The sequence below is a fragment of the Phalangium opilio genome, unplaced genomic scaffold (assembly GCF_054372755.1).
Source record: "Phalangium opilio isolate 3A_F unplaced genomic scaffold, DU_Popi_V2 ptg000209l_1, whole genome shotgun sequence".
NCBI classification, from domain to species: domain Eukaryota; kingdom Metazoa; phylum Arthropoda; class Arachnida; order Opiliones; family Phalangiidae; genus Phalangium; species Phalangium opilio.
The window spans coordinates 21124133-21196221 of record NW_028324217.1 but is presented as its reverse complement, the minus strand read 5'-3'; the positions used below and the strand labels follow the sequence as shown (position 1 = coordinate 21196221).

General features: G+C 38.9%; 4 protein-coding genes and 1 long non-coding RNA gene across 5 annotated transcripts; 3 read left to right on the top strand and 2 right to left on the bottom strand.

Annotated features, from left to right (window-relative positions):
• Nucleotides 1-21541: 21541 nt before the first annotated feature.
• On the bottom strand, nt 21542-27919 carry LOC149621238 (uncharacterized). The gene is made up of 9 exons (XM_089855455.1): nt 27795-27919; nt 26001-26281; nt 25304-25494; nt 23439-24399; nt 23318-23356; nt 22807-22923; nt 22260-22324; nt 21813-22035; nt 21542-21743 (listed from the first exon to the last, which is right to left on the bottom strand). Exons 2-9 carry the CDS (start codon nt 26263-26265, stop codon nt 21610-21612), a joined length of 1995 nt encoding a protein of 664 aa, XP_089711581.1. The 5' UTR covers nt 26266-26281; nt 27795-27919; the 3' UTR covers nt 21542-21609.
• A 641-nt stretch (nt 27920-28560) lies between these two features.
• On the top strand, nt 28561-31925 carry LOC149621237 (uncharacterized). Its single transcript, XM_089855454.1, has 3 exons — nt 28561-28697; nt 29129-29545; nt 29611-31925. The coding sequence occupies exons 1-3, from the start codon at nt 28563-28565 to the stop codon at nt 31852-31854; spliced, it is 2796 nt and encodes a 931-aa protein (XP_089711580.1). The 5' UTR covers nt 28561-28562; the 3' UTR covers nt 31855-31925.
• Nucleotides 31926-45755: 13830 nt separating this feature from the next.
• Nucleotides 45756-50475, top strand: LOC149621236 (poly [ADP-ribose] polymerase 1-like). The gene is made up of 4 exons (XM_089855100.1): nt 45756-45934; nt 49195-49455; nt 49554-49690; nt 49792-50475. Exons 3-4 carry the CDS (start codon nt 49556-49558, stop codon nt 50260-50262), a joined length of 606 nt encoding a protein of 201 aa, XP_089711226.1. The 5' UTR covers nt 45756-45934; nt 49195-49455; nt 49554-49555; the 3' UTR covers nt 50263-50475.
• A 4381-nt stretch (nt 50476-54856) lies between these two features.
• Nucleotides 54857-57730, top strand: LOC149621235 (poly [ADP-ribose] polymerase 1-like). The gene is made up of 3 exons (XM_089854735.1): nt 54857-55194; nt 55296-55680; nt 57534-57730. Exons 1-3 carry the CDS (start codon nt 55060-55062, stop codon nt 57728-57730), a joined length of 717 nt encoding a protein of 238 aa, XP_089710861.1. The 5' UTR covers nt 54857-55059.
• A 92-nt stretch (nt 57731-57822) lies between these two features.
• LOC149621234 (uncharacterized) lies at nt 57823-59180 on the bottom strand. The gene is made up of 2 exons (XR_016375371.1): nt 58898-59180; nt 57823-58344 (listed from the first exon to the last, which is right to left on the bottom strand). It is a non-coding gene; the product is annotated as an uncharacterized LOC149621234 (long non-coding RNA).
• Nucleotides 59181-72089: the final 12909 nt, after the last annotated feature.

The following is a 72089-nucleotide window of genomic DNA, read 5'->3' as shown; positions in this document are numbered from 1 at the left end:
AATATTCCCTAGACCTGCGCACAAAATATTTCATAAAACTGTGCTGTGCACAAAAAGATTCCATTGACCTATGCACAAAATATTCTATTGGCTTTTGTATAAACATGTGACATAGACCTGTGTACAAAATATTCCATGGACCTGTGCACAAAAACATGCCTTGGACCTGTTCAGAAACATTCCATACCCCTATATGCTCAAAAATATTCCACACCCATTTGCACAAACATTTTCCGTAGACCCGTGCACAAACAGATTCCGTAGACTAGCGCATAAACAGATTTCATAGATTTGCGCACAAATATATTACGTAGACTCGTGCACAAATAGATTCCACAGACTTGTACACAAACAGAAGTCACACGGTTTTGCACAATCCGATATTATAGACTTGTGCACAAACAGATGTCATATGCTTGTGTAAAAAACTGATTTCATAGACTTCCTCAAAAAAAGATGTCATCGACATTTGCACAAGAGATTCCGTAGACTTGTGCACATAAAGATTCTTCAGACTTGTACACAAACATATTTTGTAGACCTGTACACACAGATACCATAGACTTGTGCAAAAATAGATGTCAAATATTTGTGCAAAAACACATACCTTAGACTTTTGCACAAACTGATGCCATAGACTTGTGCACAATCATATGTCCTAGACCGGTGTACAAAACATTCTATAGATTTGTGCACAAACATGAGTCATATACCTGTACACAAAAATATTCCACGGACTTCTGCACAAAAACATTCCATATACCTGTACACAAAAATATTCCATGGACTTCTGCACAAAAACATTCCATATACCTGTACACAAAAATAATCCATGGACCTCTGCACAAAAACATTCCATATCCCTATGCTCAAAAATGTTCCTTACCCATTTGCACAAAAATATCACGTTCACCTGTTGTTCCGATCGGAAAAAATGATATTACATAAAAAAGATACCAATTTTGTAAACCTATTTTTTATCGTTTGTTTGTTAGTCTACATTTTTAGAATTAATTTTTTGTTCGTACTATATAATCAGATAACTTAATATCAAAAGGAGGATTGGTTTTGTAGTCGCCGTCCGGGCACTTCGCTTAGTTTTTACCATTAGTTAAATAAATTGTTTATGTTTAGTTAAAAAAGTTCGCTTTCTTGTCGTCAGACACCACAACCGCGTCCAGGCTAATTATAACCTTTTACCGTGTCAAGTCGTCCGCGCAAGTTGTCCGGTAGGCCTATTCGACTAGTTCACGAACATTTATGGTCCGTCGAGCCGGATCGTCAGAGTCGGCTTAATTACGTGGAAAGCTGGTCGTTGGGTTGATCACCACTGCGGACGTTCACAATGCCAGTAACCGCTCTGGAGAAAGCCACTGCGGAACGGAATAAAGGCGAATTGGGTCTGAACAACATCAGCAACAGAGTTCAAACACATGCCTAGACTCCTCTTAATCAACAGCAATTGGAATTTTTTCTGGAAGAAGTGGACAAGTCGTGGCAAGTCATCGATGATGCGCATGTCAAGGTGGTCTCGTTGGACGCTGAAAATGCTGGCCTGCATGAACGGAAATGGGATGACTTATTCACGTTGTATACGAATTCGAAATGCGCACTTAAATCTATGCTAGCCACTATGGTTCCAATCTCGACACGTCAGTTGTCTGTAGGGTCACATTCGGAGATCAAATTACCTAAAATCAACCTCCCAACGTTCGCGGGAGAAATACATAATTGGATATCATTCCGGGATATGTACCTCACTGCCATCCACAACAATCAAGAATTATCAGATGCCCAGAAATTTACCTATCTCAAGTCAAGTTTAACCGGAAACGCCGTAAATCTAATCAAATCACTCACCATTTCTGATGCCAATTACACCATTGCTTGGGATACGGTCACCAAGAGGTTCGAAAACAACAGAGAACTCTACTTTGCCATTATGAGACGATTCTGCTCGCTGCCCATGATACCAACCAGCAACTCAAATGCCTTACGATCGATCGTGGATGCGGCGATGGAATGTACCAGAGCTCTCGACACTCTTCCGATAGCGAATAAATGGGATGCCGTTCTGGTGTTCCTTCTAACCCAGAAGTTAGATCCGTCCTCTAAGGAGCAATGGGAACTTAGTCTCAAGAACACAGAGATACCAAAATCAAGCGATCTGCTGGAATTTATTGAACAAAGAGCGCGCTCCTTGGCGGCATCATCATCCGGTCGCAATCCTCACGTCACGAGGAACCCAGTGACCTTGCACACCAGAACTGGAGCATCGTCCTCAGATGGTAAATGTACGTTCTGTTCCGCCAATCATTTCAATTTCCGATGCCCAAGACTGTCCGCTATGAAGGTCCACGAAAGGCGATCATTAGTACAGCAATCGAACCTTTGTTTCAACTGCCTTCGGACGGGACATAGAGTGAAAGAATGTCCACTGGAAAAATACTGCAAGACCTGCGATAAAAAGCATCACTCCCTTCTTCACGTGGAAGTTGAGAAACCAGACAAAGAGTCAAGTAGTCAACCATCCAATACAAAAGAGTCCGATAGACAACAACCAAGCCAGGCGCAGAATTTTCATGTCCAGGACGCCGCCTGTGCAAGGGATGATTCCATACTAGCTACCGCTGTAATCAAAGTAAAAACTGCGCAAGAGACAGCCCTTCAAGTTCGAGCTCTATTGGATGGCGGATCGACTGTATCGTGCATCTCCGAAGCGTGCATGGCGAGACTGGGCCTCGCACGAAAGAAAGTCCAGACGGAAGTAGTAGGCCTAGGTGCGACGCAACTCGGTCGAGCTAGAGGACTTACTCAGGTTCATTTCAAACCATTCTTCGAGGACACAACGTCAGAAAGGTTTTGCGTCAACGCTTATGTATTGAAGAAAATCACGTGTCAGCTACCTTTACGAAAATATGATACAAGCAATTGGCCTCATCTCAGGAAGCTGCGACTGGCGGATCCCGAGTTTAACATCCCTGGCGACATTGATGTACTGTTGGGTGCTGACGTATTTTTCAAACTCCTTTTAAATGGGAAACGAACCAAGGATGCCTTTTCTCCGGATGCGATCAATTCCAAGCTAGGATGGCTGGTTTCCGGGCCGACGAGCATTGACCAACCTAGAGTACACCTTCATCATACTCTCACACTCGAAGAAACCCTGAATCAATTTTGGGCGATTGAACAAGTGCCAAAGACACAAGTCATGACGCCGGAAGAAAAAGCTTGCGAGGAGGATTTTCTAAAGTTCCATTACCGAGATCCAGCCGGAAGATTCGTGGTACGCATACCAATGAAAGAGCCAACGATTCCTCTTGGATCTTCGCGCGAGATAGCCCTGAGAAGATTCTACCAAATTGAAAGGAAGATCGACGCACGCCCGGAGTTGAAAGCCTTATACGAAGGATTCATGGAACAGTACGAAGAGTTGGGACATATGTCGAAGATCTTGCCAGAGAACCAAAAGAAGTCTGCAAGAGTCTATATTCCTCATCACTATGTAATGAAAGATTGGAACCAAACCTGTAAATTCCGAGTGGTCTTCGATGCATCTTCTAAGACCACCTCTGGATTCTCCTTCAACGACGCGCAACTCGTGGGTCCAGTGGTCCAAGATTCGCTATATGCCATTGTCATGCGGTTCAGAATACATCGTATTGCCTTTGTCGCTGACATCATGAAAATGTACCGCCAGATACTAGTAGTCCCAGAACAACGAAATCTGCAATGCATACTGTGGCGGTCGACACCCAAGGCTCCTGTTCAAGAATTCCAATTGAACACTGTAACCTATGGAACAGCCTCGGCACCCTTCTTGGCAACTCGAGTATTGCAGGAGCTGGGCGACACGGGGTTACATGAACATCCGTTGGGAGCTGCGATTATCAAAAGGGATTTTTACATGGACGATGTAATGAGCGAAGGACAAACCGCAACACAAACCAAGATCGCTATATACCAGATTCGCTCACTGTGCGATGGTGCCGGTTTCCGACTCAGTAAATTTGCCTCAAATGACCCTGATTGTTTAACAGAAGTACCGCCTGAGTTACAAGATTCCAAGAACATACTAGCGATGGATGACGATGCTCTTGTCAAGACACTCGGACTTTACTGGGATACGAGGAAAGATCAGTTCCTGTTCAAAGTACAACCTGCGCCCTGTCAGTTACCTCTTACGAAGAGGACTCTACTTTCCGAAATATCGAAGATCTTCGATCCCATGGGTTGGCTTGCCCCCATCATTATTCGCACGAAAATCTTGATGCAGGATGTATGGAAGGAGAAAATCGATTGGGATGCCGAAACTTCCGTAGGAGTTCAAACATTATGGGCGGATTTCAAGAATTCCATTATAAACATTCAAGATCTTCGAATAGACCGATGGATGCATTCTTTACCTGAGATATCCGTTCTCGAACTTCACGGATTTTCGGATGCATCCGAGAAAGCATACGCTGGAGTGGTATATCTGAGATCGGTCGATCAAGCTGGAAATGTCCACATTTCATTACTCACAGCCAAGACAAGAGTGGCTCCGGCAAATAAAGCGATATCAATCCCGAGGATGGAGCTCTGTGGTGCATTGCTCCTTGCGGATCTCATGGAAACAGTTCAAGAGTCCTTAAATCTGAACTTCAATCAAGTTAAAGCTTGGACAGATTCGACGATCGTATTATGTTGGCTGTCCTCTTGTCCACGTCGATGGAAGACGTTTGTCGCAAACCGGGTTTCAAGAATTCAAGAGATAATTCCGGTATCACACTGGCATCATGTTCGCGGACTTGAGAATCCAGCTGATGCAGCCTCCAGAGGAGTATCAGTGCCCGAGCTACTAAACCATAAACTCTGGTGGAAGGGACCTCTATGGCTATCCAGTCGGGAGCCGTGGCCAACTCCATCCATTTCGGATTCCAAGACGAATGCCACAGCCATCGAAGAAGAAGAAAAAATCGTCATTATGACCACAAGAATAATTGTTGATAACGACATCTTTACACGGTTCTCTACGCTTCTGCGACTACGACGCATAACAGCATGGATACTTCGTTTCAAACATAATGGCCTGAACAATTACCGGAAGAGACAAGACCCCAACTTCAAAGCCGTAATACTTTCTGGTCCCTTGACAAGCATGGAATTAGAGAACGCGTTGCTCACATTAGTAAAGATAGTCCAAGCCTACATGTTTCCGGAAGAGATAGAGTCCTTACGCCAGAGTAATCCGTTGCCGAAGCGAAGCAAACTACTATGTCTACATCCTGTCTTGGATTCCATCGGGGTCCTCCGTGTAGGAGGAAGACTTAAACACGCAGATCTCGATACAGCCACAAAGCGTCCAATTCTGCTACCGAGACATCACAAATTTACGGAGATGGTCATTCAAGAGGCCCATACCCAAAACCTGCATGCTGGTACTCAGATGGTTCAGAGCATCCTATCATTAAAGTATTGGATCATTCGAGGAAGAGATGCAGTAAGACACCAAATTCGGAAATGTGCAGTCTGCACCAGATATCGTGCCGCCACCGCTAACCAGATGATGGGTGATCTACCAAGGGCTCGAGTTCAATGCTGCCGAGCATTTGCGAGAACTGGCGTTGACTACGCAGGACCCTTTTATCTTCGTCCAATCACTCCGAGAAGCAAGACATCCTACAAGGCTTACTTATCCCTTTTTGTATGCTTCGTGACGAAGGCACTACATCTTGAAATTGTCTCATCACAAACCACCGAAGCCTTTCTGGCAGCATTGCGCCGATTCACTTCAAGACGTGGGAAGCCTAGCGATATATATAGCGACTGTGGAACGACCTTCGTTGGGGCCGCCAAGGAACTTAAGGAATTTATGAAACTGATTCAGGCCGGCGTCAAGTCGGTAAAATACCACCTACATCGAGTCATTGGTAACACCAGACTGACCTACGAAGAGTTCTCAACCGTAGTCACACAGATAGAGGGTTGCCTAAATTCAAGACCGTTAACTCCGCTTTCATCGGATCCCACCGATCTTAATGTTCTCACTCCAGGTCACTTCCTAATTGGAGAATCTCTTCAAGCAATACCGGATCCTGACTTATCTTACCTACCTATGAACCGACTTAACCGATGGCAGCTACTCCAGAAGCTAAAGCAGGATGTCCATAAACGCTGGCTTCGGGAGTACGTAACTAGACTTCAACAACGACCCAAATGGATGAAACCGCAACGCAATATCGAAGTTGGGGACATGGTCTTGGTCAAATCAGACGTTACCTCACCCGGAAATTGGCCTTTGGCCAGAGTGATCGAAATTTTTCCGGGACAAGACGGCTATACTCGGGTCGTTACCTTACGGACCACCAAAGGTGAAATCAAACGACCCATCGTCAAGCTATGCCTTCTACCGTTCGACCATGAAGATGAGCCCTGAAAGTTTGCTACTAACGTATCAAGGCCGGGAGAATGTTCCGATCGGAAAAAATGATATTACATAAAAAAGATACCAATTTTGTAAACCTATTTTTTATCGTTTGTTTGTTAGTCTACATTTTTAGAATTAATTTTTTGTTCGTACTATATAATCAGATAACTTAATATCAAAAGGAGGATTGGTTTTGTAGTCGCCGTCCGGGCACTTCGCTTAGTTTTTACCATTAGTTAAATAAATTGTTTATGTTTAGTTAACCAAGTTCGCTTTCTTGTCGTCAGACACCACAACCGCGTCCAGGCTAATTATAACCTTTTACCGTGTCAAGTCGTCCGCGCAAGTTGTCCGGTAGGCCTATTCGACTAGTTCACGAACACCTGTGCACAAAAATATCACGTACACCTGTGCACAAAAATATTCGGTATCCATTTTCGCAAAAATATTCCGTACACCTGGGCACAAAAATATTCCAAATCCATTTTCACCATAATATTCCATACACCTATATGCACAAAAATATTCCGTACACCTGTGAACAAAAACAGTTCGTGCACCTGTGCACAAAAATATTCCGTACAATTGTGCATAAAAATATTCCGTACACCAATGCATAAAAATATTTCGTACACTTGTGCACAAAGAAATGTCGCAGACTCGCGCAAAAAGAGATGTTATAGACATGTGCACATCAGATTCCATAGAGTTATGCACAAACATTTTCAATGCCCCTATGCTCAAACAGATTTCAAACCCTTATGCTCTAAGAGATTCCATACCCATTTGCACAAAAATAATACGTAGACCCGTGCTCAAAAATATTCCGTAGACTTTTGCACGGACAGAAGTCACTCGCGTGTGCACAAACAGATGTCATAGACTTGTGAATAAACAGATGTTATAGACTTGTGCACAAATAGATCTTATAGACTTGTTCACACACAGGTGTTATAGACTTGTGCACAAAGAGATGTTATAGACTTGTTCACACACAGGTGTTATAGACTTGTTCACAAGCAGGTGCTATAGAATTGATCACAAACAGGTGTTACAGATGTTTTAGACTTGAGCATAAACAAATGTTATTGACTTGCGCAAAAAGAGATGTCATAGAAATGAGCAAATCAGATTCCATAGACCTGTGCACAAAAAGAGGTCGTAGACCTGTGAACAAACAGAAGTCGTAGACCTGTGCACAAACAGAAGTCGTAGACATGTGCAAATAAAGATTTTTCACTTGGACACATAAAGATTCTTCAGACTTGTGTGTGCACATAATGTTTCTTCAGACTTGCGTGTGCACATAATGTTTCTTCAGACTTGTGTGCACATAATGTTTCTTCAGACTTGTGTGCACATAAAGATTCTTCAGACTTGTGTGCACATAAAGATTCTTCAGACTTGTGTGCACATAAAGATTCTTCAGACTTGTGTGCACATAAAGATTCTTCAGACTTGTGTGCACATAAAGATTCTTCAGACTTGTGTGCACATAAATGTACCATAGACCCATGAACAAAAAATTCCATAGACCTGTGCACAGAAGATTCCATACTCCTATACTCAAAAGGATTCGATGCAGATTTGCACAAAAACATTCCATAGGCCTGTGTAAAACAATAATCCAAAGACCTGTGTAAAACAATATTCCATAGGCCTGTGCACGAAATGATTGCATAGGCCTCTGCACAAAGAGATTTTATACTCCTTTGCACAAAAATATTCTGTAGGTCTGCGCTTAAACAGATTCCGCAGACTTGTACACAAACAGATGTTATAGTTTAGACTCGTCTAAAAATTTAATTACCTATAATTGGTAATTATCTTTAATTGCTTATTTTGTTTAATTATCTTTAATTGCTTATTTTGTTTAATTATCTTTAATTGCTTATTTTGTTTAATTATCTTTAATTGCTTATTTTGTTTAATTATCTTTAATTGCTTATTTTGTTTAATTATCTTTAATTGCTTATTTTGTTTAATTATCTTTAATTGCTTATTTTGTTTAATTATCTTTAATTGCTTATTTTGTTTAATGAAGTTTAATCTGTACTTCGCAACTAAATTAGTTGGACGCGCAATAGTTATAATGACAATTAAGCTAGCTAATTGCCCTACCAATTTGATTATCCGCAGTAAAACGACGTAAGTCCTAGAATGACTTTCTTTATTACTTAACCCAAGCAAAAAAGTCTTAAGTTCCACAGTTTAAAGGTAAACCACGTAATTTGGAGCAGGTACTTAAAACTATTAAAAACAATACTTAAACTTTGTTTTTCTTAATGAAACAAAAATTGGCGCCCACTTTAAAAATGGGGCTTTTATTTAAGACCGTTTTCAAATCTATCAAACGTATAGTTATTTTTGTAAGAGTAGTTACAAAATGGGTAAGTTTGGTAGGGATGCACCGATATATCGGTTATCGGTATATCGGCCGATATATCGGCCTATTTTTTTCATATCGGTATCGGCCAATATCGGCTTCATGTAAACCGATATTTCAGGGAAAAATTTGACAAGACAAAAGGTACTCAATGAATACTAATTGAAACATATCACAACTAATTTATTCCCCAAATTTCAAATTTCCCTTTAAAAATGCAAGAATCTCAGTTTTATCCCGTTGTTCACGACTATGAGTAAATAATTTCCCTAGTTTCCCATACCTCCCACAAACAATCGAAGTCGACACTGACGTTCTCTAATGCGTTTGGTACGTGTCACTAATGTACACTCTGCATTTTTCACTTGTGGTCCAAAATTTTGCTTATAACGCTACTTCTTGTTGAACAAAGAACGGAGCTGTATTTTTACTAAAAACCAAATTAGACCACACAACTTTTTAAGGAAGGGGGTTAAGGCTAAAATAATGTAGCGGTACCACATTAAACGAAAGAGATGTGAAACATGTCTCTAATAAAACAATGGAAAAACGTAAATGGTCCTAAATAATGTTGATTCTACTCTTGGAAACGATATTCATGGAGAAATATTACTTTTTTATGGGCCGATAATATCGGCCGATATATCGGCCACGAATTTCCGATATATCGGCCGGCCGATATATCGGCTGTACCCATATCGGTGCATCCCTAAAGTTTGGAAAATTTCCCATGTTATTTCTATGGAGATTCTCAAGTTTTTCGCCAAAATCTGTGATTAATTTTATGGAAATGAAAACCACCCTTAGCAACTTTATGCTTTATAAAATAAACTATTAGGTGGATCATCTTGAAATTTTTACCACATATTAAGGGCCCGGATTTTAGTTCAGTAGAAAAATTTCGAAACAATAAACTTAATACGAAAAAAGTTAAAACCAATCCAAAAACCTTCCTTATACATTAAAGCCGTCATCAGGCCTTATCTAAGGGAGCTACCGCTCCCTTAGAATATTCGGGAATAATATTTCGGTTTTCGTGTTGTTTTTTTGTAAAGAAGTATAATGCCACTTTGTTTTTGAAGCTCTTCCTGGACGTAAGCATCTACACTGATATGGTCTTCTGGATGTTTTTCGACCGTATTAATTCCATAAGATTTGCATATATTATTCAAATCCTTTTTTTGTGCAATATGTTTTCGTTGAGTGACATCCATATTACTGTTGCGAATATCATCTAGGACCTTTTTCTTAGACACTCCTCCTGCCAACTTGGTAGCGATTATTTGCTTTTCATTTTTCGAAATTCTTAAATGGCATAGGTCATTTTCGTGACCATAATGTGATTTACATCCAACAAGTGAAACTGTACTATTGCAAGTAGATACTGAGACTTTGAGTGTCGCTGTACAGTTACCGTTTATTTTAGAGCTTCCCATTGATTTTGCTTGACGTTGGCCATTTGAATTAGATTGATACTGCCCTGATCTATTACAGTACCAATATTCTACCTTGCAATGTTTTCTCTTGCCTGTTTTGTCTTTCAAATATTGTGTAGCCTCTTTTCTTTCTTCCTCTTCCTTCCATATCAAAAAGTCTAACGGGAATACCATGCTTTGTTATGCACAAAAATTATGGCGTTGAAATTTTTGGCGCAAATGAATGGTTAATAAAAAAAAAGGCGAGTGGGAAATTTGAACCTAACCTAACTTAACCTAATCGTTGTTTTTAGGGTAAAAAATATTCAAAAGTGTCGATATCTTCTTTCGGATCATCTTCAAAAAAACATTTACCCAGCCAAAAACTTTCACTACTATTTATTTTGTCATATAGTAATTTAGGTTAGGTTAGGTTCAAATTTCAAACTCGGTTTTTTTTATTATTAATAACCATTCATTTGCGCTAAAATATTTCAACGCCATAATTTTTTTCACACCGAGGGGCTTCGAAAAAAGCTACACAGGTGCTGTTTTTGAAATTGGCCTAAAAATCTTATTATAATGGATGTTTTCGAAAGTTCAGTCAAATATTATGGGTGGAGGGTGTCGAGGGGTCGGACGTTCGGCATTTTAGTGTACGGGAATTTGAGATTTCAAAATTTTTACCAAGATTTTGAGATTTTCCCCAGATTTTGAGATTCTGACTGAGATTTTAGAAATCTTGAAATCTACTCCAAGATTTCGGGATTTTCAATGAGATTTTCAGATTTTGAACGCGATTTCGGGATTTTGAAGGAGGTTTCGGGATTTTGTTCAGGATTTTCAGATTTTGAAGGAGATTTCGGGATTTGGAACAAGATTTTCAGATTTTGAAGGAGATTTTCAGATTTCGAGGAGATTTTCGGATTTTTGATGGAATTTTGGGTATTTGCATGGGATATCAAGATTTACCATAGACCAATACGAATATTACATGAAGAGAAACAAACTTCCAGGGGCAAACCTCTATAGTGGATAATTTCAATCATGTCAGGAGACACCGCTAGAGGCATGACCGAGTTGGCTACCCTCTCAGATGCAGTGAGCTTGGACTGTCTCTAGTGTTGTCTTGTGGTGACAGGGAAATTATCCAGTATGTAGGCGTGCCCCTGGAAGTTTGTTTCACTTTAGGTAATCGTATTGGTCAATTAACCTCAGGTGTTCATAGGATATTTCGAGATTTTGAAATATAGGTTTAGGTTTTATCCCGCAGAAAAATCGACAAAAATAGTAATTTTGTAATACAGTACTCTTATATAGCGCAGGCGCCAAAAAGCGAGATGGAAGGCAGAGTTTTACCCTCGTGTCTTCCCCTCAAAAATATATGCAAAACGTGTATTGTAAGCGTGGGGATTTTCAGATTTTAGGGTGAGATTTCGGGATTTCTAGATTTTAATGTGGGATTTCGGGATTTTCAGATTTTGAGATAGGAATTTTGGGATTTTCAGATTTTCACGTGAGATTTTGGGATTTTCAGATTTTCACGTGCGATTTTTGGGATTTTCAGTTTTTGACTCTGGTACTCCTGAGCCACAACTGTCGACAACAGCAGAATCCAGCAGCAACCAGTCAGAGTCATCACCTCCAATCGCAATTATTGACAGCCCACCAGCAGTAAGAACAAAGAGTGGCCGAGTGTTGAAAAAGATCCTCAAGCTTAATTTATGAAATAGATAAAATCCTAACGATATGTAAATTAACTTAAGAGAAAGGATGTTGTATAATGTAGATACTGAACTGAACTGAATTGTTTTAGATGATTGAATTGGACCTTGTACATTGTGCAGGCCTATATAAGTATACGAGCTAACGAGGGGCTAGTTAGTTATCGCCCGAACACTTAATAAAGTTGATCTTATTATGTTTTAGTCAGTCGTGTTATTAATGAGCAGATTACACAACACAGGGGATTTCATTATTGGGCGAATTTAATACTAAAAGTCCAACCATAACCTCTGAAAAAATTAAGAAAGAACCAGAAATTCCAGAATCGAGTGATAATTTTAGATTAAAGCTTGACTTAAATTGTGCGAAATTGGAAAACGAAACTGCAACGCCTCTTCCATCAAATGAAGTGATTTACGGACGGAATTCCGACGCATCGAGGTTGGAATCAAATGTAAAATGGGAAGAGCCAATTGATCACCTGAAGTATGAGTTTGGTTTTCATAACAATGACGCTGTTGACCAAGACAATCAGTTTACCATCAAACAGTGTTCCATTATTTTAATAAAATTGGAAGATTCGGGGAATTATCATGGATGTTATTACGTCAAGGTGAAAGAACCACCTTATCTCTACGAGGTGGTTAAAGTTAATTTGAATCCCGTCATTTGAATCCATTTTGATATGCTTAAACAAGGTGAGGCTTATGTCTGTGTTATAATTAACGGTATAGTTAGTTATAGGTTAACGGTAATAGTTAGTCTAGGGCGCTGTTGGTTAGCTGTGGCATAGGGGCTAGCCACCACCCCTCTATGCATTGTAAAGGCGTTAGATAAGTGGCAATAAGTCGCAAGATGACTTGGCCCAATTAGCTAGCTAGCTTTTAATTGAGTAATCGTCACAATTACAGTGACCTCATTTCAACAATCCTGCGTGTGTTTCCTACCTATGTTGTCAAATAAGGTTACTCGAATTGATGAGTTACTTTGCCTTTAAAATCAATATTATAAGTTAAGGACATTTTTGGTTTGAATCGGTGCATTTCTTGATGTAGTTAAGGACGTTTTGGTGTTAATCGGTTCATTTCTTGATGTAGTTAAGGACGTTTTGGTGTTAATCGGTTCATTTCTTGATGTAGTTAAGGACATTTTGGTGTTAATCGGTTCATTTCTTGATGTAGTTAAGGACATTTTGGTGTTAATCGGTTCATTTATTGATGCAGTTTAAGATATTTTTGTGTTAATATTTCATTTCTTGATGCAGTTAAGGACGTTTTTGTGTGTGAATCTGTGCATTTCTTGATGTAGTTTAGGATGTTGTAAATTCAAGTTCACAATTACAAATTCAGAAGTTTAAGATAAAATACAGTTTTTCTTAAAATCAAAAGGTTACCCCTATTCACTGTCTATGACAACATTAATTTGACACATTTGGTGTCAAATTTAAAGATGGGGCGGGGCATTCATTATCCTTGCTTATAGTTGTTTTAAAACGGTGGTGGCCATTTCCCTACTAGAGAAATAATTTCCCATGTTATTTAATTGAACTTATTTCTATGGGAATATTATCAATTGTTCGTCAAACGATATGATTAAGCGTGTAACTGTTCCCCCCTTTATAAAGCTAAGTTTGGCCGGTCGTTTGGGGGAATTCCATTACAGGACGTTAATCAGCCCTACGTAAATGTCGGGGGATCTTGTGACAACGTTAAGTCATAAAATCAGGGATTCTAAAATGTAAGCCTAAAAGCTGCCTAATCCGACTTGGAATCTTAATAACATACAACCGTCATAAAGGAATTTATTTACTGATTTAAGAATTAAGAAAACGATTCCTTTCCAATTGGAAGTCGCGACAAACAAAACACGCGTTCCATTACTTCGCGTTTATATGCGGGGAGCGACTATGCTCCTCAGCAATCAAAAGGAATCTCCGTTCTCTCGACCCGGCGTTGAAAAAAGTAACCTCGGATCGAAGGGAAGGGGGAATTGACGTCGATGGCGGAGGGCTGAACATATTCCCAACAAAAATACAAAGTTCAGCTCTCCGTCGTCTGCAACGGGGTCGGAGGGCGAAACCGTTGCAAGCCTTGCCTACGTCCTGATCCCGCCGGAGGGAGCTTTTCGCTCTATCTTGCGCGGAAAAATAAGTATATCAAATAATATGACGACACACAGGCCCAGCTAAAAGCGTTCCTGGTAGGAAAATTCGGCGAATTAAATTGCCAGTTTTTTTTATTGGAAATTGGGTGCCGTACTCTGGCCTTGATATAACGTAGGCAACGGATTAAGGTTATGGAAAATTGATTCTTGCCTTCGGAGCTTCCTTGCTACCAACCACAGCCCACTCGATCACGCTTTGGCTTCACACGCTATGGAAGCCTTCCACACAATTTTTTTCCTATGTAAAAGCGCCTGTTGGTAATTTTGAGCTTTTTCGCTCGAAAAATCCAAGGAGCCAGCTTTAAGCATGACCGGCTATGGGAGGAACACAGTTATTTAGCCCTAATTTTGAAACTACTGGTTCAAATCTCTTGAAATTTTAAAGAGATGTGCAAAACAATGTGTGCTATTTCTTGGAAATTTTCAAATGTTTCCCTTTTATAGTTTTTTTTTTACAAATATTAGAACGAAAATTAGCCCACTGAACCCCCCTCCGATTTCATTTTTAAACTGGTCCAGGCTATTTTTAAACTGGTCATTTGGCCTGTGCCACCGCCTTATTTGCCACGCTTATTTGAATTAAATTGAAGAATGACGCCTGTAGGGCCGGAAATAAGAAAACAATATTATAGGACATGTGTCCAGTGACCCCTCCTTTGACTGGAAAATTTATAGGACATGGTCCACTAGAGTGTGCATAAATAGTGTCGCATCTTCATAATCAAGCTATCAAAACATCCCAAAAAATTTATTAGTCAAATGGTCAGTGACCAGGGCCGGAAATAAACACAGGACACTGGACATTGTCCATCAAAATTTTAAAATGTGACATAACTTTTTTAAAAACTAATGGGGTCGCTGGACATTTTGACCAATAAATTTTCCTTAGTTTTGATAGCATGACTATGACGATGCGACCCTATTTTTGAACACTCCAGTGGACAATGTCCTATAATTTTTCAAGTCAAACAGGGTCACTTTTTCCTTATTTCGGCCCTGAGCATGCTGGCTAATCTTCTGGACACGAATTTTACCTTGCCAAGGCAGGAACCAATCAGACCTAATGCACTAGGTGTTGTATAAACATATCACACCCTGTATATTATTAATATTAGAACTAGTGTAACACCCTGTATATATTCTATTGTTTTTACCTCTCCGTGTGACGTAGTCCAGGAGAGGTTCTGTAACGGCCGTGTCTGTGTGTGTGTCTGTGTGTGTGTGTGTCTGTGTGTCTGTGTGTCTGTGTGTCTGTCCGTTGTTACACCCACGTGACCGCGTTCGCAGTTTGCGAATCGGAGCAAACGTGTTCCCAATTTCCGGACCGCATTGACAGGTCACAGAAATTTAGAAAATTGTATTTCTCTCCGTTGGCTACTCTTTACTTGAGTTCTCACACCACCATGTTTAGTCTTCGTCCATCCCACATGGACACCAGTCTGTACATACTGGCTTCTAATCACCACCATCTTTTGGTCTTCGTGCATTCCACTTGGACACCAGTCTGTACATACTGGCTTCTAAACACCACCATCTTCTGGTCTTTGTCCATCCCACTTGGACACCAGTCTGTACATACTGGCTCCTAAACACCACCATCCACTGGTCTTCCGTCTACTCCACATAGACACCAATCTGTATCATTGGCTTCTACTCCATTATCATCGTTTGGTTTTAGGATATACGCGGCGATCAGCTAGGGTTACGAGAAACGTCTAGCCTCCCTAAGGTGGGATCGCCACCAAAGGTTTTCGCAATTGCGCTTTTTCCTTACTATTATAATGGAATCGAATCGTATATATACCCCAAAATTTGAAGAAAGCGGGCAAGAGGGGTACCCTTCACTTTAAACGTCAATATTAGCAAAGTTTGAGATGATAATAGGTATAACTTTATTTTAAACGATTTAACTATTATTAATGTTAATTATTGAAGATTAAAATAATTAAAAATAATTATATTTATTTAAATATTAAAGATAAACCTCTCGTGCAAAGAGAGAGATTATCATCGCCTCCTATATCTACCTAGGCCCGTGCATGCGATATATTTCCTTCATTGCCTCCAATATCTATCAAGGCCCGTGCATTGTGATATATTTCATTCATTGCCTCCTATATCCATCAAGGCCCGTGCATTGCGATATATTTTTCAAAACAACAACCAAAATGGGAAGCTCCTCTCAGAAACATAATAATTTCTTTTCTCTGTATATGAAATGAAAATATGGATAATATTGCGTTCCTTCTTTAATGGTATCAAAAGTGGATGAGAGGAAAAGTATGAAAATGGCCAAAAGTCGCGAGTCGTCTGAGTTTCGCCTTAGTTGACCGTTTTATTGGCGTAGCTATACTGGGCCTGTTCACTCCCTTAAAATAGGTCTTGTGTTAATTCGCGGTTACGCGGTTACTGCCGTCTGCTACTGTGTATGCTAGAATTTCCTCGACTTGTGTTAGTAGTCAGGACAGAGTAGCTGGTAATATTTTAAATGGTATTTGAAGGTATAATATGGATTTTAGTAAGGTTAGTGAAGCCCAAAAAAACAAATCTCGGTAATTTAGCTATAGCGCGAGCAGCTTGCGTCGTGATGCGCGTGATCAAGTGGGCTATGGTTAAACCAAGGAGCATTAATGTCTGAACTACTTTCAGTCGCGAGTTTGCAAGTCCATCAGTCACTAGTGGGCTAAATAGTTATTGGCGAAACTTTGATGTCCGCTTTTTTCAACACAGGCTCTATGGCCATTGTCATACTTTCCCTCTCATCCACATTTGATGGTATCAATCCTTGCCTGTCTATTAATATTTTACGTAGGAGTAATACGTTTTTAGCGAAGTCTAGAGAGGATAAACATAAGCGAGATTGTTTCGGAAAAAAAAATACTGCTTCCATTAAAGGGTTTATACTCCTTGTTACTGTTAAATAGAGTAATCATGATAAAAGCTTAAAAAATTACGAGAGGACAGACCTTTTTTATCCTCTTTTTTATTCTTAATAAGAATATAAAACATTTATTTTGTATCAAAAAATATTTTTTGGTGCTAAGATTGCTTTAAAAAAATCCAAATTGGTAAAAAAGACAAATGATATTTTTCAAATCTAATGAGATAACGCCCACCTAGTTGAAAATTGCCATTTTTTATCCGCGGCAGCCATTCTTATTGAGAATTTCGATGCTAGTAGGTTGTCAATTAAACTACCGGTATATTATTGTTGTTAGAAATTGGATATTAAGTCAAATTAAGTGGTTGTGTTTGCCGCTTCTTTTTGTGAGTATTTGATTTTTGTATGTAAAATGGAGGAAGATAATGTTGAGAGTAAAGATGAAATGCGGAAGCGCAAAGCGCGGGAAAGGATGAGGGCAAAAAGATCAGACCCTGAGTTTAAGAAGAGAGAAAATGAAAGGAGAAGAGTTTTAGCAGCTCAGAAAAAAGCTAAGGTTGAATGTACAGGTTCTAGTACGTCTAGTCCTTGTACTAGTTTGCCCATTACTTCTATTGCGCCGTCAGTTGGCCACGATGGTAGTAAGGTTGAAGGTACGGTTTCTAGTATTTCTAGTCCTAATTTGTTTGTTGGTTCTATTGCGCCGCCAGTTGGCCACAGTAGAATGAAGGTTAATGTATTAGACGGAAGTCGAAGTGAAGTTGCTGAAAACGTAGCGTTAATTACTGCCGACGAAGCGATGAATTTAGTTAGTAATATTTCAGATAGGTCTGTAATGGTAGCGAACGATGAACAAGTACCTTCTACGTCTCATGGTAATGTTTATCCGTTAGAGAGAATGAGAGTTTTGAGGCAGAATGAAGAGTATAGAATGAAGGAGGCGCGATCAATGGCGAAAAAGCGGGAGAATGAGGCTTATCGTGAAAGGGAAAATCAGGTTGGCATACTTACCAAGAGAGTTAAAAGGTTTGATGAGTGGTATAGAGCAAGCGAACGAGTAAAAGACCAGATGAGTAAGGCTAGTAAACGCCAAGATGCAGAGTACGTTGAAGCTGAACGTGTTAGAAATCAGTTGGGTATGGCTAGTAAACGCCAAGATGCAGAGTACGTTGAAGCTGAACGTGTTAGAAATCAGTTGAGTAAGGCTAGTAAACGCCAAGATGCAGAGTACGTTGAAGCTGAACGTGTTAGAAATCAGTTGGGTATGGCTAGTAAACGCCAAGATGCAGAGTACGTTGAAGCTGAACGTGTTAGAAATCAGTTGAGTAAGGCTAGTAAACGCCAAGATGCAGAGTACGTTGAAGCTGAACGTGTTAGAAATCAGTTGGGTATGGCTAGTAAACGCCAAGATGCAGAGTACGTTGAAGCTGAACGTGTTAGAAATCAGTTGAGTAAGGCTAGTAAACGCCAAGATGCAGAGTACGTTGAAGCTGAACGTGTTAGAAATCAGTTGGGTATGGCTAGTAAACGCCAAGATGCAGAGTACGTTGAAGCTGAACGTGTTAGAAATCAGTTGGGTATGGCTAGTAAACGCCAAGATGCAGAGTACGTTGAAGCTGAACGTGTTAGAAATCAGTTGGGTATGGCTAGTAAACGCCAAGATGCAGAGTACGTTGAAGCTGAACGTGTTAGAAATCAGTTGAGTAAGGCTAGTAAACGCCAAGATGCAGAGTACGTTGAAGCTGAACGTGTTAGAAATCAGTTGGGTATGGCTAGTAAACGCCAAGATGCAGAGTACGTTGAAGCTGAACGTGTTAGAAATCAGTTGAGTATGGCTGCCAGTCGTGCAAATGTGGAGTTTAGGAACCCTGAACGTTCTAGGAATAGATTGTCTGTGGCAGAAGAAGAACAGATCCTGTGTTTATAGAGCAGACGTATTTTGAAAGCATAAAAGAAGGTCCAACGTGGCCATGTGAAGGGTGTTCAAATCTTTTTTTTAAAGCATCGGTTAGCTTAGTTCAGTCTAGAGTGTTTTTGGCAGTTCCTGGGATTCACGGTCGTGAATTGGGTGACAAAGTATTTTTATGTAGTGCTTGTAATAAAGCTGTCAAGAAGAACGAAATCCCCAAGTTTTCCAGAGAAAATGGATTTGAATTTCCTGAAGTTCCGTCAGAACTAGTTAATTTGTCTAATTTGGAGGAAAGGATGATTTCACCACGAATACCTTTTATGCAAATAAGAAGGTTGGGTTGTGATCAACAAAGGGGGATTAAGGGAAACGTGGTCAACGTTCCTATAAATGTCGAGTCTACAGTGTCAGTGTTACCACGGTTACCTCGTGAAACAGATACTGTTCAAATTGAGTTTATGAGGAGAATGCAATATAACACACCATATTTGTATGAAACTGTTAGGCCTAAAAAAATGCACGAAGCTCTTAAGGTTTTGGTGAAAACACCGTTGTATATTAAGCATGGAATATCTGTAAGAGTCGATATATTGGATCCAATTCCAGAAGAACTTGAATTTATTGTTGACGAAAATGACCGTCAGTTAAATCAAGATGATATATTAAGGGAAAACCCAGTAGGGTCAGTGAATTTAGCGAACGAAAATGATAGCGATGATATGTGGAATGAAGTCAATGAAGCTAACGAAGTTAATTTATTACCAGTTGGGAATCAAGACACGTTGTTAGTGTCATTGTCCGATTTCCTTCCGACTAACACCATGCATGTTAAGTTTGCTCCTGGTGAAGGTCAAACGCCAATGTCTTTGCTCTATGACGAGGACGCTGAGGAATTGTCATTCCCCAGTATTTATGTCGGTCAGAAGAGAAACCTTAAGGTGAAAGGCAGGTTTGGGGATATTGCCAAGTGGGAGTTTCGTAATGTTGATCGACGTTGTGCCAAGAATGTCTCAAAATTGTTTTACGCTTTTGTTAAGTTGGAAACAATGAAAGTTAGTGAATCTATACAAGTGTGTATGAGAAAAACCAAGAGAAAAGATGGTTCTAATTACACTGCTGGGTTTTTATCGTCTGCTGGTGCACTCGATTCAATTGTTAAGCAGGATGATGGTTTTAGAGTATTAGAAAATTTGCAGTCCTCGCCTTCATATTGGCAGCATAGGCAGAAAGAGTTAATGGCTATGATTAGGCAGCTTGGTACGGCTACCTTTTTTATAACGTTTTCAGCTGCGGAAGGCAAATGGCCTGAGCTTTTGAACATACTGAGAGTGACCTTAGGTCAAGAACGCTTAGCGGATAATGAAATTAGGAATTTAAGTTTTTCGGAAAAGGCCAAGTTGATTCAGAATGATCCTGTTACTTGTGCTAGATATTTTGACCACCGTTTTCGGGCTCTGCTTAAAGCTTTGCAAAAACTAGGTCCCCTTGGTGTTATTGAAGATTATTACTTTAGAGTTGAAATACAGCAAAGGGGGTCTCCCCATCAACATGGGTTGATATGGATTAAAGATGCCCCTAAGCTCAAAGATGATTTGTCGAATGTTAAAGAGGTAGAGGACTTTATTGATAAAGTTATTTCTTGCGCTGGTAAATTGAACGATGATAATGGGGATTTGTTAACGTCTTTGCAAATGCACAAGCATACGACAACGTGTAAGAAAAAGGTAAATAACAGTTCAGTTTGTCGTTTTGGAATTCCATTTCCTCCCATGCCTAGAACTATTGTTTATGATCCGAGTTTAAGAGAACCCGGTACTCTTGACGAAGAACTGAAATGTAAGAGGAATTCTAAAAAATTGAATGAACTTTTGCAATCGAAAGAAAAGGAATTTTGGGTAGATAGTTTCGAGGAGTTGTTGGCAAAGTTGCGAATGAGTGAAGAGGAGTATATTAAGGCAGTTACCCCTAGTGGAAAAAATGATTGGAAACCAATTGGGAAAACGCAGTTCAGAAACCAATTGGGAACCAATAGGAAACCAATAGTGTTTTCGTCACATTTCCGATAGGATATACCAATTACTGACCGATAAGATTGACCAATTACCGACCGATAAGATTGACCAATTACCGACCGATAAGATTGACCAATTACCGACCGATAAGATTGACCAATTACCGACCGATAAGATTGACCAATTACCGACCGATAAGATTGACCAATTACCGACCCATAAGACTGACCAATTACCGACCGATAAGATTGACCAATTACCGACCGATAAGATTGACCAATTACCGACCGATAAGATTTACCAATTACCGACCCATAAGACTGACCAATTACCGACCCATAAGACTGACCAATTACCGACCCATAAGACTGACCAATTACCGACCCATAAGACTGACCAATTACCGACCCATAAGACTGACCAATTACCGACCCATAAAACTGACCAATTACCGACCCATAAAACTGACCAGTTTCCGACCCATAACACTGACCAATTACCGACCCATAACACTGACCAATTACCGACCCATAACACTGACCAATTACCGACCCACAAGACTGACCAATTGAACATATGAAATTAATTAATAATATGGCGAACAAACTAATTATCACAGACTCCACAATACTAATAAAACCTTCACATTTGAAATATTTTATTTTAAAAAGGAATTTTATTTTAAAAATGAATTTTTTTTTTGGTTTTTTCAATTTGGCGTGGCAATAATTTTTTTTCGCAAATCGGAAATTTTTTGGGTCAGGGCGTGGTTCACTGCCTTAGCCGCCATCTCCTGGGCAGACTGATCTTTCCCCTTTTTCTTGGCATAGTAGCGAACACTACCTGCAATAATAACAGTTACTATTGTATGATTGATACAAACTTTTTAAGTTTTCATTTTATTTAACTTACTCTTAATAGCCGAAACCTTTTGTGGAGTAAGAGGTGGCCTCGCTTCTAACGCCTTAGTTTTTTTGAACCTATTTGACGATGTTCCTGTCAAGCTTCTATTAATTAGAGTTCCACTCCCCCACAAAGCAACAGCCAAGTTCTTGGAAAAAATTGATTCATTTTGGGCCATAAGGCACTGCTCCCATTTTTCTTTGCAAATCGACACATTGTTTCCTAGATAAACCTGAAAACATAACTCATTAACTATTGTTATGTCGGTTGAATAACTAGACTTAGGTATGCAACTTTTACCAATTAATTATTAACATTTACTAGCTTAAATTCATTCTTATTTTCGCTTACAGAGAGAAAATTCATCTACCTTCACTAGATTCAATTACATATTTACTAGGCTCATTATCCATATTTCTGATTGAGAAGATAGATAATTACTAAGAGGTTTCTTACCATTTCATCTACTTCATCTAGAAAGGCTTTCCCCTTAAATTTGTCCGAAATATCCGGAGCAGAAGCTGAAAGAAATCAAAATATTAAATGAAAATAAAATGCTAATATCATGCAACAAGAAAAATTAATATATCATAATAAAACTCCCCGTTAGATTTATTTACTTAGGATTGTGCAAAAGAGTTCAATTCATTTACACCTTATAACACTTTGTACATTCTGACATTTCAATATGAATTTGTGAGAAACTGAGAATGACACAAAAGCCTCCCAAAAAAAAGCACACACACACCCACAACCACACTTGAAACGTTAACACTAAATATATGGCACAAGCAAAATGGTTTCAATCCACTTTTTTAATCTACTGGGTTTTTGAAAAACTATATGTTAAAGGGAGGGTAAGCGCGTTATGTAGGGGTGGAGCCTCTAGTAAGCTTCTCTCTTGCATTTTGATGGAAGATAAAATGCAGAGAGAAGCTTACTAGAGGCTCCGCCCCTACATAACGCGCTCACCCTCCCATTAAAATTGCATAAAGCTACTTACTTTGGTTTTCTTTCTCTAAATTTGCACATTTTTGTTTTAAATTATCGTTTTCGACCTTCACTTCTTGGCACTTCACCAACAGTCTTTGGTACCTCTTCTCTAACATATCGTACTTTTCTGGAAAATGAAAGAAAGAAATCGTTACAGGAGACATTTTCAAACAGCGATGACGATCAAAGCCCGAGAACGTATTATTTATTTTGATTGGCAAATTCCTTTTTTCGGAAAAATATTAGAAGATTTTATAATTGGAGTTCCATTGTAACATGGGTCTATTTCTATCAATTGAATTCAACAATGGTAGGGAAATTTCGTTTTAAAACTTGTAAAAGCACCAAAACGTTCAGAGAAATGAAAATTTTCAAACGCCAATTATTTTTGACTTGTATATGGATTTAAAAAAAAAGTGATTTGATCTAAACAGAGCCATGATAATTATGATGTGGAACTCATAATTTAAATTTTCCAAAGACCTATTCGCTTTTAAGAATTTAAGAGAAAAATATCATACTTTTACTGCGCATCTCCTCGTCATCACTAGACATATCATCTGGTAACAATTTAAAGAGTCAATTTATTAGAAATTGAGACTATATAGGGAAGTCTGCTCTTGTGTGTTAGAAGAAACTTACCGTAATTTACTCTCACTAACCCACCATCTCTCATCATCCGTTGTGGCTCATGATCTCTTATGCCTTTGACTATCTCTTGAGGTTCATTATCACTAATCATCATTTTACGTTCATCATCACTAATCATCGTTTTACGTTCATCACTAATCATCGCTTTACGTTCCGTATCCCTGATGATCGTTTGACGTTCCGTATCCCTGATGATCGTTTGACGTTCCGTATCCCTGACGATCGATTTACGTTCATTATCACTGACGATCGATTTACGTCCATTATCACTGACGATCGATTTACGTCCATTATCACTGACGATCGATTTACGTCCATTATCACTGACGATCGACTGTCGTCCATTATCACTGACGATCGACTGTCGTCCATTATCACTGACGATCGACTGTCGTCCATTATCACTGACGATCGACTGTCGTCCATTATCACTGACGATCGACTGACGTCCATCATCACTGACGATCGACTGACGTCCATCATCACTGACGATCGACTGACGTTCATCATCACTGACGATCGACTGACGTTCATCATCACTGACGATCGACTGACGTTCATCATCGCTGACTCTCCTTTGGCCCTCATCATCGCTGACTCTCCTTTGGCCCTCATCATCGCTGACTCTCCTTTGGCCCTCATCATCGCTGACTCTCCTTTGGCCCTCATCATCGCTGACTCTCCTTTGGCCCTCATCATCGCTGACTCGCCTTTGGCCCTCATCATCGCTGACTCGCCTTTGGCCCTCATCATCGCTGACTCGCCTTTGGCCCTCATCATCGCTGACTCGCCTTTGGCCCTCATCATCGCTGACTCGCCTTTGGCCCTCGTCATCGCTGACTCGCCTTTGGCCCTCGTCATCGCTGACTCGCCTTTGGCCCTCGTCATCGCTGACTCGCCTTTGGCCCTCATCATCGCTGACTTTCAAATACGCCTCTTGACGATGTTTATCCTGTAATTAACAAAACATGTCATATATTTATTTTCCTATAGTTTTTTTCAGCCTTGGAAGTAACTAAAATTGCCTTATTATGACAATTCAATATCAGTATCCCTTCATACTGACCCCTGCAGCAAGACCGAGTCTCGCCGACTAGTCGGCTGGCAGTCTCCCCAACATTTTAACTATAGTATCATTATTGTCTTAATTGATCTATCGTAAACCCTAAAAAATCACAATGGAATATAAAATGGGCTCTTTATTTTAAAGTAGTAATGCGACCTAAAATTTTTATTGGCATAAAATATAGTAGATGTATAGTAAACAACGTAATGGATAAACATGCCCAATTTCTTAACATTGCGGGTATAGGAAGAGGCCAGTCCCTAAAGTGCAGTTTTATATCGAAAATCCCCGATCAAGAGATAGAATAAATTTAGCAATGAACCGAAAAATGGTTTTCGACCCCTATTTCTTCCCCCATTTATACTCTCGCGGAAACACTTTAAACAAAGAACCTATATACCAGAAATGGAAAGTGGGGTTTTTTTTGTCTCGCACGGCAGTAGTGTGTGTGTACGTTCTATGGCCAAACAGCCAGCTGGAAATACTTGGGGGAACTCTCCACCCTTTATAGGGTGTTTCCGCAAGAGTAAAAAGGGAGAAGAAATAGGGGGCGAAAACCGGTTTTCAGGGGATGTCAACATGGCGTCCTAACATGGCCAGAGCGGGCAGCCGGCAAGGGGAGAGGAAAGGGGGTAGGTAACTTGACGTCACGCGCAAAGACCCTATAGATTAGTGACAAATAATTTGCACTACCCTTTCCATTCCTGGTATATAGGTTCTTTGTGCTTTAAATAACGAGTGCATTCTATTATACAACATGCGCATGTACACTCAAAAACGCAATACTTACAAAGGTGAATACATTTCTCTGGTTCTTAAATTTGGTTTCCAAAATCTTTTTGAGACGTTTGGCTTTGTTGTCATCATTTTTAGTAAGTTTTTTCCTTTTTTTTTCTTCAGGAGTAACTGATGTTACAAATTTTTTGTTTGGCACCCTTATCCTTTTATCGCCCATTTTCTCAGAAATTTCTTCGATAGTGTCTAAGGGAAAAAATATTCTGATAGTTAGAGACAAGTACTTTTTACTAAAGAAAATTATCCAAAAGACAGGGAGGAAAAGAAAATCTGACGCCATTGAAAAAAAAAACAATTTCAAAATTCCATGGTAAACAATTTAAAGGGAGGGTAAGCGCATTACGTAGGGGCGGAACCTCTAGTAAGCTTCTCTCTTGCATTTTGATGGAAGATAAAATGCAGAGAGAAGCTTACTAGAGGCTCCGCCTCTACATAACGCTCTTACCCTCCCTTTAAAATAGATGGCGGGATAAAATTCTAGGTAGTAATCGAAATCTGTAATCAGTACTTTTTTTTAAGGATTCGATTACTCGATTTCTAGTAATCGGATCCACACAACACTAAAATTTAGTCAACATGCAACTGTTGTTGGGGATCGGATATCCTAGCTTCACTCATACTCAGGGTATCGCTGCACCTCTAGCACCATCAAGCTTGCAACTGGCCAACAGCCAATTGCTTTTCATACTTACAGCCTAATAACAGGATCAAGACTTTAGAAAATGTTTCAGGGTCCTCTTCATCTTCAGAGTATGTGTAGTGACGTGATGTCTTGAAGTCATCTAATGTTTTTGGGTTAAAGCTCAATATATTGGACACGCTGACTATTCTTGTAGTTTTAGAATCCTCGCGTTTTACTAGCGCAAAACGTGGATTTGTCATAGATCTTTTCTTCTTGTTAATCAATGTCTCCATAGCCCTATTCCTTGGGCTACGCCTAGCTTTAGGTTTTGTCATTGATGAATATGTAAATCTAAAGAGGAATAAAGACATTGGAAACATTAGGATAAAATCTGAACAATGAAGGGGCATTACCCAACACAAAAATGGAGTGGAAGCACAGTAAGCCTGGGAGGCTATTCTCTAAAAATTGAAAATCATTCGGATCACTCCGAATCCTTATGATTCGGATCGGGCTCATTCGGAGTGGACCGAAAAAACCGTATTCTCTTACCCCCAGGGGCGCCGATCACTATTTTTCTCAGGGGAGGCTGGGGCCCGAGGCAACACCGGGAAGCTCAGCCAAAAGTTTTAATTCCCTATGAATTATGATTTTATAGGAGAAAAATTGGGTTTTTATACTAAATATAGTACCAAAATTATCATAGGTTATCCTATTTTAGCTTAAACTATGTAGAAAAATCTCAAAAAATATTCGGATTTTACTTTGAAAGAAAAACCTAATGAAAATAGTATGGATTAAAAATCCAGAGCGAGCTCCGCAATTTCGCTGTCTATAAATTTGATCTCGATGAAAGCACTTAATTTTGATAAACTTGGCGCGCTTTCAAATTGAAGGGATATTGGAACTTTGGTTTTTCCCAAGGAGTGGAAATTTTGGGAAATGGTCTTTGTATTGGGAACAAATTCTGATTCAATAGAGTAGTGGCACTCCATGTTAACTACCCATAGAGCTTAATACAGTCAAGGGCAAGTAGGTGCCATTACTCTATACAAAGCAAATTTTCTCTTTTTCGATTTATTTTCATAAGATAGAAACAAGTGTTTTTTTTCCTTTTTTATTTATTTATTTATTTTGATAAAAATTATTTATTTATTATTAAATTGATTCATAGTATTCTTTTAAAATGGGTATTAAAGAACACGCTAAACAAGAGTTAATATACGTCGAATTTTGAATGAGACTTAGCGCAAGTTTTAGTAGGGTTAAATATGAGGCAATGAGAACCTAGAATAACAACGTTAATTAATCGCAAATTATAATCCAATTGTGTGGATCTCGTGAGATTATGATAAATTCATTAATGTAGATCATTAGCCCTCTATCAATGGTTACACACCTACCAAAATTTAATAATTTAAATAGATGCTAAACAAAATAACCAAGTTTAATCTAGCAATTATTAATAATTGATGCAATTGGTCAAAAATAGGTGGCTCTAACTTACAAGCTCCGGTAGAAAAAAATATTAAAATGAACAATTAAATTTGTGTTAAGTAATTGGATCTCGCGAAATTATCCCTTAAATGTAGGATAAATTCAACGACGTTTTTTCACCTTTAATCTACCAAAAAGCCGTCGATCTACCTTGTAGATTTCGCCAAGGCCCGCCAAGGCCTAAAGCCATTTCCCGCTTTAACCTAAAATTTTGCCCACGCTTGATTTTAAGTCTCGAAAAAACGCGAAGTGTCCGACCAGTCGGTTTGATTACGTTTAGGTTAGGTTTGGTTAGGTTTTGGATCGGTGAGGTTATAATTTTCAAATAGTTAACCATAAAAACATTAAACCAAAAAAATGGTATTACCTTTAGGTTTTCAAGGGCTGGGCCAAAGCCGCGCGCGTCTACACCGCCTGAAATCTTTCAAAAAGTGTTCGAACAAAGAGAATATATTGGTTCGAAAAAGCCGAAAATGACCTTACTCCCACCTCCTTCCAAACAGGTTTATAAGGGAGAAAAGAAAATTTGTCAGGAGTGCCAGTTGAATACCGATCCTCTTACTATGACTACGCAGGCTGTATGGCAGAGCTGCCAGAAATTATTTTACCACTCCCGCCCAGAAAGTTTGCAAAGCAGCCCAAATTAAAGCCCAATTCAAAACAGGCCAAATTTTATAAACAAGCCCAAATCTAGCCCAATTTCGCGCTATTTAATTTTTTTGGAGGCGCGCTTTTCTAAATTTTGTTTAAACTACCTTTTAAAATAGGATTCTTCTCCCATTTTTTTGAATTGAAGAAAGTTCAAACTCAAAGCTAGCGAATTCTGGTTCAAATAAATCGGTCTCCTACCGATTTTAGTGTATATATTCGAGAGCCTCCGAAAAGTAGCCCAAATCCAGCCCAACAGCCCAATTAATTTTTTTCCCGCAAGGAGACATCAAAAGAAGCCCAACTGGCAGCTCTGCTGTATGGCCTTCACTGACCTCAGAGCAAAAAATAAAAAATAAACCCGAGGGGAAAAAAATCAGGCGTGACAGAGGACAGACATCTGTACATTTCTTTAGATTCCAAGACATATATGCGCGCTTTTCTTATGAAGTATTCGGCTTTTAAATACATAAATTAGTTTTAAATTATGGAGAATGACGTGTACACTTCTACGAATGTCAGTAGAAAACGAAAATACAAGTTGTACTTAGAACCACACAACACAGACAAAATCCCACGAACTACAATAGTTTCAAGAAATAGGGAAATCAATCACAATCAGGTAATTATGATACTTAATAACTTGTGATATAATGATAGTAACTCGAAAAGTATGTAAAGGTTTAGCGACTATTTAAATTGTTATTTGAAGTTCAAAAACAAAAGTAAAAGACATAGGCCTACATAGTTTACAGGCGTAGAGGATTGCTACCATTAACACCAGGAGACCAAGCGACTTAGAGTGTAAAATCGTCTGCTATTTTATACTCTAAGTTGCCAGGTCTCCATGTGCAAATGGTATGAATCCTCCACGCCTGTAAACTATGTATAATTAAATAATCACGCCTGAGGGACTACTAACTCAAACTTCGTGTACACCGATTACTGTAAAGTATATTCTATTAGAAAAAGAATTTCGGGCCAAAATTGAATGATCAATTTATACACTACTATGTCTGAAACTTTTCATAAAGCATGGTTTTATATTTCTAGGCTGGTTCGTCATTAGCTAGTACTAGTATCACTACCAACACTCAAATTAGAACTGAAAGGTATGGAAGAAGCGCGATTCAATCATTGGAAAAGACCCGTGAAAATAGGGATAGAGCGGGTTTGGAATCAGAATTGGGATTGCCTGAATCTGATGAGGGTGACAATTCAGTTGAAGCGTTGACTGAGCATAATGAGAAGGAAAAGGAAGTATCAGAAGTTGAAAACATTACGAGAAATATTAACGTAGAAAACGAACATGAAGATCAGATGGTTGAGAATAACGCGCCTGAAAATGCTTTATCAGAGGATAGCGATGATGAAAATGAAAATGAAGACCAGACGGTTGAGAATGACGTGTTGGAGCCTGAAAATGCATCATCAGAGGATAGCGAGGAAGAAAATGAAGAGAAACGCGAGGTAACTAATATTTAAAAAGAAAAAGTTATTGATTTCCAGTGTAACAAAGGTTACCTAACTTACAGAAGCCAAGTGTCTCCATGTTTTTGAATGATAACTACTTCGATGAAAACCTTACAATAGGTAGAACTACTACCAGAAGGGAAGCAGTTATATTAATACAAGCTTATGCTTTAAGACATGCCTTAACGCAATTGGCTATAGATGATATGTTAAATCTCATCAATACATTGTTCGGTTCTGATGCTGTACCAACAACAAATTATCGCTTCAAAAAATGTTTTGCTAAACCGAAAACTAAAAAACATAATTTGTGCCATACTAAGTGTTTTGAAATCCTTGATGACGATTTGAATTGCCCAAATTGTTTCACAAGTTATGAAGAAGATACCGTCCCAAACTTCTTTTTTTCCATGCCTCTTGCCCCGCAAATTCAATCTCTCCTAAGCCATAGTAATTTTTCCAAAAAAATTCATTATCGATTTTATAGAGTGAAAGCTAGTGTTAACGCGATAGACGATATATATGATGGTGAAGTTTACAAAAGTTTAACAAAAGATGGTATGCCTTTGAGCAATGAAAACAATTTATCTCTGACTTTCTCTACTGATGGTGCTGCAGTGTTTAAATCTAGCAAACAAAATATATGGCCCCTGTTTGCCATGTTGAATGAGTTGCCTCCAAAAGACAGGTTTAATAATGTTATGCTTGTCGGCCTATGGTGTGGGCGAGGACACCCGCGAATGGACATCTTTTTACAACCGTTTCTTGAAGAACTGAAAATGATGTATAACATAGGATTTACGTTTGAGAAGGACCAAAAAATCATAAAGAGTAAAGTTATAGCGATATGTTCATGTCCAGACTCTGTGGCTAGACCTCTACTCCAAAACTCTACACAGTTTAATGGTTATTTTGGATGTAGTTGGTGTTTACATCCCGGCCACTTAATTAAGGAACCTGAAAAAATAAAAAAGAAAGATTACAAACAGCCAAAATCACTCGTAAGGTTCACGGAATCAGAGGAAGTATACGAAAATCGTTCTGAGAAAAAAACTCTGAAGCATATGGAACTGGCTTTGGTAGAAGAGAAATCCGTGAAGGGAATAAAAGGGCCTTCTATTTTGATAAACTTGCCTTTTTTTAATGTAATTGATGGATTTGTGCCTGATTACATGCACGTAGTATTGCTTGGAGTTGTCAAAACCACAACCGAGAAATTTTTATCATCATATGGAGCAGATTATTACATTGGAGCACCCAAAAATCTTGCTATATTAAACAGCCGTTTAACGAACATAAAACCTCCGTCAGAAATAGTTCGAAGACCAAGATCGTTGAAAGATAGAAACATTTGGAAAGCTAATGAATGGCGAAACTGGCTTTTATTTTACTCCATTCCATGTCTCCAAGATATTTTACCGAAAAAGTACCTTAAGCATTTTGCACTTCTGTCAAAAGCAGTATTTATACTTCTCCAAGGATCAATTTCAGAGATTGAACTAAATGTCGCCAACAATTATATTGTTAAATTTGTTTACGACTATCAGATTCTGTACGGTGAAGCAAGCATGGTGGCTAACGTTCATTTTTTGCTACACCTTCCTAAAAGTGTATTCAACTTTGGGCCACTATGGGCACACTCTGCATTTGTTTTTGAAACAGAAAATGGAAAGATGGTTAACTTCGTCAAAGGTACCACAGATGTTGCTACTCAGATTTGTCAAAAATATTTAAGAAGGCAAAGTTTTGAAATCTTCTTAAATAACTTCCTCAATGATATAAATAATGGTTGTAAAATTATGTTGAAGAAGCTTACGTTTAAGATTTGTAAACAATATGAGCTAACCAAATTTATGGGCAAACCTGAGAAAAGAATTCTCAGTAACTTAGAAAAAGAAATTTTGGATCAAAATAGTGACATCAATTATGATGAAAACAAATGCTATGAAATTTACAAGAGGTTAAGATATAAGGGTATAATTTTGCATGGTACGTCGTACACAAGAGCTAAGAGACAAAATAATTCGTTCATTTCGGGTTTAGTCGATACGGGAAAAATTTACGGTAAGATTAAATACTTTATAAGTTTAGATGACGACTTGGAAAACACGCTAGTAATTTTAGAGCATTATGATACATTTCCAAGCTTGCTAAAACAACCTTACGTAAAAATTGGAGTAAAACAACTTAACGTTCTAGCGTTAAAACTCGCGTGTGTACGTGAAAAATGCATAGAAGTGAATATTAAGAACAAATCTTTCATAACTCATTTGCCCAATATTTATGAAAACACTGGCATTATGTAAGAGAAATGTTCGAACCCGTTATTTTTTTACAAATAAAAATTTGCTGTTATTTCAAAGTGGAATATTGTGACAATCAAGCCTGTTTGTATCCTACCCCTATGAAAGTACACTCGTTGGACCGGGAGTGTTACGAATTTTCTCTATTTTTAAATCTACCCCCTCGACTTTCATTCTTTAGTTTTTCTTTAAGGAAGTAAATAATATACATCACTACCAGGCTTGGAAATAAGGTTTATTTCTGAACTAGTCCTCCGGACCAGTGACCCCTGATGTCTTAAATATGAAACTGGTCCCGGGACTAGTGACCCTTCCCCAATTTATTTTTCTACTGGTCCCAGGACTTGTGGTCGTTCTCTCTTCTAAAAAAATCTCTCTCGGCTTAAGGTTGTATATACAACTGGACTCCTGGAGTCGAAATTTATGTTAAAATGAAAATAATTAAAGAGGTCCCCATATCAATTTTTAATAAAAGTAGGAATTAATAAACTAGTCATTGGGACCAGTGACCCTCGCGTTTTGAATAAAAAAAGTGGTCCAAGCTATTAATAAACTGGTTTTTGACCTGTAAACCTGTCTTATTTCCTAGCCTGATCACTACTTGCCTATAATCCTAAGGCTACATAGTATTTCCCCTGCCATTGGCTATGTGTCCAAGTGATATTGAAAGGTATTGTCTTTTGACGTTTCCCAAAACATCCTAGTCAAAGCCCCACTTCAAAAAGACTCCTTCATTCCATGGTTAAATTCTCATGTCAAAAGGCATTTCGATTTTCGAGCGCTTTTGAGACCAAAGTGTTCCTATACGCGACCATCGTATATATCGAGTTTAAAAGAAAAGATAGATTAATATTTAACTTTTTTTATCCATTAAAAATTTAATCTCGGTATTATTTACCAAACCCATATATTACAAACCAATATTTATATCCTAATTTTCAATATCCACAGAAAATGAAGAATTTTTAAACTTTCAAATTGCATAAGAACGATGGTGCTGCCCTCTAGGCAATGGAGATTTCCCTATTTGAAAGCAATTGGGAATGAAACGGACTTTAAATTGCAAACATGACCAATACATGTCCAATAGAGTTCCCTATTGGAAACCTATTGGGAATTAAAAGGGACTTAATTTGAAAACATGACCAATACATGTCCAATAGAGTTCCCTGTTGGAAACCAATTGGTAACGAAAAGGACTTTAAATTGCAATCATGACCAATATATGTCCAATAGAGTTCCCTATTGGAAACCTATTGGGAATTAAAAGGGACTTAATTTGAAAACATGACCAATACATGTCCAATAGAGTTCCCTGTTGGAAACCAATTGGTAACGAAAAGGACTTTAAATTGCAATCATGACCAATATATGTCCAATAGAGTTCCCTATTGGAAACCTATTGGGAATTAAAAGGACCTTAATTTGCAAAAATGACCAATACATGTCCAATAGAGTTCCCTATTGGAAACCTATTGGAAATGTAATGGTCTTGAAATGGCAAGCAACCCCAATTCATTCCCAATAGAATTTCCAATCGGATGGTTATCGGAATGAAATGGACTTCTATTGGCAGATCATTTCCTATAGGTCGCCAATAGAAATATTCAAACACCAATAGGATCGAATTTGTCACCGATTGGTTTCCAATCATTTTTTCCACTAGGGACGTATGACATAAAAAAGAAAGTTGTTTTATTGAAAAGACACCCTAAAGATACTAGGGTTAATCCGTACAACTCGCGCACTTTGCGCCTTTGGCAAGCGAATATGGACATTCAGTTTGTACTTGATCCTTACGCTCTGGTTATGTATATTGTGTCTTATATAGGAAAATCTCAGCGTGGCATGTCAATGCTTTTGCGTGAAGCTGCTAAACGAGCACAGTCAGATAAATGTACGGTAAAGCAAAAGTTGAAAGTGATAGCAAATCATTTTTTGAATGCGCACGAGGTAAGCGCGCAAGAAGCAGCATATAGTGTTTTACAAATTCCAGTCTCTAGATGTAGTCGAGCCTGTATTTACGTTAATACAAATTTGCCCGAAAATCGAGTCCATATTCTCAAAAGCAAAAGTGAGCTTGAACAGTTGTCAGAAGATAGTATGGACGTTTTCGCTTCTGGAATGTTGGACCATTATGTTCAAAGGCCAGATGATTTAGAGGCAGTAACGTTAGCTCAATTTGCGACGTGGTACGAGTTTTCCAAAAGTCGTAGAGTTGCGAAAACCCAAAGTCATATTGATGACAGTGAAAACCTTGAAGTTGAATGTGGTAAATGGTTGAAACTGAAAAATGATTCAGGTTTTATTAGAAAACGTGGTCAATCTAAAATTATGCGGTATCGGAGATTCAATTTAGTGAAAGAACCCGAACAGTATTATCGTGAGCAAATAATGTTGTTCTCGCCTTGGCGCGATGAGAGTAGGGACATTTTGACAAAGGATCTGAAATCAGAGTATGAACTTAAACTTGAGATTATAAAGGAATGTAGAAAAGAATTTCATAACGAAATTGACGAAGCGGCCATTGAACAGGCTGTCCGAGATTTCGAAAGTGAAGCTATTGAAGCTGATCTTACTAATATTCAGCCTGAATTGGAACATCGAAATGAAATAGATAGATCTTTAATTGTTGAAGATTCTGAATTTCTAATTAATACGGTTCAGGAGTCTATAGGAAATATTACCCGTGATATTCTTGATGGTAATGCGGAAAGAACTATTGCTCCGTCAGTGACGTTAGTCAATGATTCTGAGTACAATGTACTTGTTAGAATGTTGAATGTGAAACAGAAAGAAATATTTTATGAAGTTCTGCATCATTTAAAATGCAAGGAAACGCCTTTACGGCTATTTGTTACCGGTGGCGCTGGTGTTGGAAAAAGCGTTTTGATAAGTGCCATATTTGAAGCTGTTACTAGATTTTACAATAAGCAGCCAGGGTCTAATCCCTCGGAAGTTAAAGTTTTGCGATGCGCACCTACGGGCAAGGCTGCCTTTAATATAGGTGGCGCTACTTTGCATAGTACCTTTTGTCTACCGGTTAGTCAATTTGCCGGGAATATTTCCAGGCTAGAAAGTGAAACTCTTCACAATTGTAGATTGATGTATGGTCAAGTGAAATTGGTAATTATTGACGAAATATCAATGGTTGGAGCCAAGGTTTTTAACCGAGTTAACGCGAGATTGCAAGAGATAATGGGTTGTCCAGATTATTTCGGTGGTGTATCTGTACTGTTAGTTGGAGATTTTAACCAACTTAGACCAGTGCGCGATCATTTCGCTTTTCAAGGTCAAAGTGATACTGACAATCCCTATGCGGCGTTAATTGGTAACCCAATATGGGAAGAATTCCAGTTTGCAGAGCTTGAAGAAATTATGAGGCAAAAAGATGACAAAAGATTTGCGGAAGCTTTGAACAGAATGGCTGTGGGAAGTATGAATCTGGATGATATTGACTTTTTTGTAAGTTTAGAAGTGAATAGAGAGCGTGTACCGCCAAAAGAAGCGATACATCTTTTCCCTACTAACGTTGAAGTGAACCAATTTAACGAAGAGATGCTTTTAAACATGAATACGGAAAAGTCTATTTCCGTTTCAGTAGATGTTGTAAATGGTGATCTTACTAGCGAAGTTAGAAATAACATTCTTTCTCAAGTTCAAACGTTGGCAACGTCTGATACGTATGGTCTGCCTAAAGAATTAACGCTCGCTTGTGGCGCCAGATACATGATGACTAACAATGTTGATACGTCTGACGGACTTACAAATGGGGCAACAGGTTGGTTAAGAAAAATAGAGTACGGCAAAAATAGGCTGGGTGAACAAATTCCGTTTAGGGTATGGATTGAGTTTGCTGATGCTAATGTTGGAAAGTTGTTGAGACAAAAGAGTCATGGGTTATACGAGCAGAATAACTTTAACAGGATTTGGACTCCTGTCGAGAAAGTTACTAAGGCATTCAGTAGAAAATGGAGGCAAAATAATGTTTCGGTCTCTAGGAAACAGTTTCCTTTGGTCATTTCTGAGGCTATTACGATACACAAGAGTCAAGGTGATACGTATTCGTCTGTAGTAGTGCATTGTAATCAAAGAAAGAAATTAGAGAGAGCTCATTTATACGTTGCTTGTAGTAGAGCGAGAAACGCTTCTGGTTTGTATATTGAGGGTAAATTTCAAGTTCCAAATGCGCCTAAAAACAAACAAGTTGAATTGGAACTTAAAAGATTACGAGATACGAAGAGTATTGCGTTACCGTTCATGAACGAACCGGTTTATATTTATGTTCACAATGTGCAGTCGTTAAACGCACATTTGGAAGATATTTTAGCAGACACCGTAATAAGAAATGCCCAGTTATTATGCTTTGTTGAAACGTGGAAGAAAGATACCGATGATTTTAGTGTGCCATCCTTTAGGGAAGTGGGTGGTATTTATCTGCCAACAACGGCACGTAGAATTGCATTTGGTTCTTCCATTTATTTAAAAGATACACCAGAAAATGTAGTTAACGATTTGAATAATAGGGTTTTACGAACCGATAGACCTTTCAGAAATTCGCATGTGGAACGTTGCTGGTTGGATGTTTCCATTGAAAATGAACCGATGACTGTTGTTTTGTTGTACAAATCGCCTGGAGCGAGTTTGAGATCAGTTTTTGAGGATTTTAATCCTTTATTCGATATTAGATACGATGCCTCTGTTCCGACAGTTGTAGTTGGAGATTTTAATATAAATTTTTTAAAAAGTAAAACGGCCCTGAAAATGTTCTTTGATTCTTTTAACATGTCTCTTCTGCCGGGTCTTGAAGAAAAAATTTCAACTGACTATCATTGCCAGTTAGATTTAGCGTTCGGAAACAAACTATTCCGAGACAGATTCGAGGCCTGTTACAGAGAAACTTACTACTCGTATCATAAAGGAATATGTTTTGTTAAAAAGGAATAGGGGTGTCCGTTGTCCTAGCTTTGTTAATTAATAGTTGATGGAATTCCTAGCATTGTTACCTCGTCTCAAGTGAAAATACTCAACAGATTATCATTGCTAATTATATTTATGCTTTGAAAACAGAGCTTTATAGACCGATACTAAGCCTTTTATAGAGAAAACTATTATTCTTATCACAAAGAAATATGTTTTGTCGAAAAAAAAAAGAAGTTTAAAGCTGGCAAATCTTGGTGTCTAAAGATATGTTTATCAACCGGCTATTCATAGTAAAACCAGTAGTAGATAAAAGTGGGTGGAGAGGGTGGCTGTATCTACTTGGCTTACCCGGGAGGGTCTTAGCCTGTAATTAATTAATTCGAGCGGTGGCGGTAGGGTAAGATGAAACGTCATACCCTTCTATCTCTTAGCCCGCCTACTGGGCTCTCACTAGAGCGCGACCAAAGGGGAAATACATAGTCTACTCCCCTCTCTACCGCCACTACTCGATTACACGTCATGCCTGTATAAAACTACGTACATGGCTTGCAAAAACGCCCTTTGACTCTGGGGTTCCATTAGCCAACTTGCTAAATGGCACGCAAAAACGCCCTTTACCTCTGGGGTTCCATTAGCCAACTTGCTAAATGGCTCGCAAAAACGCCCTTTAACTCTGGGGTTCCATTAGCCAACTTACTAAATGGCTTGCAAAAAAGCCCTTTAACTCTGGGGTTCCATTAGCCAACTTGCTAAATGGCTCGCAAAAACGCCCTTTAACTCTGGGGTTCCATTAGCCAACTTGCTAAATGGCTCGCAAAAACGCCCTTTAACTCTGGGGTTCCATTAGCCAACTTGCTAAATGGCTTGCAAAAACGCCCTTTAACTCTGGGGTTCCATTAGCCAACTTGCTAAATGGCTTGCAAAAACGCCCTTTAACTCTGGGGTTCCATTAGCCAACTTGCTAAATGGCTTGCAAAAACGCCCTTTAACTCTGGGGTTCCATTAGCCAACTTGCTAAATGGCTTGCAAAAAAGCCCTTTAACTCTGGGGTTCCATTAGCCAACTTGCTAAATGGCTTGCAAAAACGCCCTTTAACTCTGGGGTTCCATTAGCCAACTTGCTAAATGGCTTGCAAAAACGCCCTTTAACTCTGGGGTTCCATTAGCCAACTTGCTAAATGGCTTGCAAAAACGCCCTTTAACTCTGGGGTTCCATTAGCCAACTTGCTAAATGGCTTGCAAAAACGCCCTTTAACTCTGGGGTTCCATTAGCCAACTTGCTAAATGGCTTGCAAAAACGCCCTTTAACTCTGGGGTTCCATTAGCCAACTTGCTAAATGGCTTGCAAAAACGCCCTTTAACTCTGGGGTTCCATTAGCCAACTTGCTAAATGGCTTGCAAAAACGCCCTTTAACTCTGGGGTTCCATTAGCCAACTTGCTAAATGGCTTGCAAAAACGCCCTTTAACTCTGGGGTTCCATTAGCCGACTTGCTAATTCAAACAAGGACGATCCTTGATTCAAATTGCAATATTCCGGTGTGGAATAAGGAATTCTGTGTTAATTCAAACAAGGACGATCCTTGATTCAAATTGCAATATTCCTGTGTGGAATAAGGTATTCTGTGTTAATTCAAACAAGGACGATCCTTGATTCAAATTGCAATATTCCTGTGTGGAATAAGGAATTCTGTGTTAATTCAAACAAGGACGATCCTTGATTCAAATTGCAATATTCCTGTGTGGAATAAGGTATTCTGTGTTAATTCAAACAAGGACGATCCTTGATTCAAATTGCAATATTCCTGTGTGGAATAAGGAATTCTGTGTTAATTCAAACAAGGACGATCCTTGATTCAAATTGCAATATTCCTGTGTGGAATAAGGAATTCTGTGTTAATTCAAACAAGGACGATCCTTGGTTCAAATTGCAATATTCCTGTGTGGAATAAGGAATTCTGTGTTAATTCAAACAAGGACGATCCTTGATTCAAATTGCAATATTCCTGTGTGGAATAAATAGTTTTGGGGCTGTTCACGAATTACGTGTCATGAAAAGGATTGGAGGAGGGGGGGGGTCCAGGCAATGTTACGTAACAAATCATAATTTGACCTAAAAACCTTTTAGATAGTATATATTTATTATGGAAGACATTTCTTATTAGAATTTCCACTAAAATGTCGACTTATTTCTTATGATTTAGAGAGAAATAGACCAGGAAATTTTTTGTCTCAAAATACTACTAAACAGGGGGTTAAAGCAGTTTGTTACGTAATTAAGAGGGTGAACACTCCCGATTGTTACTTTTTGTTGTGGGGGCCATGGGTGGTTATGTAAAGTTGCTATTCAATTGTTTTCAGGTCTCATTTGGTTTCATGGCGCTCTAGCTACTGGGATTTCTGTATCAATGAACGTTGTTGTTGTCCATCAAGTTCTGTTGTCTAGATGTATGTTAATGTCAGGAATTTGAACTAATTGAGGATTTCTAGGCGACTGATAGTGGATTCAAAATTGATAAATTGCGTTTAATTGAAAATAATTTACTGCTTTAGTCGATGTGCGACAAAAATTACGTTCACAACCATTTCCCAAACGATCCCGTTTAGTAAGTCTTGGTCAAAAACCGAGCTTCGGGCAAAGTCACTGGATGTATGGTATAAAGTGACGTTCACAGCCATTTCCCAAACGATCCCGTTTAGTAAGTCTTGGCCAAAAACCGAGCATCGGGCAAAGTCACTGGATGTATGGTATAAAGTGACGTTCACAGCCATTTCCCAAACGATCCCGTTTAGTAAGTCTTGGCCAAAAACCGAGCATCGGGCAAAGTCACTGGATGTATGGTATAAAGTGACGTTCACAGCCATTTCCCAAACGATCCCGTTTAGTAAGTCTTGGCCAAAAATCGAGCATCGGGTGAGTCACTGGATGTGTGGCATAAATTCAAATCTGTTCCAAAAATGACGTTCGCTGCCATTTCCCAAACGATCCCGTTTAGTAAGTCTTGGTCAAAAACCGAGCATCGGGCAAAGTCACTGGATGTATGGTATAAAGTGACGTTCACAGCCATTTCCCAAACGATCCCGTTTAGTAAGTCTTGGCCAAAAACCGAGCATCGGGCAAAGTCACTGGATGTATGGTATAAAGTGACGTTCACAGCCATTTCCCAAATGATCCCGTTTAGTAAGTCTTGGCCAAAAACCGAGCTTCGGGCAAAGTCACTGGATGTATGGTATAAAGTCACGTTCACAGCCATTTCTCAAAAGATTGTGAGAGAGGAAATTATCTAAACCTAGTAACATTGGTGCGAGTGTAAAATCTAAATGGCATTTTGTCTCCAGGAATGTGTGCCAATCCAGGGATATTTTCATGATAGATCCACTATTGCAGTAAATTACTTGTGACGTCCTTTTACGATATGAAAGTATCTTTATTCAGTTAATATTGGGTTGGAAATCCCTATTTTTTTAAGTACCAACATTCATTCCTCTAGAGAACAGAACTTACAGGAAGCAACAATTTTCGCCAGGGCTTCATTATTGGCTTCTTTAACATCTGAAGCCATGATATTAAATTTTGTTGTTGAATGTATTACTTTGTTACTAAATTATTGATGTTGCGCAGTTAATGCCATTGTTACTAAATTATTGATGTTGCACAATTAATGAGTTTGTAGTATAATTGATAAGTTCGTTGTACTTGGTTCAGTTTAAATGGTTATGAAAAGAAAATATTAATATAAATAAATATAAATAAATATAAATTGAAATATAAACTCATTGTCTTTCTATTGAGCTTTAAATGGTGGTAAGAGTGGAATATTACAGCTTAATTTTGTGTGTCGGAAACTTGGTTATATAATCTTCTCGACACGGAGAGGTAATATTTTGGTTTTCCCAACTTGTTTATACTACAAAGATAATGTATGCCACATGATATTTAGTCTACTGATATGAGTATAAAAGACCCATCGTTAATGAGTAACGTGGCAGTTCTTACCCTACACGCGACGATCGACATTATGTCCAAATAAACTTTAATTAAAACTAAAACCGAGTTTGTCTTCCTTCACTCCAAACACAACATGGTGGAATCTCCAGAATTACCCACGCCTCAGTAAACATACGCCGTCCCAGATCAACTTTATCATCCAGCATGGCCAATTCGCCGCCACTGAACCAGTCTGCCATTTTTCAAATTACGCCACCACCGCCGTTCAACTTTTCAAGTCCTCATGATTGGCCGAAATGGATCCAACGCTTCGAGCGCTTCCGAAATGCGTCAGGCCTTCACTCCAAACCAGAAGTCGAGCAAGTTGACACGTTGGTCTACCTGATGGGGGACGCCGCTGACGATATTTTCGCCTCGTTTGCATTAACAGCCGCAGAGCAGAAGGTATGTCAAACTGTTGTCTCCAAATTTGAAAGTCACTTTATTGTCCGACGATATGTCATATATGAGCGGACAAGATTTAACTTACGGTTCCAAGAAGAAGGTGAATCTGTAGAGGAATTCATCACGGCCTGCCGTCTTCAGGCCGACAGATGCGAAAACGGAACGTTGCGGGATCACTTACTTCGCGACAAGATAATTATGGGGATCCAAGACAAGGCACAATCGGAATAACTACAATTTGAAGATGCCACGCCACTTACATTAGAGAAAACCATGACCATCGTCCGGCAAGCAGAAGAAATACGAAGGCAGCGTAAAACACTCCACAGACCAGCCGTGGACGCAACAGCAGAGTTAAACAAAGTATCGGCATATCGAAGACCACAATCATCAAGCCAGTCAAATTTTACTTCGACCGACCAAGGGGCCAGATACGGCCACAGACACACTAGGATTCCATGCCGATATTGTGGACACATTCAACAGCACGGAAGAGAAAAATGTCCAGCGTCTAGAGTTTCCTGTCGCAAATGCGGCAAGATGGGTCACTTCGCCAAAGTTTGCCTTTCCGCCGGCCACAATAGAGAAATCACCACCGAAGCAACTCGACAGTACGAACCGTCTGAATCCCAGACACTGGTTGGATCCGTGACGACCAGAACTCACCAATATATTGATGATGCATTTCTGGGTGAAGTCTCGACGACAGTACTAGGCGAGAAATGGATGGAATGCGTAGCAGTCAATGGAGTGCTCATTAAATTCAAGATAGACACGGGGGCAGACGTCTGTGCGATCCCAGAAAGAATGTATAATGATCTGCAACTCGGCCAAAAGTTGCTCAAGCCAGATAGACAGCTTTTTGGGCCTGTACGAACCCAATTGAATTGCATCGGAATGATACGGGCCGCCTTGGCGTGGAAAAGCGTCATAAACCACGACCACCTCTACATCGTCAAGGGACTGCAAATTCCGTTGTTGAGTCTTCTGGCCAGCCAAGGTCTCCGCTTAATTCAACGAACGGATTACGCTGAAATAGCAACAGTAGACAGCATCAAACCACTGATAGAGTTTCCCATGCTTTTCCAAGGACTGGGATGCATTCCGCAAATCTATCGGATCAAACTCATGAAGGAGGCCGTACCACATGCTATATCCACGCCACGACGCATACCGATTCCGTTGATGAAGAAGGTGAAGCATGAACTGGACAAGATGTTACAGCAAGGCGTAATTCGAAATGTCGAAGAACCTTCTGATTGGTGTTCACTTATGGTCGTCGTCCTAAAGCCTGACGACAATGTCCGCATCTGCGTCGATTTAACGAAACTAAACAATTACATTGAACGGGAAAGATACCAAATTCCGGCAGTAGACCACACTTTGGGAAGATTGGCTTGATGCCAAAGTATTTAGCAAACTGGATTGCAACTCGGGTTACTGGCAAGTGCCTCTTCATGCGGATTCCCAGGAACTTACAACGTTCATCACACCGTTTGGGAGGTTCTGTTTCACTCGTCTCCCCTTCGGGCTAAGTTCTGCGTCAGAACACTACCAGCGAAGAATTAATGAATACATCGAAGGAATTGAAAAAGCTCTCAGCCACCAAGACGATATACTAGTGCACGGGAAGACTGTAGAGGAGCATGATGAAAATTTGAGAAGGGTCCTCCAACGGTTAAGCGAAAATAAAGTCACGCTGAATGTAAAGAAATGCCAGTTTCGGGTCCCACAAGTCACATTCCTAGGCCACGTCATCAATGCGTCGGGCATCAAGCCTGATGAAGAGAAGATCCGGGCCATAGTCGACATGTCAACTCCGACAAACGTCTCGGAAGTTCGCCGACTCTTAGGAATGGTAAACTACGTTGGAAAATTCGTTCCCAACATGGCTCACCATCTAGAGCCGTTGAACAGTTTGCTTAGCAAGAAGAACGGATGGACATGGGGACCTGTCCAAGAGAAAGCCGTAGATTATCTCAAATCAACGCTGACGAGTAAACCTGTATTAGGCTTATACGATCCAAATAAACCAACTACTGTGTCGGCCGACGCCTCAGCTTATGGGATCGGCGCTGTACTTCGTCAGACACAAGCTGACGGCACACACAAGACGATTGCATACGCCTCGGCCACCTTGTCATCGACGGAGCAACGATACGCTCAAATTGAAAAAGAAGCACTAGCGCTCGCGTGGGCGTGCAACCGATTCCGCGACTACAACCTGGGCATCACCATCGTATTAGAGACAGATCATCAGCCACTGTGCGCCATCCTGCAGACAAAACAGTTGGATGACCTATCACCAAGACTACAGCGGCTTCGCTTCAGGTTGATGCGTTACTCGTACACAGTTCGACATATACCAGGGAAGCTATTGATCGAAGCAGACACTCTTTCGAGAAGTCCGTTGCATGACACAACAGAAGTCGAACTCCAACAAGAAATAGAGGCTCACGTTCACCTCCTCATGAAAAGCATACCTGCATCAGATTCCAGACTTGCTGAGATCCTGGAAGACCAACAAACCGACGCAGCATGCATATCCCTCAAACAGTATTGCGCGACTGGATGGCCAGAAAAAAAACGCGTCATGGCCCTCTGTGCTGAGTATTATGCGTTCCGCAACGACATTTCAATCCAAGATGGCATTCTAATGAAAGGAAGTCGACTCATTATACCACCAATACGACGCCAGGAAATACTGACTCGACTTCACGAAGGCCACTTGGGGATAGTCAAATGCCGCGCAAGAGCCAAGGTGTCCGTATGGTGGCCAGGTCTGTCACGAGACCTCGAACAGAAGATACAACGATGTGAAACATGCATAAAACAAGCGACAAATCGACACCAGCCCATGATGCCATCCGAAATCCCAGATAGACCGTGGCAAGTTGTGGCCTTAGATCTTTTCCACAACGACGGACTGTGGTACCTGTTAGTGGTTGACTACTTTTCGCGATTCCCAGAGGTATCGCAGATCAAGGATCAGACTACCGGAACAGTCATTAAAATGCTAAAGATAATCTTCGCCAGATTTGGGATTCCCGAGGTTATCCGAAGTGATAATGGACCCCAGTTCAATTTTACAAAGACCAGAGAGTTCGCCAATTTTGCAAAGACGTACGGTTTCCAGAGCATTACGAGCAGTCCCCGATACCCACAAAGCAACGGCTTCATCGAGGTTTCGGTCAAAACAATCAAAGCCAGGTTGAAGAAATGTGACGACATACATCTGGGACTCTTGGCCTACAGGTCTACGCCACTGAGTAATGGCTTTAGCCCTGCAGAACTCCTGATGAACAGACGCCTCAGAACGACCATTCCCACAAACCCAACCTTACTCAAGTCAGCAGTTCCTCCAAGTACCATGATACGACAACGACATGAAGCTGACCAGGAAATACAAAAGCGCAATTACGACCGTCACCATGGAGTGAGGAGACTACCAGATATCAACATAAAAGACAGAGTCTGGATCATTGACTTAAGGAGAGAAGGTGTAGTCAAAGAAAAAGCCAGAGAGCCTCGTTCCTATGTCATTGAAACCTCGAAGGGAGACATCCGCAGAAACCGGTTCCATCTTGTAAAAATGCCGAACACAAAGCTTCAGACATCAGAGAACATAACTTTTGACAATTCGCCATCGATATCCTCACCACCAACACCAACCATCCCGGCAGTTCCGGACATAGAACTGAACAACCCGACTGATGCGAACACGGCACTAACAGCAACAACCAGCTCCAGCGTTCCGAATCATGACATGATTAGCCAGGAACTAACCAGCCTGACAGATGCGAACACGGCACTAACAGCAACGACCAGCTTCAGCGTTCCGAATCATGACATGATTAGCCAGGAACTAACCAGCCTGACAGATGCGAACACGGCACTAACAGCAACGACCAGCTCCAGCGTTCCGAATCATGACATAATCAGCCAGGAAATAGAGTCGCCAAGCACTTCGAAGAGTCACATCAGTTCAGGCTGCGAGACAAGTATGGAAGTACGAGTCCTAACTTTCAATCATGGAAGAGACTTAACAACGCGAGATCCAAACGCAGCCATAACAGACCACTAATAAGAACTAGAGCCGGAAGAAACATAAAACCGCCGTTTAGGATGAACTTATGAAAACGAACGTAGAAGGGAGAGAAAGAAGGATAACGTATAAACATATCACACCCTCTATATTATTAATATTAGAACTAGTGTAACACCCTGTATATATTCTATTGTTTTTTATACTACAAAGATAATGTATGTCACATGATATTTAGTCTACTGATATGAGTATAAAAGACCCATCGTTAATGAGTAACGGGGCAGTTCATATCCTACACGTGACCATCGACATTATGTCCAAATAAACTTTAATTAAAACTATAACCGAGTGTGTCTTCATTCACAAACACAACATCTTGCCGTGTCGAGGAGGGTCTGGTTTGCTCTTTCCGCAACACCATTTTGTTGAGGAGTTCCAGGTATCGTCATTTGCCTGTCAATTCCGAGTTCGCTAAGCGTCGCCTTGAACGAATTTCCCATATATTCTCCCCCGTTATCACTTCTTAAAGTGCCTATCTTCGTTTCTTGAGCATTTTCTACTTTTCGTCTATACACGTCAAATTTCTCCTCAACTTCGCTCTTTTTTAGTAATCAAGTAAACCTCAGTGTATCGTGAATAGTCGTCTATAAAGGTCACGAAGTATTTCTTGCCTCCCTTCGATATTGGCGTGATAGGACCACAAACGTCCGTATGAACCAATCGTAAGGGTTTTTCTTCTCTAGTGAAACTTTTCTTCGGGAAAGGAGTAGCTTTCAATTTTCCTTCCATGCATGTTTCGCATTTGGAATAGATCTTCTCTTCCATGACGTCTAGTTGTATATTACTTTTGTTTGACATTTCTTTAACAGCCGTAACATGTAAGTGACCCAAACGTTGGTGCCATAAGTCTAGTGTCTTTGACATGGCTTTGTTGGCAACCTTCTTCGGTTGTACTTCATGAAAGTAATAGAGACGTTGTTCTTTTCGTCCTATTGCTATTTGTGCTTCGTCTTTTCTTTCTATCGTCGCGGAATGTTTGTCGAGTAAGATGCTGGCGTCTTTATCAGTGATTTGGCTTGCTGGTAGCAAATTTCCCTCAAGCTCCGGGATGTACTAGCGTAAAAGTCGCTAGTTGACTTAGGCCCTTATAAATCGAATTTAATGTAATCATGAATTGGAAATAAACTAAACTTTGAATGAATGTAACCTCCATTTTCTGCCGATAACTCGATTTGCAAATCTCCAATTCCAGTTGCAGTTAATACTCCACCCCCTGCCACATCCACAGTTGCACTTTCTTCCTTGAAGGTAATGAAACTTTTCCAGCTTGACGTCATATGATCAGTGCATCCACTGTCCAACATCCAACGACCATTGGACGAAGCATGTCCATGTCTTATGGCAGTGAGAGCCGCGTGTGATATAGTTGGGTTTGCTCTGTTAGAATTTTCTTGTCTCTTGTTTACATATGTCGCCTCATGTTTTACGGAAGTCGCTTTGTACTTTCCATTCTTTTCGTCTTCTTCTCGTGTGCAGTTTCTCGCTATATGTCCAAATTCTAGACAAGTATAACATCGCAGACTAGCGTGGGATTTTGTGTCGTCAACTACACTTTCCACGTTTTTTTCTGCTGCCGTTGGACCTATGCATTCTATTTTCACGTACTGTACTTCTGCCTCTGCTATATCGTCCTGTGTTCGAATGTCTGTAGTTACTTTGTGCAGCAGGAATACATAGATTTACTACTTGGAATCCTTAAGAGGCCATTTTATGGGCCTGGGTGTCTGACTGAAAGGGGAAGCGGTGTAGAAACCGTCACCGTTGACGTCATGCATAATTTATTTGACGTATTTTGCGACCTGCGCCGCGACTCCCACGACCTATGCGCGGTGAACCCGAATATAAACATGATCCGTCGTCTGAACAAGTAGACCAAGGATTACGTTTCTAAAAAAAGGGCGAGACTTGCTTTCCGTTAAAAACTCGATATTACTATTCTCACAGAATGGAGTAAAAATTTAATTCCTTCCACCTTTCACCAAAGTTATACAAAACCAAAACATCAGTATCCCTATTCAAAGGCTTAGGGTTTAAGGGGAGGTAAATGTCATCTTTTCCCGAAATTATTACAGCATTCGTTTTCAATACTGAATTTCGAGCTTCTAAATCGTCGACTTTAGTTAGAGTTAGAGAAATTTCCGCCTCAAAAACGTCGTTAACGTCAAACTGTTCCAGGTTCTCGCACTTTTCGACAGGCTGGGAAATAAGGATATTTTTTAAACTAGTCCTTGGGACCAGTGACCCCTCTAGTCCCCGAAATAATTAACTGGTCTCCGGACTGGTCCCAGCCTTTGTTCTCCAATAGATTTGCAATTAATAAACTGGTCCCGAGGACCAGTAACCCCCACTTTTTGAATTAAAAAACTAGTCCAAGCAATTAATAAACTGGTTTTGGACCAGAGGAAGTGTGCTATTTCCCAGCCTGCTTTTTCGACCATTTCGGAGCCGAAACTGATGCAGACGACAGCTTAAGAGGTCATGATCTCGATCTGTCCCACACATAGACATTATAACACTATTAAAGCCTAGACAAACTATTGGGGAAAGCGGTCCTTGAACGTTTTTGTGAGGGATTTTTCGCTTCTCCTCCTTCGCATGTGTGATAGGGTGAATGACTGGTGGCGCCCCCTATCGACGAGCGAAGGAGTTATTAATAAGGAGTAGTGGCACTCTATGTTAACTCCCTATAGGGCATAATAAGTCAAACCCTCGGAGATGCCATTACTCCATTTTATACGAGCTAAGAGCGGAAAAACGTATTTTTTAAATTTTACACCTGTAAAATCTTTTAAAAAACACTTGGAACTTGTATTTCTACTTACTTTCGAGGAAATACCACCGTTTTCTGAAGGTAAGAGTCTTTTTTTATACATTTATTAGTAATAAAAACATTTAAGGCGAGCTAAGCCTTGGTCTTGTAAAACACGGCAGATGAGTGATTTTGAAAACGACGCTAATCCTCGCGCTAATCACTAATCTGGTGGTATTTCCTCGAAAGTAAGTAGAAATACAAGTTCCAAGTGTTTTTTAAAAGATTTTACAGGTGTAAAATTTATAAAATACGTTTTTCCGCTCTTAGCTCGTATAAAATGGAGTAATGGCATCTCCGAGGTTTTGACTTATCATTCCCTATAGGGTGTTAACATAGAGTGCCACTACTCTAAGCTCATCCTTATTAATAACTCCTTCGCTCGTCGATAGGGGGCGCCACCAGTCTTTCACCCCATCACACATGCGAAGGGGCGAATGCCCTAAAACCGTCACAAAAATGACTCTCAACTGTTCCTCTTGTATCTCTATGGTCCCACACATTCGCATAACCAATGAGACGCGAGGAAGGAGGAGCAGGCGGTTTAAAAGTTTTTGGCGCTTCCCCTCACAGTCAATCAGATATTTGTATGGGGTCTATGGCCTCTTATAGATTCCAAGTACTAAATCTATGTATTCCTGGTGCAGCCATAGCGGAGTTACTGTCGTCTTCTTCTTTCACACTTCTTCTACAGTGTTGTTCTAAGTGGCACAATTGTGCCTTTTCGGCACATTTTAAGATCTTCAGCACCGAAAGCACATTTGGCCTGTTTAAAGCACATTTTCAAATTTCATTTTTAACATTAGCGTCTATGGGACGAAAATTCCGCCACTAGGTGGCGCCAAAAGCCTTTCGTTGGGGGGGGGACGGAAATTTTCCTACCCCCAGGGGGGGAAAAGCACATTTTGAAAAAAGCTTCCATTGGATCAGCACATTTTACTATTGGGGAAAGCACCTTTCCAAAAGTCGAAGGAACAACCCTGTTCTTCTATACTGGTTGGTAGATTCAAGCCTTTTCTCTTCCTCGAGTAATTTCGACTTCAATGTTGATAAATCAAGGTCATTTTTATCAATTCGTAAACTTCTGACAAGAAATGCATACTCTTTCGGTAGTCCAAGAACGGCAAAACCAGCCAAGACTACTTCCTCAAATTCAAAACCAGAGTGGCTTACTTTATGGTACAGAGCACTTCTTCTAGTGAGGTATTCTCCAATACTTTCATTTTGACCATTTCCGGTGTTAACGAAATCCTTTAAAATAAGAAGTCCGTGCCACGTGTCGAAAGTAGTGTGTATATTTTTTAACGTATCCCAAATCGCTTTTGCACTTATGCATTCTGCAATGTCATCTAAACTTTCGTCATTTACAATCAGGTACATAACGTTTTCGTTTTTAAATACATCATTAACCAGAAAAGTAAACCAAATAATCAAGCTGTGCTAAATTATTCAAACCTCTTTGTATGATTTAGAGATGGATCCAGGTCCACGGTGGCGTACCGAATATGCCAAAATTGGCAGGTCATCACGCAAAAGCTGTAAAAGCAGCATAGCTAAAGATGAGCTAAGAATGGCGGCAATTGTTCGGTCACGAATGTTTGATGGAAAGGTAAATATCAAAATTGAGCATCTGATGACGCGAGTAACATTAATTTCTTATTGTGGAAACAGGTTCCAAATTGGTACCATTTTCTTTGTTTTTTCTAAAAGTTTAAAGTGTCAACTGAGGCTGACATCTCACACTTTGAGGCTTTACGTTGGGAAGATCAAGAGAAAATGAGTAAAATTTCGAGTGGGTCTCAAGCAGCAGCTGCTGCTTCAAGCAAAACCCCATCTAAAGGAACAAAGAGAAAAAGCTCCTCCATTGAAATTCAAGACTTCTCAACTGAATATGCCGAAAGTAATCGGTCATCTTGCAAAGGTTGTGGAGAAACAATCGTAAAAGATCAAGTTCGCATTTCAAAACTTGACAGACAGAGTGAAAAAGCTAGACGATTTGGTCCACTACCAGCGTGGTATCACGTTGATTGCTTTGTACAAGCGAGAGAAACTTTGGAGTTTTTTGAAGATGGCTCTAAAATACCAGGATTTAAGACACTCGGTGTTGAAGATCTAAAGGCCATCAAAGAAAAAATAAAGAAAATAGAAGTCACTCCACTAAAGAAGATAAAGAAAGTGTAGCGAAGTTGTGCGACGATAAAATATTCGCTTAGCATATTGCTAAGATCACGATTAAAAGTTTAAGGGGAAAACCTCACTACAAAGAGGAATAAATATAAACACGTGGTCCGGGCTCGTTACCCTTACTTTCTCTAGCGGGGTAGCGTATAAAGATTAAAATACTATTGGTCAGTATTTCTAGGGGATTTTTAGAGAGGGAATAATTAAACGACATTGAGAGTTACCAAGGTCTTAATGTTTGCATAACCAATAAACTAAAATAATAAACATGCACGCGACAAAGAAAATAATAATAAAAATAAAACTATTCATGCACAATGAAATAATAAATTTATAAAAACAAAATGGTCATGACCCATTCTCTTACTTCTCGTTAAGCGAGATATATGCCTATAATGGTTTCAAATGATCGTACAAAGTTTCAAAGTTTTAAAACAAATACTTCTTTTCTAGTTCCCTCACGCCAAGAAGCAGTGTAAGCACAATACAGCTCCGTGGTGTAAGTGGACTAGCCTCCCGCGTTTAGTGAACGCGAGCTCCATCTAGCGAGAACAACTCTTCTAATATGGCAATCCTTCCCCTTGCGTTGGTTTCTCGGCAAGTATTTAATGGAATGGTCTATCAAATGCAATTCTTAGCTTTACTAGTACAATTAAATGCAAATCTTGACCCTACTAGCACAATTAAATGCAATTCTTAACATTACCAGCACAATTAAATGGAATACTTAACCTTACAATTAAAATTTCCTTAATTTTAAAAAACAAACAAAGAAAAAAATATCATCACCTTACCACAATCTTCTCCCTTCACAGGCGAGCGAAAAATTTTATACTGCCAAAGGCGATAATGTGGCACAACAGCTACAGGAAGGTCGGACTAATAGCCCTATCGTAGATATACATCATACGATGTAGCGACATGTATAGAGATAGTTGTATTATCAGTGTCAGCGTTTCGATTAAAATTCAAAACGCAAAAACTTTCAAAGATTACCATCTTTTATTTATGTCTCCATTAAAGAGTGCAAAACAAAATTATTGAAAAAATGTAACAAGTACAATAGCAATTTTAAGGGACTTATTTAAAATTGCGTAAATTTAGAAAAACATTTCTTGAACATGAAATTAGTTGAAAATTTTGTTTGGCCAATAAAAACTACAAACACATGTTCGTTTATTTGGAGTAAAGCTTTGAAAAAAACCCAACAAAACGAGTAACTTTATACAATAATCACTAAATAAGAGAAAACTAAATCTGAACAAAAAAATTAGTATGTAATTCTGTATTACTTTTGAAAAATTGTGTAGCTTTTGAAGGAAAATTCTGGAATACGAAAGTAATACTAAGATAACAATGTTTGGGTTAATTTGAAAAAATGCTTTGAAAAAAAAAACCCCTGACAAAAGGAGGAACTTTTCCTTGTCACAGTGTAATCACTAAACAATAAACAATATTTATGTAAGGATACTAAGGATGTAACCTAAGATGTAAGTAACTACAACTGCGCACAATTCTAAATTACTTATTTAAAAATGCTCAGTTTTTTTTTTGAAGAAAAAAATCTGTGTACAAAATTCAACAACTTGTTTTATTTAGAAAACAAATGCACTAATTTGAAGAGGAAAAAAACCAAGTAAATATGAGTGAAGTTACACGCATTTTAAGAACTTAATTTGCGCAATTAAGATCCAACTCAGGAAAAAGCTGAATTAAAATACCAGTAATGGTTTCCTTCATCATTTCTTGAAAGTAAAAATTCTTCAATATCTTAAGGAGGTTTTTGGCCAAGTTCTTACTGACAACAGTTCGAGCGAGGTAATATTTCAACAGATCCGTATCGTATTCAGCCAACGTTTCGATAATGGGAAGATGATCAGGAGATAACAAATTCTTGTCATAGCTCTTGGGCTCAATGCTATCAATTACCATTTTGATGGACACAGCGTCTTTGTTTACAGCCAATTCAGAAGTGATGTCATCAAAGAACCTTGAATCGATAACTTTAATTAATTCTTCTCTTGGGAATCTGGTCCAACAATATCTGAACAAAACCCCACGGTTGTAGCGTCTGACAAACTCGAACGCGCCATCAGCAAACTCTACCAAATCATTGCCGTTTGTAGCTTCAATGACGCCTTCCAATTTGCCAATGTAATGGCCCAATGCTTTTAGAATATGTGTATTTCTTGGCCACGCGAAGTATGATATGTTCATCAATAACTCTTCAGGAGGTTCAAATTTGGATACTAATGCGCACATTTGCGTGTAATTTAATTGACTCAATAAATATCCCTGACCTGAAACTTCTGAAAGTTGGAGAGGGTTGTTGCTTGCATAATTCGATGGTTTAAAAATAATATCCAAGGCCTCAATTTTTTTTTTCTTCAGTTAAATTATTAAACAGAAATTTTACTGTTGATTTTCTAAATTCCAAACGATGAAAAACCATGACAAAAAATTGAACATCAATTGTCGTAAAAAAAGATGGGTCTAAAAAGGAATAATCCGGCGGGGGCAGCCCTCCTACTTTATAAATCCAATATCTAACCATCAAATATTCATTATCATGGAAATATTTTAAATGCTGTTCTTCTCTGATTCTTGGCCACAATTCCCCAATTTTATCCTCCAAACAGTACGTGCACGCCATGTAAAAACTGAATGTCAAATCCAGGTCACTTTGATTCTCTAGTAGTAATCTGGTCGTCTTGGGTCGATTTAATGAGCCTTCAACAGTCCAGCTCAAATTGGAGAGTTGGTGTTCCAGGGTAATGTCAGTGATGTGGTTTTTGATTTCTAAAAGCCAATGATATATTTCATTTCCTACATCATTCAATATCATTAGGGTAATTTCTTTAAAAAGTGTTGGTATGTTGGAACGCTTCAGTTCGTCAATTGCTCCGTCGTTCAGTGACTCGAGGTTTAACCGAAAACGCAGAGGATATCGCAAGGATTTTTTAATTGAACTAACCCATACTAACGAGGCGAATTTAGTCAGGGCTTGGCGTTGGAGCGAAATCATAGGCAGTTTGGCAAGCTCCATTTTTAATCATTCAATACGGCTTTTAATAAATGGGCGTATTCCCAATGCGTAAATACTTGATGTATCGAATCTTCAAAATTTTCAATAGCGAGTAATAGTGTTAACTAAATGTTTTCGATATGAATCTTCAATCTAATCATCAGGAATTATCGCTTTTGTTGCAATGCGACTGACCTAAAACCATAAAAATTAAACAAGAACTAGAGGTTATTTCTTCCATGCAAAAGCAAGAAAAAAACATGCATTATTGCAGTCATCGCTAAATAAAAAATGCATTAATGCAGTTATTGCAAAATAAAACATTCCAAAAGGGATTTCAAAAATGAAATACAACTCCATGCATCTTACAAGAAGATAGATTGCTAAAACGCATCACGATGGTACCCATAGTTAATTGTAATTACCGACAATTATCTTCAATTTTTCTAACTTCAGAGCTTCAAACAACGGTTTAAAATATGTATGGATTTAACAGTCACAGTAAAACGTTAGAGTATGATGAAATACTAATTAAACGAGTACACCAACTGAAATATTTAAGTTAATGCCAAAATTAAAGGAAATGCCACCCCACATGTCTCCCAAAACAAGCTCAAATTTCCTTCTAGAAAACAGATGAGAATTTGAGAAAGGACTCTGTTTCCGCCCAAACGCCAAGTTTTCCAGCACAAAATAAACACCTATAATGTCGTTTCGGCAGAAAAGTAAATTAAGGAAAAAAGTAATTATAAAAACCTTTGCACGTCTCCAATTCCAGTTGCAGTTAATACTCCACCCCCTGCCACATCCACAGTAGCACTTTCTTCCTTGAAGGTAATGAAATTTTTCCAGCTTGACGTCATATGATCAGTGCATCCACTGTCCAACATCCAACGACCATTGGACGAAGCATGTCCATGTCTTATGGCAGTGAGAGCCGCGTGTGATATAGTTGGGTTTGCTCTGATAGAATTTTCTTGTCTCTTGCTTACATATGTCGCCTCATGTTTTACGGAAGTCGCTTTGTACTTTCCATTCTTTTCGTCTTCTTCTCGTGTGCAGTTTCTCGCTATACGTCCAAATTCTAGACAAGTATAACATCGCAGTCTAGCGTGGGATTTTGTGTCGTCAACTATACTTTCCACGTTTTTTTCTGCTGCCGTTGGACCTATGCATTCTATTTTCACGTACTGTACTTCTGCCTCTGCTATATCGTGCTGTGTTCGAATGTCTGTAGTTACTTTGTGCAGCCATAGCGGAGTTACTGTCGTCTTCTTCTTTCACACTTCTTCTATACTGGTTGGTAGATTCAAGCCTTCTCTCTTCCTCGAGTAATTTCGACTTCAATGTTGATAAATCAAGGTCATTTTTATCAATTCGTAAACTTCTGACAAGAAATTCATACTCTTTCGGTAGTCCAAGAACGGCAAAACCAGCCAAGACTACTTCCTCAAATTCAAAATCAGAGTGGCTTACTTTATGGTACAGAGCACTTCTTCTAGTGAGGTATTCTCCAATACTTTCGTTTTGACCTTTTCCGGTGTTAACGAAATCCTTTAAAATAAGAAGTCCGTGCCACGTGTCGAAAGTAGTGTGTATATTTTTTAACGTATCCCAAATCGCTTTTGCACTTATGCATTCTGCAATGTCATCTAAACTTTCGTCATTTACAATACATAACGTTTTGGTTTTTAAATACATCATTAACCAGAAAAGTAAACCAAATAATCAAGCTGTGCTAAATTATTCAAACCTCTTTGTATGATTTAGAGATGGATCCAGGTCCACGGTGGCGTACCGAATATGCCAAAATTGGCAGGTCATCACGCAAAAGCTGTAAAAGCAGCATAGCTAAAGATGAGCTAAGAATGGCGGCAATTGTTCGGTCACGAATGTTTGATGGAAAGGTAAATATCAAAATTGAGCATCTGATGACGCGAGTAACATTAATTTCTTATTGTGGAAACAGGTTCCAAATTGGTACCATTTTCTTTGTTTTTTCTAAAAGTTTAAAGTGTCAACTGAGGCTGACATCTCACACTTTGAGGCTTTACGTTGGAAAGATCAAGAGAAAATGAGTAAAATTTCGAGTGGGTCTCAAGCAGCAGCTGCTGCTTCAAGCAAAACCCCATCTAAAGGAACAAAGAGAAAAAGCTCCTCCATTGAAATTCAAGACTTCTCAACTGAATATGCCGAAAGTAATCGGTCATCTTGCAAAGGTCGTGGAGAAACAATCGTAAAAGATCAAGTTCGCATTTCAAAACTTGACAGACAGAGTGAAAAAGCGAGACGATTTGGTCCACTACCAGCGTGGTATCACGTTGATTGCTTTGTACAAGCGAGAGAAACTTTGGAGTTTTTTGAAGATGGCTCTAAAATACCAGGATTTAAGGGTATGTTATCGATTGGGCGTGTTATCAAAACAGCATTGTCCAAAACGGCATTTTCATAAACGCGTTTGCCATTATAGCCATTTCTCGTTTTAGCGCATTTTGATTACAGCGTTTATATCTTGAGCGTACGAAAGTACGCCTTTTCCAAAATATTGTTGTTTATCTGCATTAACTTCCCAAAATAATATGTCTTTTCCAAAAAATTATATTTTATATTTACTTCCGATATAACATTACTCCTTTTTGCATAATATTGTTCTTTGTCCTACATACTTAATATAATAGATATTTCCCTTCCTATGAATCACAGTTTGGGCGGAAACAGCAACCGCTGTTTTGGGAAATAGCGCTGTATTGAGAAACGCGGAAACAGCAACCGCGGTTTTCCTTCCACGCGGTTTTGCAAACCGCTGTTTTAGGAACCGCTTTATTCCAAAACGCTCTTTTGAAAACCGCTCAACTACCCGTGAACCGGATTTAAGACACTCGGTGTTGAAGATCTAAAGGCCATCAAAGAAAAAATAAAGAAAATAGAAGTCACTCCACTAAAGAAGATAAAGAAAGTGTAGCGAAGTTGTGCGACGATAAAATATTCGCTTAGCATATTGTAGGGGTGTGCGAATACCACTTTTTGGGTATCGAACCGGTTATCCAATACCAAAAAATTTTCCTTATCAAATACCGAATCGAATAGTTTATTCCAAATCGAATACCGAATAGTTGGGCCTTGGTGATTTTTTTCCTTCCCGATTTATCGCGAATAGTTAAGCCTAGAAACCGCGAATATTTAACCCTAATATTCGCGAATACTAGGCCAACTATTCGCGGTTAATCGGGTAGTAACCCTAATATTCGCCAATAGTCAATACAAAGCAAGGAGAAGAACATTTAGAAGCTCCAAAATTTCAAAATACCTCTCCTCATTGGTGGTCAAGTATTTCTTAAAATTTTCCTATGCACTTGCTGGTAGTTTTTGATGGGAGACAAATAAAATTGGGATGATATTTTTTTAAATAAGGTGGGTCTCTCTAGTGCCAAGGACCAAAATTTATGGTAGTCGAACTTTAACCGAATGGTCAGTTCGGTATTCGATATTCGAATCGAATAGTGAAAATAGGCTTATCGAATACCGAATCGAATTATTCGGTTCGGTATTCGATCGAATTATTCGATTGAAACGGTTAACCGCACACCTCTAGCATATTGCTAAGATCACGATTAAAAGTTTAAGGGGAAAACCTCACTACAAAGAGGAATAAATGTAAACACGTGGTCCGGGCTCGTTACCCTTACTTTCTCTAGCGGGGTAGCGTATAAAGATTAAAATACTATTGGTCAGTATGCCTAGGGGATTTTTAGAGAGGGAATAATTAAACGACATTGAGAGTTACCAAGGTCTTAATGTTTAATTTTAATAAACTCACTAACAAATGCATAACCAATAAACTAAAATAATAAACATGCACGCGACAAAGAAAATAATAATAAAAATAAAACTATTCATGCACAATGAAATAATAAACTTATAAAAACAAAATGGTCATGACCCATTCTCTTACTTCTCGTTAAGCGAGATATATCCTATAATGGTTTCAAATGATCGTACAAAGTTTCAAAGTTTTAAAACAAATACTTCTTTTCTACTTCCCTCACGCCAAGAAGCAGTGTAAGCACAATACAGCTCCGTGGTGTAAGTGGACTAGCCTCCCGCGTTTAGTAAAGAGAACAACTCTTCTAATATGGCGATCCTTCCCCTGTGCGTTGGTTTCTCGGCAAGTATTTAATGGAATGGTCTATCTAATGCAATTCTTAGCTTTACTAGTACAATTAAATGCAATTCTTAACCTTACCAGCACAATTAAATGGAATACTTAACCTTACAATTAAAATTTCCTTCCTTTTAAAAAACAAACAAAGGAAAAAATATCATCACCTTACCACAATCTTCTCCCTTCACAGGCGAGCGAAAAATTTTATACTGCCAAAGGCGATAATGTGGCACAACGACTACAACAGCTACAGGAAGGTCGGACTAATAGCCACATCGTAGATATACATCATACGATGTAGCGACATGTATAGAGATAGTTGCATTATCAGTGTCAGCGTTTCGATTTCACGAAATTAAAATTCAAAACGCAAAAACTTTCAAAGATTACCATCTTTTATTTATGTCTCCATTAAAGAGTACAAAACCAAATTATTGAAAAAATGTAACAAGTACAATAGCAATTTTAAGGGACTTATTTAAAATTGCGTAAATTTAGAAAAACATTTCTTGAACATGAAATTAGTTGAAAATTTTGTTTGGCCAATAAAAACTACAAACACATGTTCGTCAATTGCTCCGTCGTTCAGTGACTCGAGGTTTAACCGAAAACGCAGAGGATATCGCAAGGATTTTTTAATTGAACTAACCCATACTAACGAGGCGAATTTAGTCAGGGCTTGGCGTTGTAGCGAAATCGCAGGCAGCTTGGCAAGCTCCATTTCGAATCGTTCAATACGGCTTTTAATAAATGGGCGTATTCCCTATGTGTAAATACTTGATGTATCGAATCTTCAAAATTTCCAATAGTGAGTAATAGTGTTAACTAAATGTTTTCGATATGAATCTTCAATCTAATCATCAGGAATTATCGCTTTTGTTGCAATGCGACTGACCTAAAACCATAAAAATTAAATAAGAACTAGAGGTTATTTCTTCCATGGAAAAGCAAGATAAAAACATGCATTGCTGCAGTCATCGCTAAATAAAAAAATGCAGTTATTGCAAAATAAAACATTCCAAAGGGGATTTCAAAAATGAAATACAACTCCATGCATCTTACAAGAAGATAGATTGCTAAAACGCATCACGATGGTACCCATAGTTAATTGTAATTACCGACAATTATCTTCAATTTTTCTAACTTCAGAGCTTCAAACAACGGTTTAAAATATGTATGGATTTAACAGTCACAGTAAAACGTTAGAGTATGATGAAATACTAATTAAACGAGTACACCAACTGAAATATTTAAGTTAATGCCAAAATTAAAGGAAATGCCACCCCACATGTCTCCCAAAACAAGCTCAAATTTCCTTCTAGAAAACAGATGAGAATTTGAGAAAGGACTCTGTTTCCGCCCAAACGCCAAGTTTCCAGCACAAAATAAACACCTATAATGTCGTTTCGGCAGAAAAGTAAATTAAGGAAAAAAGTAATTATAAAAACCTTTGCAAGTAGCCAATTCCGAACACTCGATGAATTCTTTACTATTTACATTAAACGATGTGTTTTTAACAGACAATATTCAGCGGCATGCCACGTTTTACCGCTTTTTTGAAGCAGACGACTGAAGACGGCTTTGTTTGGTCACTTTCAGCGTGGGAAATAAGGCGGTGGCACACGGCAAATGACCAGTTTAAAATTGCCTGGACCAGTTTAAAAATTAAATCGGAGGGGGGGGGGGTCAGTGGTCCACAGGACCACTAAGAAAATTCAAGGGTTTCCAGAGTCCAGACATTAGGTATAGTCTGTCAAACGAAAGAAGAGCCCTGAGAAATTTGTCCAAATTGGTGTCGCCACCATCGACCCCATAGTACTTTATACTTGTTTTGTTTTGTCAATAGTCGTCTGTAATATAGTCTGCTATAAACAGATAGGCTTAATCGCAATAGAACCAATAAATTTTGCTATATATATTTAATATGTTTATGTTTCATGATTTTTTACGATCATCGAGTATTAAAGAATAAAAAACAAAATTAACGACAAGACACCAGTTTTACCTTCGTTGAACTAGCATTGCAATATATTTTAATGACATAAGTTAAAGTACTTGTCCATAAGTCTAAGTAGTAAGTAGTTCAGTATCAAAGCGTCTTCAGTCCACATCTTCATCAGAGTCTTCGCTGTCTTCTTGCATATTAATTTTAAGAGGTTCAATTGTGGTTTCGATGATGGAATCTTTTTCCCAATACTCATGCATTATATTCTCGACGTGAACTTTATGAAATAATCAAGCGTCACAAGTCCAGACCAGAACCCTGAAGTACGAAATTGACGAGGTTGCTAAAAGTAGAGGTCACACGGTAGTGAGGATTCCACCGTACCATTGCCAGTTTAACCCGATTGAACTAATATGGGCACAAGTGAAGAACGACGTTGCGAAGCAGAATTCTGGTTTCAAACTCTCGACGGTCAAAGATGCAACATTGAGGGCCATTGAACGTGTGACACCAGAGAATTGGTGTAAGGCAATAGAGCACGTCGAGAATATAATGCATGAGTATTGGGAAAAAGATCCCATCATCGAAACCACAATTGAACCTCTTAAAATTAATATGCAAGAAGACAGCGAAGACTCTGATGAAAACGTGGACTGAAGACGCTTTGATGCTGAACTACTTATGGACAAGTACTTTAACTTATGTCATTAAAATATATTGCAATGCTAGTTCAACGAAGGTAAAACTGGTGTCTTGTCGTTAATTTTGTTTTTTATTCTTTAATACTCGATGATCGTAAAAAACCATGAAACATAAACATATTAAATATATATAGCAAAATTTATTGGTTCTATTGCGATTAAGCCTATCTGTTTATAGCAGACTATATTACAGACGACTATTGACAAAACAAAACAAGTATAAAGTACTATGGGGTCGATGGTGGCGACACCAATTTGGACAAATTTCTCAGGGCTCTTCTTTCGTTTGACAGACTATAATACAGGGTGTTTCTGGAAAGTCTGGCACAAATTAACACGCATGTTCCTTGGGTCAAAAGGAGTCCGAATGGTCCTATGACGTTTTGGGGTAAAGCGCTCCGTTGCGACGTTATGGGCGCTCAAAAGTAGGCCGAAAAACAAGGAGATTTTGCAGAATTATAGCACTAGTATTGTGGTTTTGACCCAATTGTTTTCGATTATTGAGCATAAGGCAATGATCGAAATAAGTTCAAACCTAGTGGAAGACCGTGAACGTGTTAAACGGCCAAAAGCGTTAATCCCTTTGTTTTTATTAATGATTGTAATTAAAGGTAAGGAAAGTAGCTCAGATACTGGTTACTTGTTTGTTCAGATGTACTGGTAACTGACCAGTCTTTTATTCTTTATTTGAATTAGACACATTACTTTTACAATAATTCGAATGAACCCCATTACTTTTACAATATTAATTCGAATGAACCCCTTAACCTTTACAATAATTCGAATGAACCCCTTAACCTTTACAATAATTCGAATGAACTCCTTACAATAATTCGAATGAACCCCTTAATTTTTACAATAAATCGAATCGAACCCATTAATTTTACAATAAATCGAATCGAACCCATTAGTTTTCCAATAAATCGAATCGAACCCATTAATTTTACAATAATTCGAAACGAACCCATTACATTTACAATAATTCGAATCGAACCCATTATATTTACAATAATTCGAATTGAACCCATTTCATTTACAATAATTCGAATTGAACCCATTTCATTTACAATAATTCGAATTGAACCCATTACATTTACAATAATTCGAATTGAACCCATTACATTTAAAATAATTCGAATTGAACCCATTACATTTTCAATAATTCGAATTTTTCCCCTGCTGTCTTGGTCTAAACATTAGGGTAGTTTTCAACGTCAGAAGTTGTAAGTTTTTTACAGACGGCTTAAATGTGTGTACCTTAACGTGCTTCATGGCGTACGCGCGCAAGTTTGCTTAAACGTTGATGGTGCCCATTTTGAATAATTTTCGTAGAACAATGTAATTGGGTTTCATTCGAATTATTGTAAAGTATGGGGTTCGATTCGAATTATTGTAAATGTAATGGGGTTCATTAGAATTATTGTAAATGTAATGGGTTCGATTCGAATTATTGTAAATGTAATGGGGTTCATTCGAATCATTGTAAATGTAATGGGTTCGATTCGATTTATTGTAAAATTTAAGGGGTTCATTCGAATTATTGTAAAACTTAAGGGGTTCATTCGAATTATTGTAAAGGTTATGAGTCTAATTCAAATAAAGAATAAAAGACTGGTCAGTTATCAGTACATCTGAACAAACAAGTAACCAATATCTGAGCTACTTTCCTTACCTTTAATTACAATCATTAATAAAAACAAAGGGATTAACGCTTTTGGCCGTTTAACACGTTCACGGTCTTGCACTAGGTTTGAACTTATTTCGATCATTGCCTTATGCTCAATAATCGAAAACAATTGGGTCAAAACCACAATACTAGTGCTATAATTCTGCAAAATCTCCTTGTTTTTCGGCCTACTTTTGAGAGCCCATAACGTCGCAACGGAGCGCTTTACCCCAAAACGTCATAGGACCTTTCGGACTCCTTTTGACCCAAGGAACATGCCTGTTAATTTGTGCCAGACTTTCCAGAAACACCCTGTATATTGTAATTATCCACGTCTTCAGTTTAGCAGACGACGCGGCCTGGTCAGTGGTCATGCACCTGTTTATTTATTCCAAGCCAGAGGGGTCGCTGGCCCAATGTCCAGCTTAAAACAAATCCTTATTTTCCACCCTGTCAAAGATCGTAACGAAGTCTGTGGCAGTCTGGGAAATAGCACACTTCCTCTGGTCCAAAACCAGTTTATTAATTGCTTGGACTAGTTTTTAAATTCAAGAAGTGGAGGTAACTGATCCTCGGGACCAGTTTATTAATTGCAAATCTATAGGAAAACAAAGGCTAGGACCAGTCCAGAGACCAGTTTATTATTTCAGACACTAGGGGGTCACTGGTCCAAAGGACTAGTTTAAAAATTATCATTATTTCCCCAGACCAGTGTGGGAAATAAGGCACAATCACAGGCCAATAGCCAGTTTAAAAATTACCTGGGTCAGCTTAAAAATTAAACGTTTTGGGGTCTACTGGCCCTGGTGGCCACTTAATTAATTCAAAGTTTTCCCCCCTCAAGATTTTGGTTCATTAAATAAATACTATGGGATTAATCCCTAAAATTATCTCGTCTTTGCTTCTGTGCTGTTTGCTTGTTTGGCCTGAATTGTATATTTGGGAGTGGGATTATGGGTGGGTTTTGTATGTCTGTCTACGCTCTACACACAGTGTACAATCTGTAGATGAAGTGATTTTTGGCAGTTAGCTAAAGGGAAGATAATCTCTCGGTAGTCTTGTTTGGGTCTGGTCTTTAGGGAAAGGCAGCCTGCTGATTTTCACTGTATTAGCGTCCATGGGAAGATAACAATGGAGTGCCAACTCCCTCCCTACGGGTTGAATTATTTAATTTAGCATTACTCAATAAAGACTTATAGTTCTTAATTTTGGACTCCAATATTTTGAAATACCCATACCTGTAAAAACTAACCTACTAAGCCTATGCCATAGCACATATTGTCATGAATAGATAATTTGGCCATAAATTACGAAAGCCTGATTTTTGAGGCTAAAAATGGTAGGTGGCCCTGTGGCCAGTTTTTTAATTAAAATACCTAGGCTCTAATGGCCACAGGTCCAGTTTTAAAAAAATCCTTATTTCCCACACTGCCCCAGACTGGCTGTGGGCTTTGGAAAAAGTTAAAGCTGTCTGCTAGACGTTCTCTTTTTCGCGTTTGTACCTTCTTGTGAATTCCTTTGCTACGGTAACGGTTATCCTTTAATAATAATTTATTGATTATCAAAAAGAGTATCCATGTACAAGAAAAACTCTTAATAAAAGTGGAAGCTCTTTCTCCCAAAGACCCGAAAAACATAAAAAACCGGAACAGTGTGAGTAACTGCGAAAGAAAAACGTTCATATAAGCCTTGACTGGTAAGAATCTATATTGAACTGAGTGGAAAACGCTGAATCTTTGTTTATGGCCATGTTTTTAATTATCATTAAAATGTTACGTATGTTATCTAAACAGGGAAACTCTATAAAGTATGATGGATTTTGTGAAGGATTGTCGTGTTATGGTCGAACGTTTAAGCTGGTAAGTGATGAATAATTGTAACTTGGATATCAATAAGGCATGTTACGGATCCAAACCTATCGAAGCTATTTTACCTTGAAAAGTTAAAGATCTTTCTTTCTTGTTATTTTAAAAACTAAAAATGCTAGCAGAATAATTAATTTACACGAAGCTGGTTGTATTCAAAAAATGGGTTTGAGGAATTCCCTAATCTTGAAGAAAGTTGCAGTGTCCATCAATGGTCACAATCTTTTGAACTAGCTAAGCATGTTTTTCTAAGCTTTGATAGCGAAAGCTACAACGTATTGGGAAACCTTTCTTGTTATAAGTTCGTTTTCTTCTGTTTGAATAACTATTTAATTTTAGGGAAGATTTACAATTTCACAAACTCTCGGCACAAAATTCCGAAATGAGTTTAGTAAATCTTCAAAGGGTGGCGATTAAAGAGGTATTTGAGAAATGATTGCAATATTGGCTGTTTAAGGCAAATATAAAAATAGGGAAACTTTATTTTTAGGAAATGAAGACTGAGGAAGATTGTAATTATGATCACTTAAGCAAAGATGATCTTATCAAAGAAGTTAAAGCCAGGGATGATCGAGTCAGGGAACTGGAAGCCGAGGTATTTATTACTAGTGTGAAATTAAGCACAGAAATATGAGACTCGTTTGGTATCGTAGCCCATTTCAAATGTACAGGATGAGTTGTCGAATCTTACGTCCCTTAAAGTAGAACCAAACTCTGTGGGTGGGTGAATAATTAGGTTTATTTGTGAAAATACCAACCAGGATTGGCTCTGATCTAAGGGGATTGGTAACACGTCCCTGTTTAGTAACAAAGAAATCCAACAAGGAACTTTGTTCTTTCCTGCTTGCCCCTTTAAAATACGCTCAGCCAACGAAAGGCCAAAGAATATTTACTGTTAAAATGAAATCTTATTTTGTTTAGCGTAATGTTTTAATTTCAAACATGGGAAAAGAGAGAGTGAAAACAACATTAACGATAAATAAACAAATAGACGAAATTGAAAGACTCAATAGGGTCAATAAAGAGTTGGAAAGGAGAATCAAAGATCTGATGGTATGCAACATTCTTCATTTTAATGGTCGGTGGGGAAGAGTTACTCCAAAGTTGATTGTTTGAAAAATAGGAGAAAAGTGGAATGGATCAATTAGCTAACGATGAATTAGTGAAATCTGAACCCGTTGAAAATGATTCGGGGATTAATGCACAAGAGTTATCTCTTCCAATTGTGATGCACAGTGTTGAAGCTGTCAATGTCCAAGCCATGCTGGGTAGAGAAGATATTAGTGAAGAATCGCCGGATTCTGAGCCTCAATATGTTGCCGAGGTTGGCACTGCAAACAACAAAACTGAAATTATCCCAAAAAAGTCTAAAAATGCGGGGTTTATAACGCGAATTACGAATGTGTGTGTCCCTAAATTGATATGCAGTGAGAATTCGCCACTTTGTGTACCTTCGCCGAAGCTCGAGGTCGAAAACCAATTGAAAATGCCTCTCGACACAACGAGGGAAAGTGATTCGTCACGAGAACCTCTTGAGAACAATAATACAATTATCGATTCTTATCGTAAATCTCAAAGCGTTTCGACAGAGGGAGAAACTGACGAAAGAACAACTCGATCGAAGGAATTTCGTGTTCCCGAATTGAATGTTGAAGTCGAAAAACACTTGGATCTTTCTCTTGGCGCAAATGTCGAAAGCGATTCACTAGAATTAGCCGTAGAAAACGATCTCGATGATAACCAATCCAGAATAACCTTGACAGGTGCGAAGAAAACAGATAGACAAAATCGAAGTATGGTGCTGACCGTGCTGTGTCAGTTGCCAAAACTGAAGCGTGTTGATCCAAGATCTCTGAGTGTGCCAGTGTGTGTTCCTAAACCAAAACGTAGCCCAAATGAACTGTCAGAATTGACCTCCGTCTCTATGGAAATCAATTTACCCGAAGTTCCGATCGAAGTCGGAAATAATAGTTCGGTGTCCAACTCGGAGACATTTCAAGAAATCGCTCCAAAGAATTCCGAATCACGTTGTTCGGAAATTGGTAAGTCATTTTATGCTTTAATCGTCTGAGTGCCTAGGGTGGGGTTTCATATTCCTACTACTCTCAATGGTGGAAATATGCTAATCAAATAATTCTGCCATCTCGGTGTATAGTCTAATGGCGTTTTCCATTTAACTGCTCTGAGATCGCTCTCGATTTGCTCTAGACGACATGAAATGCGCTTCATTTCTTGAGCTGCGTTAACAATTGTCTTTTTCCGTCGTAATCGTCGATACAAATTTAGCGAGCTATCTATTCTGTACTGATTAGCACCGATGGGATCTTGGGTCCAGCGCTCGGTAAATGGAAAACAGAAATCCGAGCGCGAGCAGTTCTAGCGCCCTTGAGCGCTAAGTTGAATACGCTATTGGCGATGCTGCTATCTTGGTGAAAAACTGACAAAACCTATTTAATACTCCTGGTAAAAGCAGGCAGATCCCTATTCCAGGGTTCGTGCAGAACCCGTATCAAAAAAATTGGGAAATATCTCGAGGATTTGAGTTGTGTCGTCAAAAGTTTCCGTCTTTGATTTTTATCCGAAAATATCGTTCGACGCGCTCTACTTTCGATCTCTCCTCCACTTTAATTCAGAACTAGCTTTTACCCGCGGCGTCGCTCGCGTGTAATAAGAACTTGCATGAAAATGATATAAAGAATGGTTAGATTTTACAGATGACCGACTTTTTTGTAACACCCTAGGAGCGAAGGACTCGGCGTTGCCCGTCAGCCCGTCGGGACATTTTTATTACTTTTCATGCTTGGCGCCAAAAGACCATTCAGCCCGTCTATAGGCTAAAGGAAACCAGTGTACAAAATATTTGTGAAATCGGTTGAAACGCTCTGACTTTGTTGCATTGAGAAGATTTTTTACATTTCTGGGCGCCATTTATTAAGCTGGTGGCGGGTTGGAAATATCTTTCTTAGTACGCGCCTACTACTCACGAGTAACTTTCCTGCAAATGTTCAGCCTTCTAGGGCAAGCGGTTTGGGCTGGGCGTTGATTATCAGTCAGTCAGTCAGGACTTCGATTTATATAGATATAGAAAATATGGTTGTCAACGGCCTTAAATTGAAATCGTGACCCATTGAAATATAGCCCACTGGATGTCTATGGACGCGCAATAAAGCTAGATTATTATTATGTATCAGAACCTTTAAAATGTCCTGTTTCACTAGGGTCTTCACTCCTTTCTTATCGCTGGTATCATAAGAAAATAATATATAGCTCTCTATAAGTATGAAACGTAGTACATTTTCATACTACAGCATTTGCTTCCAAATTTGGCGCGCTTACTATTTACGACCCGTGGGAGACGTTTTGGCACTACGAGTAAAGGGGGGACGAAACCGCCACCGCCACCTAAAGTGTCCACGAAAAGCACGATGGGCCGGGGAATTTTGGCCACGCCCGTAGAGACACGAGACACTCCTTACCCCGTACCAGGTCGTCGAAATCTCGCGCCATCTATTAATTTATTATGATAATTTTGGCATGCGCATTAATCAGTTATAATTATCATAATAATAACTTCAAGACCTTTAACGATTTAATTACATTATAAAAATTTTTTAACGCCATAAATTCTTAATAGGTGGCTTTAGAAACTTTCTTTCAATGGAAGAAAATGCTGTTTACATGGCTTAAATGGAGAGTTTCATACTTATAGGGAGCTTTATGTCATTTTCTTATGCTGGTACTTAGCTCGACCAAAAATTCGGAGTTTATTTGTTGCTGGATAAAACGAGATATTGTTTCTGGTTACGCAGATTTTTGTAACAATAAGTTTTATCTATCGAAGGGATATCCACATTAGTTATTTTTAATCATGTGCCAGTTGTACTTTATTTCACAAATGTGGAAAATATAACACTAATAAGATCTCGGGGGTGCCATTTGTCAGACAGAGAAACAAAGTGAAAACTAGACATTAGAAAAGAGAGAGGGGGTGCAAGAACGATATAAATTGGTAACTTGTGTTCACGCAGCATCAGCTGGTATTTGATCCACCGAAAATACAACCTTTCTAGTTTTGCGCCAAGGTTTCTCGTGCATTTCAGTTGATGTTCGTTCATCCCCTTTTGGTTGATGAGGTCATTTGCTCATCGGCTAACGCTTTGATCAGCATTGTTTCTTTTCTTTAAGACTGAGTTTTCGTAGAGGCCTTAGCATTACATTTTTTATGAAGTGCGCTTGAATGTTACTGTATTTTTGATACTATATTGTAAATGGAATGTGTGTCGTTTTTATATTTCGTTAATAATTTTCTGCAGGAAAATTCAAGAAGAAACGTTCAACTCGGATCAAATATTCTGCTGAATATAAAAGGGGTCCACAACGTCACATTAAAAAGGGTAACGAAGAAAAACGCTTCAAATGTGATCAGTGTAACTATGGATGCACGAAGAAGTATCATTTGATCGTACATCAACGCATTCACAGTGGTGAAAAACCCTTCAAATGTGAGAAATGTGACTATAGATGCACGGTCAAGAGTAATTTGATCATACATCAACGCATTCATAGTGGTGAAAAACCCTTCAAATGTGGAGAGTGTGACTATAAATGTACGCAGAAGATTAGTTTGATCGCACATCAACATATTCACAGTGGTGAAAAACCCTTCAAATGTGATCAGTGTGACTATGCCAGCACAATGAAGAGTAATTTGATCGCACATCAACACATTCACAGTGGTGAAAAACCCTTCACATGTGATCTGTGTAACTATGGATGCACGAAGAAGTATAATTTGATCATACATCAACGCATTCATAGTGGTGAAAAACCCTTCAAATGTGAAGAGTGTGACTATAAATGTACGCAGAAGATTAGTTTGATCGCACATCAACATATTCACAGTGGTGAAAAACCCTTCAGATGTAATCAGTGTGACTATGCCAGCACAATGAAGAGTAATTTGATCAATCATCAACGCATTCACAGTGGTGAAAAACCCTTCAAATGTGATCAGTGTGACTATGCCAGCACAATGAAGAGTAATTTGATCGCACATCAACACATTCACAGTGGTGAAAAGCCCTTCACATGTGATCTGTGTAACTATGGATGCACGAAGAAGTATAATTTGATCATACATCAACGCATTCATAGTGGTGAAAAACCCTTCAAATGTGAAGAGTGTGACTATAAATGTACGCAGAAGATTAGTTTGATCGCACATCAACATATTCACAGTGGTGAAAAACCCTTCAGATGTAATCAGTGTGACTATGCCAGCACAATGAAGAGTAATTTGATCAATCATCAACGCATTCACAGTGGTGAAAAACCCTTCAAATGTGATCAATGTGACTATGCATGTAAGTGGAAGGGTGATTTGACAAAACATGAACGTAGAAGTCACATGAATGACTAGATGGATTTGAAGGCTGCTAGACCATGTAAAATTTCTTTTTAATCTTAACATGAACATTTTAAATATTGTTGGACAAAAGCTTTTATCTTTCATCCTTTTCTGTAATGATTGGGCCGTAACTGTTAATGCTAAAATAAAAAATACAGAGACGCCTCTATATCTTGTTGTGGTTGCAAGGCTAGAGAATTGCCAATTGCGCAAATGGGGAGGGGGCAATCGAGAGCGAATAAATACTTGTAACTTGTCTTTTCCTATCTTTAAATTTACTTGCAATTAATTCCACGAACATTTGTTAAACATTTTGAGGGAAACATTTAACGACCATTTGACCTAAGGTTAGTACTCCCTATTTATTTGATGTTCATCACATTTATGTGGATAACGTTTTTTCGCGGTAAACATTCTTAACGCAATTTTTTACCTCTATAGGCAAAGAGGAGAGAAAGGTGATAGAAACGCGCTTTATAAATTTAGTTTCAGGACTCATATCATTTCCGCATGGATGGATAGACCTCCTCGTCGTGTCTCTGTCATCCCCTATGTCAACTATGCGCGACAAAGCTGCGTTCAGGCGCCGCGACGTACCGTCTGTAGATTTACCCCCGTTTTCAACACGCATGGATCACGGCTGCCTATACTGATTATCTCTCCGTCTCTCTCTCTCCTCTTTGTTATAGGAACGTAATTAAACCAGACCTACGCGGAACTTTAAACTTCATTATTAGTTTCATCGCATTAAGTTCTAATGAAACTAACGATTTAACAGCAATTAAGTTAGCAACAAAGAAAAGTGGAATAATCCAAAGTCACATGAATGAATAGATGGATTTTCATTTTCTATAATGATTGGGCCGAAACTGTGAAACTAACCTTCTCCGTTCTGGTGGGTATTATCAGAAGTATATAATACTTCTCTCCGAGAGAAGTGTACCACAAAGCGGGGTAAGTGTAACGTCACTCTTCCCAACATCGGAACATTTAGAGCAAGGTTACTAAGGCGAATCACATACGCGATAAATAGTTCCCTCATCATTACTCTATTAGCGTCTAAATATTTGGCAAGACGCGCTTGTGCATTTTGTCCCACGTCAAGACGAGGTTTGTGGGATGATTGCTTGGGATTTAGTGCCAAACAATTATAGAATTCACCTTACGGTGCGATGCCCATTTGTAGTTTGATGAGCGGGAAAGCAAACTAAAAGGGTGAGCCTTGAAAGAATGACGTTACATAACTAAAGCATTAAGAGGATACAGAGTGTCATCCTTCTTCTATTATCCCCTTCTGGTATTATCGGAAGCGGTGTACATTTTCAGAGACAAGACACTTGAAGCACTATATCCAATTTTTACAACGTCATTTTCATAATTAATATTGTATTAAATATAATGAAATTCTCACAGAGAATGCTAAAATGAAAAAAAAAATCGGAATTAATTTTGGATAAGTTTGTTCCAAACGCACTTCCAAATGTTTGAGATTTTCTTCTTTCGAACGAGTTCCATTTCTGCCACCAGCTAGCCCCCTCAGAACTTTCATTGCCGCTTAAATTGTAGTTTAAGTGTAGCTTTGCATGTTCGCGGAAGGGAGGTCATTGACCTTACGTTAGCCACGGAAAACCTTGCGTCTTCTGTGTCTAACTGGCATGTATCCAATGAGCCGTCTCTGTCGGATCATAGGCATATCTGGGAGCACGGCAGTGCTCCCAGCCAAGTCGAGCACTGACATCCTTTTCTCGAAGCAACTCGTGGCACTTTTAAGCCCACTGTAACTTCGTGACGGATACAGGTAAAAGTCTGAAATTTTGCTTGCCGCGAGGACTGTCAATCGTAGCTATAGTGTCCAAATTTCAAGTTCCTACCCTATATACTTTTCGAAATATCGCAGGTGAAATTTACCTTATTTTGTCACTCACTCACTCACTCACCGATCATCAAAATTCTAAGGTACTTCTAGAGGAGATAGAAACTTAAAATTCAGGATTTAAATTTCATTTATTTTATAAAGCACAGAAAAATTAAAACATCCCGAAATTTTTATAAAATTGTTATTAAGTTCTTTATTTTAAAACTAGATGGCGCTGCCGTCTTTTCAACAGAAATAGTGTGTGTTCTTGATGAAAGGACGTAATGGTCCAAAGCTAACCGAAAGTTAAATATATATTAAAGCTAATAGGAGTAGTAGTTTAATAGAAATGTGTCGTAACTGATGCTACATTCTTTTATTAGGATATCGCGTACTATCTTTATTGCATATTCTCTGCGGGTCGAAAGGGGTAATTCAGCGTAAATATGGACAAACGTTAGCGATTATATTGGCAAACGAAGTACCACGAGAGGGTCTTGTTTTAATATAACTACCGAAGTGTAACGAGAGGGTCTACAAAAAGAAGTGAGATCCTAAGAAAAACATTAACATGTACAAAAATGGGCCAAGCCTCGCTTCGTGCCCTCTCCGCCGTAAAAAGTTCTGAGATCCCATGTAGAGCCAAGTCTGCCTTTTGTTCTCATTCAATCGCCAATTGAACAATTATGTTATAAATTATGTCCTTTTCCTAATTAATAACCAATATTCTTTGACTCTATCATTATTATACATCTTTGTTCGTATCAAAAATATCGTGACTTGGCAAGCGCAGGTGTACGTAAGGTTATGCATAACTCGCCTTATAAACTTGTAAATAGGGTTATGCATAACTCACCATATAATTTGTACATAGGGTTGTGCATGACTCATCTTATAAACTTGTACATATCCCCTCGACCATAAACGATTTAGTGAATATCCCCTCGACTTCCTTTTATTATTACTTATCTGCGATTGCCAAGTCACGATATTTTTGATACGAACAAAGATGTATAATAATGATAGAGTCAAAGAATATTGGTTATTAATTAGGAAAAGGACTTAATTTATAACATAATTGTTCAATTGGCGATTGAATGAGAACAAAAGGCAGACTTGGCTCTACATGGGATCTCAGAACTTTTTACGGCGGAGAGGGCACGAAGCGAGGCTTGGCCCATTTTTGTACATGTTAATGTTT

Bases quoted from the DNA above. Each gene is read 5' to 3' on its own strand.
- LOC149621235 (XM_089854735.1), top strand. From the start codon at position 55,060: ATGGATCCAGGTCCACGGTGGCGTACCGAATATGCCAAAATTGGCAGG. The intron at 55,195-55,295 runs GTAAATATCAAA...TTTTTCTAAAAG, and splicing joins CACGAATGTTTGATGGAAAG to TTTAAAGTGTCAACTGAGGC. The intron at 55,681-57,533 runs GTATGTTATCGA...TAACCTTACCAG, and splicing joins TAAAATACCAGGATTTAAGG to CACAATTAAATGGAATACTT.
- LOC149621236 (XM_089855100.1), top strand. From the start codon at position 49,556: ATGGATCCAGGTCCACGGTGGCGTACCGAATATGCCAAAATTGGCAGG. The intron at 49,691-49,791 runs GTAAATATCAAA...TTTTTCTAAAAG, and splicing joins CACGAATGTTTGATGGAAAG to TTTAAAGTGTCAACTGAGGC.
- LOC149621237 (XM_089855454.1), top strand. From the start codon at position 28,563: ATGGAGAATGACGTGTACACTTCTACGAATGTCAGTAGAAAACGAAAA. The intron at 28,698-29,128 runs GTAATTATGATA...TTATATTTCTAG, and splicing joins GGGAAATCAATCACAATCAG to GCTGGTTCGTCATTAGCTAG. The intron at 29,546-29,610 runs GTAACTAATATT...CCTAACTTACAG, and splicing joins AAAATGAAGAGAAACGCGAG to AAGCCAAGTGTCTCCATGTT.
- LOC149621238 (XM_089855455.1), bottom strand. From the start codon at position 26,265: ATGACAAAACCTAAAGCTAGGCGTAGCCCAAGGAATAGGGCTATGGAG. The intron at 22,924-23,317 runs GTATGATATTTT...TTCATTTTCCAG, and splicing joins CGAGGAGATGCGCAGTAAAA to AAAAGTACGATATGTTAGAG. The intron at 22,325-22,806 runs GTAAGTAGCTTT...GATTTCTTTCAG, and splicing joins TTTAGAGAAAGAAAACCAAA to CTTCTGCTCCGGATATTTCG.